The sequence below is a fragment of the Pleuronectes platessa genome, chromosome 3, assembly GCF_947347685.1.
Source record: "Pleuronectes platessa chromosome 3, fPlePla1.1, whole genome shotgun sequence".
Lineage (NCBI taxonomy): Eukaryota > Metazoa > Chordata > Actinopteri > Pleuronectiformes > Pleuronectidae > Pleuronectes > Pleuronectes platessa.
The window spans coordinates 29,096,092-29,167,130 of NC_070628.1; the positions used below are offsets into that span (position 1 = coordinate 29,096,092).

Here is a 71,039-nt window from a genome sequence, read left to right on the forward strand (position 1 = left end):
CAACCCGACACAGGATCAGCCATTACCACTACGATCAGTCCGCACGATATAGAATCCGCCATACTGGATCCACCATTGCGACCTCTGATGCGCGATCCACAAATCGTAATCCATGGTGCGACTTTGAGATATAAGAGGTAGAAGAAGTAGGAAATTAATAAACAGAGAAGATTTCATGTATTACTTCATTTGTTAAGTGTTAATGAAACTACTGCTATTCTTCCTTTGTAGGCAGGGAAGTTCAACATGATCCCCACACTCATCAACATGGTGGCAGCCTTTACATCAGTGGGAGTGGTGAGGATTTACTTCTATACTAAGTGTAGGCGTTTATTACGTACATGTCATTTTTCATTCAGTAGTTTAATGTCCTTTTCAACAACTGTTTGATGAAAGCTGAAATAACTTTTATGTGATGGTGAGGAACCTTTTTTCCTATCAAGGCCTATTTGATTTTGGTTTATTGGCTATGATATTTCTGGCTACATCTAAACTGTCTAATGGATGGAGCTGTTTCTTTGGCCAGGGGTCAGATGTGTACTTGTAGTGATGGAGCTGTTTTTTCCAGGACTAGGTCACGTGGCTTTACAACTGTCAGGTTGAAAAGAGCTGTTCACAACAGAAATTATAGTATATTTAGATGTTATATAGCGGGTTTTCTTGCATAGTTGGGATTGCACTGTTACACAGTGCACAGTTTTAATTTGTCTTGTTCAAGCAGCAGCAACAAATGCTTCTTCACAAATTCAGCGTCTTAGTTCTTCTTTCAGCTTCTTAGCTATTAGTTCACCACTCAGATGGACATGTTAGCCTATTCTATGTTATTTTCTTACATTGCAGATTTTTTTTCTTTCTGTGACATGCATTGTTTGTTTTTTCTGAGTAGTTTTTAAAAAATCTAGCCCACAAGATAAGGCTTTAAATTGTCTCACAGGTCGAATGCACCCTGGAGCCCTGAGGTTCCTCACCCTTGCTCTTATCTCTGATTTTAGATAGTATCTATGTTTTATACAGTATGAAAATTCCTCAGTAAAACTTTCCTGTGAACTGTGTTGTGTGTTTTGCCCTTGTTTTGAAGAGCGCTATTTAAAATATTACTGCACTTTTTATGTAGGGAACAGTGCTGTGTGACATCATACTGCTGAACTTCCTGAAAGGAGCGGAGCAGTACAAAGCCAAGAAATATGAAGAGGTAAAATACCTGATATTAGGATGGTTTATCTATGTGTAATATATTAAATCTGACCTCATCCATTATACTGCTAAAGCTGCATGAATTAACCTTTTTTTCACTTGCAGGGATCAGAACATCCTCTAAACAGAGCATTGATCAATTATTAACATTTAAAGCTCATATGGTTTACTGTTAGACATGGGGCAATATTTTACATTGCATCTCTGGGCAAGGAAACCAATACTATGAGCTAATATAAGCTAATCGATCTTGCACAACTAAAGAGGGTAGCAAAAACAAGTAACCCTCTGCAGGTTATAAATCTTATAACCATTAGGCATATGAATGTATCAATAATACACCCTTCAACTCAAAGATATCAACAGTTTATTAACAAAAAAAAGCTGTATTGCTGGGGCAAATTATATATTTTGATTTAATATAAAATAATTTGATCAACAGATGCAGTGAACAGACAGTGAAAAATTACATTACATTTCAAATTAACCAATAGAACAAAAAAAACTTTTTTATGGCCAAAATCCCATAGGAACTCATATTTAAATGTAATATATGTGTTTGGTTAAACCCATAGACTATAAACAAAGTCATGAAACATGACACATGTTGGCTTCAGTTTTTTATAGTACAGGAAGTGTAAAGTATAGATAAATACAAACATAGATGTGGTTTATTGATTCCAATTTTGGAAATGATTGTGTCACAGCAGCATGATAAGTGTATGGTAAATAGAGCAAAGAACAAAAGACTAAATACAAAAGACGACAAAAAAGAATAGCGTGCAAACTTGTAATAGTTGTTTGAAAATGCAGTAGTTGTTTGAAAGGTAAAGTTAGGAACATGAATAAAAATGTAAATAAATATGAATATAATATGTGCTGTAAAATATGAATATAGTATGTGCAACAACAAAAATGATTTGGATGTGGAGATTTGTCATGCATCTTTGAACAGTCTGTCTCTCTCTCGCTGTCTCTCATTCACTCCCTCTCTTTCTCTCTCTGTCACTGTCTCTTTCTCTCCATCCCTCTTCCCCTTGCTCTCCCTCATGTTCTGTAGGTGTCGGACAGCCCGATGGACACCCAAAGAAACGGGCTTTACCGCTCACAGCTTTCACTCAGACATAACGAGACCATCATGAGGTCCAGTGATTCAGGGGCATTTTCTATTGAACATTACAGCTAAATGGACAGAGTACGACATCCAATGGTCAGGGAGTACTGCCTTAAGGAAAACACATGTGGATTTGGTTTCCTAAAATATGTAAATTATCTACCTTTTATCAATTTTACTCATTCATGGCAGTTTGTATATTACACAGAATATCTGTATTAGTCACATATATGTTTCAAGGTCTAAAAACATCAGAGGACCTGTTGCAATGTTGCCCATACATTTAATTTCACACGTTTCAAAGCAGTGGTTGGAATCAAAACGTATATTCTAAAATCGATTAATGTTTACATGTGTTCAATAATAAATTAAACCTGACAAACATTTAATGTTTGAACTCTTTGCTTCTTTTGTACGGTGTATTAAAACTGCTACATTGTGGACTTTGTAAGAGAGGGCCTTAAATGTAGAAGACATGTGGCATGCATAGGTTTTATTTGATTAGCCCTCTTTTATAGCTCTTTGTGGGTTTCATTCTGAAGGAGTAACTTTATTTAAACAGCACTTATCAACAAGTACAAAGTGCTGAACAACAAGAATAAAGCCACAACAGGGGGCCCTCATTCGCTATATTTAGCCTACGTATGTAGTGTTGTGCAATAGTAGTAGTAGAATTGACGTTGGCTAATTATTAATAATCATGAGAAATGATTATTAAAATAGAAATTATTTATTAAAAATAATTAAATATTATAAAGCTAGTAATTAAGAATAGTAAAATAATTAATTAGAAATGATACAGTTATCAATTAATAATGGTTAAATAATTAATGAAAACAATAAAATTATCAATTAAGAATGAAACAATCTGTAATTAATGCTTATCGTTGCGGGGCACCACCCTGGTTACAGGGACCAACGAGTCAAACTATAGTTATCAGTCTCAAGTGATAAATGTTAAATTAATAATCTCAATATTTAATATTAATGATTATATAATAAACAATGAAGGGTTTTAAGTTCGACCACAGGCTATAGTAATCCAGCTGTATTCACATACATATGTACAAATAATCACAGAAATACAAATACTTTAATTACAAAAGTATTTATTCAAACGGGGAAATAAAGTTAATGTTATTTCAATGATTCTTCGTTTAACAAACTCCAATATTTCAAAAGAAGGCAACAGCAGCAGCAGCACTTATCACAATGGTCACACATGTAATACTGAGTATCTACTGGTGTGTGTGTGGTCGTGTGTGTCTGCCTGTCTGTGTCTCTATGTGTGTGTGTGTGTGTGTCTAAAGGGACTGGCTATGGCGTAATGACGAGATCACGTAGTGACGTAATCTGGCCAGGATCAAGATGTTACGTTCACGTACTTTCAAGATGGAGGTTTATGACCCCGGTGACGACATGAGGTCGAAGACAAGATGGCGGTCGGTTGCCTGTTACACAAAGGAACTTTAGACAAAGGGATTTCTTATCTCCTGGTTCTGGCGCCGAATGTCGTCGAGATGTATTAAGGCTCTTTAAATCTAGAATTTTCTATGCCACATGAAATATGTAAGTGTAGGTCGGGACGTGTGTAAAAACAGGTTTAGGAGAAAAGAGAGAGAGAGAAAGAGACATCAAAAAAACATCGTCTGAGACCAGCTACAGTGACTTCACCACTCAGTACACAAATTAGAGTTGTGCACCGATCTTTTAACAGGTTAAGTCTCTGCAAACTTAGTCGCACGATAACAGTGCTGCCGGAGGCTCTCTGTCACGGCGCGAGGCACTTTAAAACATTCGACAATGTAAACAAGGAACCAGAAGTGACGCATCGTTTCCTCATGTTACACGGCTTAAAAACAGATCAGCGATCTACAAACAAACACACTCAAATAAACATGACACGCTAAGTATTTAAACTAGTCTCTGCCCAGACAATAAAGCCTCTTACTGTGACCTCCGCGGTGTTGCTTGCGCGTGGCGCGCGGATTTTCCGGAAGTCCAGTGAATCTCGTGTTGTGTTCCTCGGGGTACATGCGGTCAGCGAATCCCCGGAATTAGGTGAAGAAGTCATGGCTCGAGCTGGATAGCGCTGGTTCATCGGTTGCAGCGGCTTCGTGCTGGGACCGGATATGGAGCGAATTCGTCTTGCTCGTGGAACGGAATTCGGCCTCGTCTCTTCTGCGGCAGAATGATGCTTTGTCCTGCAGGGATTAACAGCTGTGTCGCAGCTGTGGGGATCGTGAAAAGAAAAGTCTGTGATGCTCGGCCGGCGAGCGAGTTCCTGTGCGCGGCCTCTTCAAGTTAAAATAACAAAAAGTCCTATCAAAATAAAACGTCGACTGAATAAAGAAATAAAAGAAACGTCTGTAATTGCCCCCTTTAGCAACTGGAACATCTGAGAGGCCCCGAAGGGGTCTGTTGACGTCTTCAGAGCAGGGTAAAATGGCAACGATTTTTGATGAGCAGCCCCTTTTAAATTACCTGAGAGGTCCTCCTCCTTGAGGAGTTGGTCATAGGACATCGGCCAATTGATTTGTCAGGAATGGATCTGAGTGGGCGGGGCTTGGAACTCAGCTGGGTTCCAAGGCATTCCCAGAACATTTTTCCACCACCAGGGGGAGATTCTTGAGCCTGCAGGAGGATGTTTTCCCGCCAAAAGTTTAACAACCCTTTGTCCCTCTCGGCTCCAGTGTCTGGTGGCCCCCCGCTGGGCTCTGGCCCAACAGTAGTGTATGTGATTATAGATCAGTAAATGACAAAAAACATTTGAAATGATTGGAAAACATTTTCAAATTGCTTAGCCTTTAATGTGCCGACACAGATTTTTTCAAATCAGCTCTAAATCCTGTGTTGAGGTAAGCAGGCAAAGTAAATCAAAACAACTTTGTGTGTAATGCTGTGTGCAGGAGCTAAAAATCAACAGTAGGTGGGCTGTGGACTGTGTTTGGCATTTGGAGTCCTGCCGAGGAATCATTAAGGGAAATGCTAACTTCAACTGTTCAACAGGTCATATTCAGTTTATTTATGCAAAAAGACAAAAATGATAGAAATCACAGCCCCCTCATAGTCCATCTGTATCGCAACCTCTTAAAACTTTTTATAGAACTATGTTGACAGAGATTTAGGGCCATACTGAGCGAGAAAACTTGATAAACTAAGGTCATAATACAAAAAGAATAAAGTTGTAATTAAAGAGAAATTCATACTATCACTAAAATAAAATCATAATTGATAAGAAATGTGATATAAGAATAAATTTATAATTTAATGAGAAAGAGCATAGGAAAAAGGTATTATTATTGTCATGATATTCATCATAAAATTATGAGAAAAAATCATGACAAATAACCAGACACGGCAACCTGTGCTCACCGGGGTTCCATAACTGTCACAGTCTGCTCATCTCCTGTCTGCTGGTATTTTTCCACTCACCTGTGTCTGCTCCACTCTGCCAGTCAGCCACACCTCCTCATCAGGCCAACTCTACACACCTGTGACAGCCTTGGCTGCATTTAAGCCTGCTCCTGTCTCTGCTTCAGTGCCAGATTGTCTTGTGTTATGCCTGACTTCCAGCGTGTTTTTCCCGGACTGATCACCTGTTGCCGACCCCGTCGATCCCAGACCTGCCTGCCTCGTCTCTGCCCTGGATATTACCTCAGCCTTCTGTCTTCGACCACGAGTTTCGCCTATTCCCTCCTGGTTATGCTCCTGCTCGGCTCTGTGGCTACACAGCTCACCACTGGACCTGTCTGCCAGCTAGGTAACCCATCAGTTGTTGACTTTACCTTCAGTCAGCGACACCAGGCTCGCTCCTGCTCAGATCTCGCAGATGATCACTGTGAGCAAAGACTTTTTTCCCTGCCACTGTTTGAACTGTTAAAGACTTCAGTGAACAATAAAGGTCATTACCGACTGGTATTTCGTCTGCCTGTGCTGCTTTTGGGTCCTCACCATATCCGTGACAGTACAATCTGGCCAGACATGGACCCAGCACACACGCCGATGGATCGCCTGGAGAATGTAGAGGCGATGCTCCAGCACCACGGGGCGCTGCTGCTTTCAAACTCAGCAGAGGTTCAACTGGCGGTGGCTACGCAGGAGCAGGCATTAACCTTGCTAGCCTCGCAGGTCCAACAGCTCGCCTCAGCTTTTGCTCAAGCTGTCCCTCTGCCTCCAGAACCAGTCCAGCCTCCACCAGCCCCAGCTGCCTCTGCCTCTGCCTCTGCTTTCGTCTCGGAGCCTCTTGTGGGGGTTCCTGAACATTACGCCGGGGACGCGGAGGGCTGCCGCCCGTTTCTCACGAACTGTTCCATCCTGTTCGCCCTCCAGCCCCACACCTTCGCTTTTGAGGACGCCAGGGTGGCGAACAGCCGAGTGGGAGCGTCGCACTCCAGCGTGCTCCTCTTTCCAAGCCTTCGCTGCTGAGCTCCGCAAAGTGTTCGGAGAAGCTTCCCGAGGTCCGGACGCTTCAGGAGGGCTTCTGGGTCTGAACCAAGGGTCTCGTTCAGTGGCCGATTACTCCATCCACTTCCGCACCCAGGCTAGCTCCAGCGAGTGGAACCAGGCTGCCCAGTACGACGCATTCCTGATGGGGCTCGCTGAATACATTAAGGACGAACTGATTTCGTACGAACTTCCCTCCACTCTCGACGGCATCATCGAGCTGGCATCCCGCATCGACCGTCGCATTCAAGCGAGACAGCGGGAGAGACATCAGGGGCTCGCGGGATGACGCCAGCCCGCCCCGTCACCAGCGGCTTCCGGGGTATTGATGCTTTCTGGCAACCGGTCTTCAGGGGAGCCTGAACCCATGCAGGTGGGTCGGGCCAGTCTAACTCCAGAAGAGAGGAGGAGACGCCGCGAGGGGAACCTCTGCCTGACACTTTATTTCCGGGTGTCCGTTAAAAGGTCGGGCTCACCAGGAAGGAAGGAGTTCCTGGTGAGTCATACATCTAGCTCCTCCTCCAGCCCACGATCCCTGTGCCAGGTCCGTCTGCTACTGCCTGAGGGATCCCAGACCCTCGCCACCCTCATTGACTCTGGCTCTGATGCCAACATTATGGATTCTAACCTAGCTCTGCAGCTGGGTGTCGGTCAGATTCCCCTGCCAGCTCCAGTCTCCACCAACGCGCTGGATGGCCGACTTCTGGGCACTGTTACCCACCTGACAGCGCCTATACGGATGTTAATCTCCGGGAATCACCATGAAACACTCCAGTTTCACATCCTGCACTCTCCTCGTCATCCTCTCCTTCTGGGGTTCCCATGGCTCCGACGTCACAATCCACACCTTGATTGGACCACAGGGGAGATCCTGGGATGGAGTTCTTCCTGTCACCAGGTCTGCCTCAAGCAAGCCGCCGCACCACAATCTTCTGCCGGGACCAGTTCTTCAACCGATGTGCTGGGGGTCCCAGCTGAGTATCTGGACTTCTTCAGTAAGGCCAAGGCAACCTCCCTTCCACCACATCGGCCCTATGACTGCGCCATCAACCTCCAGCCCGGTGCCATGCCGCCCAGAGGACGCCTGTATTCCCTGTCCGTTCCTGAGAGGGGGGCGATGGAGACATATATCAATGACGGCCTAGCGGCGGGCATCATCCGCCCTTCCTCGTCTTCGGCTGGAGCCGGTTTCTTCTTTGTGGAGAAGAAAGACAAGACACTCCGCCCCTGCATTGATTATCGTGGATTAAATGACATGACCATCAAGAACCGGTATCCCCTGTCTCTCATCTCCTCAGCTTTCAAGCTCCTAGAAGGGGCCACCATATTCACCAAGCTTGACCTGCGCAACGCCTATCACCTGGTCCCGATCCGCGAGGGGGACGAGTGGAAGACGGCGTTCAATACCCCCACTGGTCACTACGAGTACCTGGTGATGCCCTTCGGCCTCACCAACGCCCCTGCTGTCTTCCAGGCTCTGGTGAATGACGTGCTCAGGGACATACTCAACAGGTTCGTCTTCGTGTACCTGGATGACATTCTGATCTTCTCCCGCTCCAGAGAGGAACATGTGCATCACGTCCAGAAGGTCCTCCAACGCCTCCTGGAGAACTCCCTGTTCGTCAAGGCCGAAAAGTGTGTGTTTCACGCCTCGTCTGTCTCCTTCCTGGGGTACGTCATAGGGAGAGGGACCGTGGAGATGGACTCAGCCAAGGTTTCTGCCGTCACCACTTGGCCCACCCCTGATTCCCGCAAGCAGCTTCAACGTTTCCTGGGCTTCGCCAACTTCTACCAGAGGTTCATCAGGGGCTACAGTTCGGTGGCGGACCTCCTCACTGCTCTTACCTCCTCCAAGGTGCCTTTTCTCTGGTCCACGGCCGCCAATGACTCTTTTTAGGCCCTGAAAACACGATTCACCTCGGCCCCCATCCTCCGAATGCCGGACCCTGAACGGCAGTTCGTGGTCGAGGTGGACGCTTCCGACTTAGGAGTGGGGGCCATCTTGTCCCAGAGAGCGGCCTCCGACCAGAAGTTGCACCCCTGCAACTTCTATTCCCGACGTTTGACCCCGGCAGAGAGGAATTATGACATTGGGAACCGAGAGCTCCTCGCCGTCAAGTTGGCTTTGGAGGAGTGGCGACACTGGCTCGAGGGGACTAAACTGCCGTTTCTGGTATGGACGGACCATAAGAACCTTGAGTACCTCCAGTCCGCTAAGAGACTGAACTCCCGCTAGGCTCGATGGGCACTCTTCCTGACCCGCTTCAACATTTCCCTCTCCTATCGACCGGGGTCCCGCAACGTCAAGCCCGACGCCCTGTCCCGTCGGTTCTTGGACCAGGCTGGACCCAGTGCTTGCCCTCCCGACCGTCTGTTCGTCCCGCCGGACCTCCGGTCCGAGGTTCTACAATGGGCCCACAGCACTCAACTTACCTGTCATCCAGGGATCCAACGGACCAAGGACGTCGTGCAGCGCCGGTTCTGGTGGACGTCACTGGATGAGGACATTCGGGGTTTCGTCAATGCCTGTCCCACCTGCAACAAGCCGGCTCACCATGCCCCTGCCGGTCTTTTACATCCTCTGCCTGTGCCTCATCGTCCCTGGTCGCACATTTCTTTGGACTTTGTCACCAGTCTACCACCATCCAGCGGCAACACTACTATCCTGAGGGTGGTAGATCGGTTCAGCAAGATGGCACATTTCGTGCCCCTGTCCAAACTTCCATCTGCCAAGGAGACGGCTAAACTACTCCTTCTCCACGTCATCCGTCTCCATGGCATCCCGGTGGACGTGGTCTCTGATCGGGGTCCCCAGTTCACCTCAGTGGTCTGGAGGGAGTTCTGCTCGCTCCTGGGAGCCACCGTCAGCCTGTCCTCAGGGTACCACCCCCAGTCCAACGGCCAGACCGAACGCAAGAATCAGGAGATGGAAACGGCACTACGCTGCATGACATCTCAAGACCCTACTTCCTGGTCCGAACAACTTCTATGGGTAGAATACGCCAACAACACCTTGACCAGTTCCGCCACCGATCTCTCCCCCTTTGAGTGCACCTATGGGTTCCAGCCACCGCTTTTTCCTGCACTTGAGAAAGAAGTATCCTGCCCCTCTGTCCAGAGCTTCATCCGCCGTTGTCGCAGGACTTGGACCCGAGCCAGGGCGGCTCTACTCCGGGCCGCTGACCGCTACACCGCGGCATCCAATCGCCACCGCTCCAAGGCCCCGGACTACCAGCCGGGTCAGAAGGTTTGGCTCTCCACCCGTGATATTCCCCTCCTGGTGGAATCCAAGAAACTGGCTCCTCGCTTCATCGGCCCGTTCGAGATCCAGGAGATCGTCAACCCGGTGGCAGTGAGGCTCAAACTCCCTAGATCCATGCGGGTTCATCCCACGTTTCACGTATCCAAGGTTAAACCGGTCCGAGAGCGCCCTGGTCCCTGCCACGCCGCCTCCACCGCCTCCTCGCCTCATCGATGGAGGTCCCTCCTACACTGTCCGTCGCATCCTTCAGTCTCGCCGGCGTGGGAGGGGATTCCAGTACTTGGTGGACTGGGAGGGTTACGGCCCTGAAGAAAGGTCCTGGGTCCTCGGGAGGAACATCGTGGACCACACCCTCATCAGGGACTTCCATCAACGCAACCTCACCCAGACGTCCAGAACCAGGCCACCTCCCAGACCACATCCCCCGACGGAGTCCCCGAACGACAGCGACGACGCCGAGGACAGGGCGGGTCCCTCCTACTCTGAGGAGGACGACGACACTCTCCCCGGGACCAGGGAGGTGGAGATGGACGCTGGTCTCTCGGACGAGTATTAGCCCTCCTCCGGGCCCCCGCCTCCCACCCGGTTTGGTCCATTCGTCTTGGGACGTCGAGAGCCGTCCCTTGAGGGGAGGGTTCTGTCACAGTCTGCTCATCTCCTGTCTGCTGGTATTTTTCCACTCACCTGTCTCTGCTCCACTCTGCCAGTCAGCCACACCTCCTCATCAGGCCAACTCTCCACATCTGTGACAGCCCTGGCTGCATTTAAGCCTGCTCCTGTCTCTGCTTCAGTGCCAGATTGTCTTGTGTTATGCCTGACTTCCAGCGTGTTTTTCCCGGACTGATCACCTGTTGCCGACCCCGTCGATCCCCGACCTGCCTGCCTCGTCTCTGCCCTGGATATTACCTCATCCTTCTGTCTTCGACCACGAGTTTCGCCTATTCCCTCCTGGTTACGCTCCTGCTCAGCTCTGTGGCTACACAGCTCACCACTGGACCTGTCTGCCAGCTAGGTAACCCATCAGCTGTTGACTTTATCTTCAGTCAGCGACACCAGGCTTGCTCCTGCTCAGATCTCGCAGATGATCACTGTGAGCAAAGACTTTTCTCCCTGCCACTCTTTAAACTGTTAAATACTGCAGTGAACAATAAAGGTCATTACCGACTGGTATTTTGTCTGCCTGTGCTGCTTTTGGTCCTCACCATATCCGTGACAATAACTACATTGTCTCCAGACTTATAGCAACAAACTGTATTGTTCAGACAATAAATATAATTAAATTAATAAATAAAAATCACATTAGTGTAAAAAAATTATTGGCACACCAACCGTCCCACAAGCTTCACGCTGTTAAAATAATTCTGATAAAGATTACATAGATACTATCCACCCAATTAATTCTGTGGATAGAAGTTGTTTTCTCATTGTGCTCCTTTTACAGACATGAAGTTGAATATGTATGAGTTCATTCAGGAACCTTTTGGGGATGTAGAGCCTAAAAATAATGACGTTAGTAACTGGTTGAAGTTGCTCGGTCTTTTGTGTAATAATATTCAAAGGTCTGTGGTCTGAAGTTTATTCCCCACAAAAATATTTCTTGTGTTGAACTCAAAATATTCTAAGAATCACTCTGTAAGGTGTTAAAAACCAAAACCCCTCTGAAGACATGCCTTATCTACAGTGATGCCTCTAATCTGACCACTTTTTTCAGTAACGAGTAATCTAACGCGTTACTATTTCCAAACCAGTAATCAGATTAAAGTTACTTTCCCAAGTCATTGTGCGTTACTATTTTGGTATTTGTAGTTAAACCGCTGTAGTTAAACCGCTGGGCACATGCCGCGGCTGGGGGCATGTGCATGTGCTGGGGGCATGTGCCCAGGCTCGGTTTGCGGCACGCCTCAATGTTTTTTTTGGGGGGGGGGAGGCCTTAATCATTCGTGTGCAAGTCGCTCCCAGCCACACATAAAAACACACTCACAAGACCACGACGTTGCAATTACAACTTTATCAACATCACACACACTGTACAGCAAACAAACACAACCATGGACAAGTTTCTGATTCGTAAAAGTCAGGCAACCGATGCGCCAGTTGCGAAGAAGCCAAAGCTTTGCAAATATGTCGAGAGCTATTTGCAGTTTGGTTTCACCGTCACTGGCAGGACTGAGCCCTCAGTGTGCTTTGTGTGCCGAGGTGCTGGCAAATGACAGCACCTCATGAGTCATTGAGTTCAGTCTCTTCATCGATGCAGAGTCCACATCGTGATGCATCGAGACATTTCCAGACCTCTAGTGTGGAGCGTGGTGAAACTGAACCCTTTCAGGTCCCTGAAAAAAAAATAATGAAAAACAAAACTTGCTCTGCCAGAGTGTCTCTTTTGGCTCATTTTGCTGGTCCCAAGCCCGGATAAAGGAGGAGGGTTGGACGTAGAGCTAGCAATGCCGCCCCACTTAACAGTGCGGCGCACATCATCCTGTGGCACACATGCGGCGCACATGATCCTGCGGTGCACAGTGGCGCACATCATCCTGCTGCGCACTTCATCCTCCGGCGCACAGCATCCTGTGGCGCACATCATCCTGCGGCGCACATCATCCTACTGCGCACTTCATCCTGCAGCACACATCATCCTGCGGCGCATATCATCATCACCCACATCATTGTGCAGCACATCATCGTGAGGTGCACATCATCTTGCGGCGCACATCATCCTGTGGCGCACATCATCCTGCGGTGCATATCATCGCATCATCGTGCGGCGCACATCATCTTGCGGCGCACTTCATCCGGTCCCTTCTCGCCGATCACCTCAGCTACGGCCCCCGCTGGGGGAACCCTCCGTTTGCGTGGCGGGGCCCCCTCCGGCGGCTTCTAATAAAGTGAGTGTTGGCAAAACCGGTTGGCATTTTTATATTGAGTAGGTGGGGGTGTTGTCGGCAGCTGCTGAATGTAACTAATAAAGTAACTTGTAATCTAACTGAGTTATTTTTAAAATCAAGTAATCTGTAAAGTAACTAAGTTACTTTTAAAATCAAGTAATCTGTAAAGTAACCTGTAAGTTCCTTTTTAAAGTAACTGTGGCAACACTTCTTATCTAGAAAACTCGTATTGACACACTGCCAGATGATTTAAGATTTTCAACTACTTGTCTATGATTGTTTTCTAAATTTATTTAAATAAAATATTGTTACATCTGGCGCATTGCTCCCTGAATTGTTGTGTGTGTGTATTTTTACATTATTATTGTTTGTTAATAACATTTTGGGAGGGAATGCTTCTCGCAGTGACGTCAGTACGTCGTCACTATCCAAGATGGTGGTATTTGCGTGGCAGTATTATTGTTAGCGAACGGAGTGTTGGAGAGAAAAGGTATTTGCTCTGTTGTGTTTCCATTGTGTCTGTGTGTAGGTGCGGTTCTCAGAGTGTGAAGCTGTAAACAGACTGAGTGTGTGAATGTAGCAGCCCTGTTCCTCCTCTCTGTAACGTGTGTTAGCTTGTTAGCTTGTTCGTTTGGATGTGTGATGCTCTGCACAGCTGTTTAGAACAGCTCTGTCAGATGAGCCAGGTTGGATGGTTTCACTTCACTTTCACTTCACTCCACATTTAGCCTGAAGACAACGTTTAAACACATATTTACAACACGTGAACATCGCGATGGTGACTGGTGGATTCAGTCGTGGGCTCTGTAGTAAACACAGGTCATTACCGAAATAGAGCAGTCTCATAGAAATGTTCTGTTATTGGACCAGTCGGGCGGGATGGACCACACATACATGTCCAGCTACTGTGCGAGTTTAGAGGCAACAACAGTTGTGTTTTGGACTGAGCTGAGGCTTGGTTATGTGGTGTTGAACAGCATCAGATCATCAGATCTGTCTGCGGATGCTTTGCTCAGACCCACGTCAACTTTTCACAATAACATCAGTGCATACTACAGCTGAGAACCCCCAGTGGCACACACCACTGCTTCTTGTCACTTCTCTTTACTCAGTATGTATTTCAGAAGATCTCTTGATAAACATTAGTTTCACAAGTATCATTTCAGTCATGTTCTTGACGCAGTGGAAGGAAAATCCTTGCCACTATATTTCCTGGGTAAGAGAGGAATCTTCAACATCTTCCTCAAAGATCCTGAGTTTTTTCATGATGACATAATGACCTAAGAGTTTGTGGAGACAGAGGGGAAACCCTGTAGACACTTTGTCTTTCCTGTTACCTGTCAACCCTTTGCACCAGAGCCTTGGTATCTTTGTTAACTTTGCTTAATCAGTTTTCTTTGTTGCCGACTCATTGCACAATTTCACGAGAACTGATACTTCGGTACCAAGGTATCCATAATTATGGAAATTTCATGGTATGGGTATCGACTACCTGATTTCTGGTATCATGTGAACCCTTTAAGAAACCTACAATGGAAGCAGACTCAGTTTGGCAGACATCTGCCTCGACAGGTGGAACTTTATTTTTGAGTTTTTGGAATGAAGTAACAGAATAATCCTCACCATACATTCCACTGCACCACAAACTGTAGCCTCCAAAACAATCACACAGTTGAATCAAAGCCTTTTGAAAAAAGTATGATCTTGAGCAAGGTAAGATTTATTGCAGGGCTGTTGTATTAGACTGCATTTTATCTCTGTGATCCCCATGAACTTGTATTATGTGAGGGAGAGCAGTGTTGTCAGTTCCAACTGTGGTGTTATTGCTGCTTAAGTGTCCGCCCCTGCTCTGAGCCGTCTCTCCCTGTTCGATTTCAGAGCTACAACCTGCTGAGAGGAGAAGCATTTGGAGGACGTTAACTTGACCAATAAGGATGAGTTCTCCAGAGGAGGTGAGGGTTCAGAAAAATGTACCTATTCTTCCCTGGAATTAACATGTGTTTTTGGCAATCTGTTCACAAATGGATAGCTCTATGTACATCATTTCACTCCTAGTATTTTAATTTAAGGTTGTATTGTACTTTGTTGTTCTCTGTCAAAAGGATTGACAAGGTCTTTAAAGTTGTAATTTATGTTTTTTTGGGGGATAATTTATTTTCTGATATTGACAAACAACCTATTTATTGCCACTTTAAATACAAAAACAACTTGATTACATTAACATATGCAGAACAGAATTATAGAGTCATGCATTTATGCATGTGTTTACTTCGGAACTGAAAACTGTGGGAGTTTTCCACACTTCCTGAGACTGACTGTAGGATTGCAATTTGCAATAAATGTGCAAAGGTTCCGAGAGGCGGCAAAACATTTACAAATTTTAACACTCCCAATCTCATAAGTCACCTTCGAGCCCGTCAGCGCCATTTGTTTTACAGTCTAAAAGCAAATGAGTCCTGGTCTACATATAAAGGACCAGCCACTGAGCTCTTCAGTGCTAAAATGTTGTTTTGTTTCTGGCCGCAATATAAACACTGACCGATACTTTTTTAAAAGACAAACAAACATAAACACAAGCATCATCATCAAACACATCTGTCAATCTGAGTGAAAATAACATTCATCGGTCTTCTCAAACACAAATGACGTGAATGATTATTAGCATGTGAGATCCAAGTGGTCAAAGAAGGCATTTTCAGGAAGGATGTTAATACCAGCTCTCAACAGGGCCTGCTGTTTTTACCATTCAATCTTCATTTGACTGGTCTTCAAGACTAGAAAAGTGATCTGTAAATACAAATCATTTACCACTTATTTTTTGTAAGATTTCAAGTTGACTTTGTTATATTTTGTTATATAAGGTGTTCGCAGAAGTAATTGCTTCTCTGTTGATTGCATTTAAAGGCAACAACATTTTTGATAATTTTTCTGTCTGGCTTCAGACTTCTACATTGTACAGAGACATCTTTAGTTCAGGTAACAAATGACATTGAAAGTGACCTTTGATCGCTCCATCCGGTTACAGATTGGTTTGCACACAAGTCTAAACTGAATGAATGTCAACTCAGTGTCGAGAGCACTGATCACTGTCATACACTTACAGTTGTAGTCAGATTTTTTAATTGAAAACAGTAACGGTCTATATTACTTTTCAAAGCACTTTCTAAATAATATTTGTCTATATTGATCTGTCTGATTTTATTAACTGATATTAACTGATGAAAAAGCAGCTATGCGCAGTACAAAATAAAATTGTGGATGTGATACATTGAAATGCTTCAATGTATCAATGCGAGATGCATTGCTGCGCGAATCGTTGACTACTGAATCGTAATCGAATCGTGAGGCTAGTGAAGATGCACACCTCTACTACTGTAGTCGTGCACACCAGTGTCAGAAGAGGGAGCGAGATAAAAGAAAAAATGAGGACAACTTTTTTTTAAGAAAACAGAGTAGCATGCACTGCAAAATGTGTCAAAAGACCGGTAGTCTGCTAATCTTTTTTACCATTTGAAGCAGAAATTCATAAATAGTTATTTGATTTTATAATCGTGATATATATCGTTATCGATTGATACAAATAGTTGTGATATGTTTTTTTTTCATATCTCCAAGCCCTACCCATATTCTAACTTTTATTTCTCTGACTCTGTTCTTTTTATTTTTCAGTTGAAACCGGCAGAGGCAGACGAGAGCAGAACTCATCAGTGTCAGAACTGTGGGAAAGGTTTTAGTCGGATTTGTAGTCTTAGAAGACATGAACTCACCCACACTGAGGTAGAACTGTATCACTGTGAACAATGTGGCAGCAGCTTCAGCCAACTAAATGCATACAACCTCCACTTGTATACCCACCCTGAAGAGACGCTGTACTGCTGTGACCAGTGTGGGATGGATTTCAGTGACCAGAGCTCTTACAGGAAACACCTGCGTGACCACACTGGACCATACCAGTGTGACCAGTGTGAAAAGAGTTTCAGTTACTTCAGCATTTACAAGATACACATGCGAGTCCACACGAAAGAAAAGCCGTACTGCTGTGACCAGTGTCCAAAGAGTTTTAGCTTTTTAAGCTCATACAAGCGACACCTGCTCAGCCACAGTGGAGAGAAGCCGTACCAGTGTGACTTCTGTGGAAAGAGTTTCACCCAGTCTGGACACTTTAGTCTGCATCTACGAAACCACACAGGAGAAAAACCGTTTGAGTGTGAGCAGTGTGACAAGAGTTTCAGTGACTTGAGTAGTTATAAGATACACCTTCGTGTCCACACCGGAGAGAAACCTTATTGCTGTGACCAGTGTGGGAGGAGTTTCTCTCAGTTAGGAAATTACAAGTCACACATGCGTATCCACACTGGAGAAAAACCTTTCCAGTGTGAACTATGTGAGAAAAGTTTCTCTATCTCAAAAACATATAAACAACATGTGCGCACTCACACAGGAGAAAAACCATACAAGTGTAAAGATTGTGGGAAAGGTTTTGGTCGCTTAAGCAACTATATGCGCCATCTTCGTATCCATACAGGAGAGCAACCATTCAGCTGTGAGCAGTGTGGGAAATGTTTCAACAGTTCGTACAGTTACAGCCGTCACCTGCGAGTCCACACCGGAGAGAAACCTTACTGGTGTTCACAGTGTAAGAGGCTGTTCACACGCTCACAGTCTTTAAAGAAACACCGCTGCATTGAGGTAGATGAAGAAAGTTTGTCTGTGTGCACCAAAGAAGAACAAATAAGTTGCTCATTAACAGAACCTACAAGTGACAACCAGTTATAACTAACAAAAAAGAACTACAGTCCTTGTCGTCATGGTAATGGAGGGACATGACTTGTTTAAATTGTACCTCTCTCACTTCATTCAGCTCAAATCTTTCAAATCCCAGCTATGTCCAGTCACTACTATTGTTCCCCAGGGTTCTACCCTGAGTCCCCTTATGTTTATGATCTACTCACTTACTCATGGCCATATCATCTGTACATTTTACAGATATAACATATATTATTATTATGATTTTTAACTTACTTACACTAAGAAAATAACCAGACTTAATACTAACCATGTTTCTTTTCTGCTGTCTGACTTAAAAAGGCAACAGAAATGAAGACAATGTACAAAGTGTGATGTTTTTAAAGGGTAGCCTAACACTAAATTCACTTTTGGAGTTGCTGTACATATTGTACAGTAATTATATTGCACTTATTGACTTATTGCACCTCTATTGATGCGGATCTCTTATTATAGGGTTTGTTGCAATGGAACTTTTTTTTTTTTTTCAAGAGGAAAATACAGCAATTCTGTGTACAGCATACTATAGTGATTATCATTGGATGAGGCTAATCAGAATATGTATAAATCTTCTTGATATCTTGTTCTGGTTTCCATATATTAACCAATGAAACTTGAAAGTGCTTGGCTCAGTACATAAATATACAAAAGTTATCTGTTGAGCCACTAGTCATAAACCACAGAAATACCTGAAACCTACTCTTAACATTAAATTTAAATCTACAACTAAGGGTCTCTACACATGTCTAAACTTGCATCTCTTAACATAGTGTGACTGTAAATCATATATTGTTAAATATATTATATAACAAAGTTGAACAAGTGTAGAACTCAATAAAGTCACTGTCAGTTTTAAACATCAATAAATGAATTGTCCGGTAGGGGGCTTTTTCCTACTAGCTCTGCTTAAACGTAAAGATAAGTGCATATATTTGTAAAATGGATCTCTTGCCACTGCATGAAGTTTCCAGTAAGTAAATTCTTACGTATTCAGTTTCTTCTCAACTTTGGTCTAACGTTGATAAAGTAATAAATGGATTTACATGTACAGTGGATGAATGTTGTGTCAGTGGAGTGTTGCAAACTAATCAGAATTTAACTGAAGTGACTGCTTGTTTTTGTCAAATGAAAATTGCTCAATGCTTGTTATAGATTTAATTCTGGCTGATTGAGCTGCTTCCTTCTGCAGAGATTGCTGCTGACAACTATATTCAAGATTTCGCTGGCTTATTTGTTTTCAGTGTTCCAAACTGTATAATGTACCAATGTAGAAGAGAATGGATAGTTATGACAAGATGTCTTCAACGAATTAAAGCTATTATGTGTAGAATTTGGAAATGTGTTACTTTGTGTCCATGTAGTGAAAGATTGGTACTGGCAGAGAATTGTCAGGCCGTGGACAATAATTTGATTGAAACAATGCAGTCATCGGTGTAAAATGTTGTGCTTATGAGACGCCTTTAACCTGGTCACATACCCCACACGCTCTTCATCAGTCAAGCTGAAAAATAATTAGTTCCTTGTAACAGCTCCTGACGGCAATGTCTCAGATTATCCTGAGGTGATTATTTAATTCACTAAATGAGACATTTGTTATTCCTGTACATAGCATCCTGTTTGAAAGTAGCTGTTTCAGACATCTTTGAAACAAGGTTGGTCAGGGCATATCTTGATTGTTGTAATTGGTCAGTTACAAAAATCTCACACAAAACAATTCCCTATTAATGGTTATTACATTGTATATATAGTATTACAATGTCAATCAGAAAGGTATATTATTAGAGGTAGATTTTCGTCCCTTAGATGTCTAGGGTATGAGGGACAAGCAATTAGAAAATAAACAGGGCCAAAAACAAGAATACCATAGGATGCGTTTTAAATTAAACAACTGTAGGTTAAACACAAAACGCCCCTCCCAAAACGGAAGGAGAAAAATAAAACACAAGAGAGCACTAAACAAGGAACAATGTCCTTGACTCCATACCGGAACTTCTTAACAACTCCAACACTGCACACTGCGTCCACGCTACCTCCACACAGTTTGTCCACACAGTAAGTCCACACGCCCAAACTGCTGCTTGGCCCACTAGCGACAGATGACGCTCTGCTCAGGGTTATCTTTGCCTAGGAGATGGGAGAGAGAGACAAAACACGGCACGTAACAGGTAGTAACAGATCAAACAATGACAGTGAGACATGTCCTTATGGAGTAATGCTGCTGGTGGTGGAGAGGAGCCACCTAGTGGACAGTAGACACACTTTAGTCCACATCAAGGTGGACATTGAAGGAGGCAGGTTGTTCAATGTGTCTGAAGGATTAGGACAGAAATATAATAATAGTTAAACACTGATACTGTGGAAGATGTAAAAAGTTATCAATAAATTAAAATGCTGTTAATAAAGGTTACAATAAATTATTGAATTAATCAAGTTTGAAGTTTGAATCTTTGAATGACTGCATGCATAAACAATGTGTGGGAGAAAATATGTTCAGATTGGAGATGTGCTCTTATCTTTAACCACATTCTGTCTATTTAGAAATGTGTTGCTCTGTTTTGAGAGATGTGAGGAAGTGAGACAGGAGATCATGTCAGCTGTTCGCTACCAGCTCCTGACATGAGCTCAGTAAGTGTGGAAAGTCTCTGCTGCAATGTTTCTGAAACATTGAATATACAGCACAGCCTCTGTGGGTTTTATGGTCGACACTATTAACAATAAAACATAAATCAAGTTTATTATGTCATTTAGAAATGTATCACAATGTTTCTACTGACATTGCAGGGGAATCTTGCAGAGTGAGGGAATGAAGTTTTTTTCTGGAGAAGTATGTCTTGTATTTATTCTCAATAACAGAGGCATCAGGGAGACCAGTTGTATGAGCTGCGCAGAAAGTTAACAGTTGTATTGCCATCACCAAGTCTGAGCTGCCCTCACAAAAAAAGATTGCTATAATCTCGCCACGTCCCAGTGGCCACATACCATCAGTCTACATGTGGAGCTACTCTACTGTGAATATAAAATACAGATCTAAACATTGGCTCATCACATCAAACCATTGTTGTCTTCTTGTTCTGTTTCTAAGAAAGTCAGAGTGCATTTTAACAGAGATACTATTTACCTGGTTTACTGACTCAACCTTGGGTCTTACATTTATGCAATAGAGCACATTATAACACAAATATGTATACTGCCATGGTTAGAAAAGCCCCAAATAAGACAATGCATATTAATAAAAAATGAATAAGAGAAAAATGAATCAACTAAATTTGTTAAATTATTCCTATAACAATATATATTTAATAATTTCCATTTTTAACTTGTCATCTATTTCTGGTTAATCCCCCTTTCAGGTCACTTTCCTAAAATGTTGCCTCCTGATGGTAAGACTGAAATCTGAAATCTGTCCATCATTGTGACTGCTTTAATCAAATCACTTCCTAATTTTCCTCTTAATCACATGCATTTTCAAGACTTAAATTTGTATTATCCATTAATATTTGTTTCCACATTATCAGCTAACTGTCGGCATTTTATCTCCTTCCATACTTCTCAGCCATTCTGACCATGAGGTGACGAAGTGAGTGTGACGCAGCTGCTTTGACGTCACCAGTTACGGCGTCAGTTCACGGTGAGATGAGTGACGATGCACACCATTGGCTGCTCGCTGAGGAAAACAGGGCTGCGCCTCTAAAGGACATATCGCAGTGTGCGTGCACGGAGGGAAAAAGAACATGTCAACGTGCACATAGAGTGACACCGCACACGCTCCCGAGCGGTACGTATCTGCTGTGTTATGTTCTTGTAGTGTTGCATCAGGGGCCCATTCGGATGGAGTGGAGAGCGACCAGAGGACGATGCTCAGTTGATGGGTGGGATCTGTGATTTAACTGTTTCAAGTTCATTCCTCCAGCGGAACCAACAGGCCGCGTCTGCTCCTCCTGTTCCTACAGTTAGGAGGGGGTACCCGTCCGGAGCAGGCTGGGTGCTGCCTCTTCTCTTAGCCCACTTACAGATGGGAAACATTGTCCTCATCATGTGATAATGTTAAGATGTTAGTGGGCCCTAACTTCACTGAATCTGATTTTTTTTTTTTTATCACAGCAGCAGTTTGTGTCTGGTCCAGTCTGTCAAAGGTTTCTGTCTGTGGTACTGTCAGGGGTTTGATCTAAATATAAGGTTTTGCAGTTGTTGTAGTAACGACACAAGACCATCTGTCATATTCTCTCAACTCTCTATGTATCCCTGTATAAAAAGCCGCAGTGAGAAAGAAAAGGTGTGGACCAAGGGCTCTGAATATTTGATTATATAGACTGTTATACACTGTGTATCTGTGTATACATTATGTACACACTAAACATACTGCACAGTCACATGCACACATTCACAAATACAGACACACACACATATCAATATCTGTAATTATGATGTAACTGTATAGAAGTTGTTATCTGATGATCATCAATCAAACCTGCCACAAATGCAATAGAGAGGCTAAGGGCTCAGTCGACTTCAACACAATGGGTCAGTTGATTTGCTTAGGTTTGCTCAACTTCTGGATGCTTATAATTCTGTTATTTGAGGGATGATGGCAATAATGATGTTTGACATAACTTTAGATGAGACCAAAAACATAACAAGGTCTTTCCTCAGGCATCGATCAGTTTCTGACTGAAAGTGGCAAAAACGTTTTATTCACCAAAACGTCTGTATCTATGAACTATTCCTTCAACCTACTCACACACTTTCTATTTTATGTAATATTCTTGTGACATGTGCAGTGCCTGTTCTCCTGGCCTATGTTAAATGCGCCAAAATTACCTGAGATTTATCCCTTGTCGGTCCTGACAGGAAAGAAGGAAAGATCATATAACTCTTATCTTACCTTCTCTGAATTGGCTTCCTGTAAAATTCAGAATCGAATTCAAGATGTTGCTCTTCACATACAAAGCCCATGGACATTGTGGGCAGAGAGTGAAATGTAAGATCAATATACTATTAAGTTATGTGATATTGATATACACTGCAGCTTATCTTGTGAGGCCCAAGACAACAAAAACATCCAAAGCCTGATGACGTTGATTTCACTTGAGCACATTGTGCAACACAAAGCCAACTTTATATCAAACAATCTCTAACATGTAATATGTCTGTTTCCCTCTCTGTCACTGCCTCTATTCTTTCTCAGGTCTGTGATGACACCGGGCTACTGTCAGACACTATCCACTTCCTAACCCTTTAACCATGGCAACAGGAAGAAAAGGTAAATTTGACACTGTGTCTGTGTGTGTGTGTGTGTTTGTGAATGAGTTCCACAAACACACACATGAGTCATATTGTCATATTGTTGTATCTGTCTGTAATCAGCAGGGGGCAGTGGGCCTCATGCTTTAGTCTTTGCTGGGGTACTTTCCAATTGGTCAGTGATGATATGCAGGAAAAAGAATGAGGGCTGTAGAAATGAAATCTTTGGAGACCCCTTTTTTTCTGTGAAACTTTAGACATTGAGGATAAAGGTTTGCAGTAAAAAAGTCAACTTGTATGCAGTGCAAAACATTTTCTTTACAACCTGGTACAGCCAGTTCTAAATCCTCACCACAAAACATGTCAAACAAGCCAATCACCTCAAATGACTAAGTCTATGTGGGATGATGGAACAGCCTCCATATCCAGCAGTTCCCAGGACCCTGTTGCCACTTAAACAGCTTCACCACATCTTTGACAAGCCAAGCTCAGGGGATGCCAGGAAGTGCCTGAACCACTATGTTCATGTGCTTTCTTTTCACACATTTTTCTCACCTTAAATATTTCACTTGATTTTGGTGTATTAAACTTCTTAGTCGTTTTCATTCAAACAATATATTTTCACCATTATTCATCTCTTAATTTTGAAGACAAACCTTTTCCTCATTGATTTTTAAAGTAAACTAAATTTGTGTCATGGACCAAAAGCTAACTGTGCTGCTCATGTTATGACATTGTTATATCTCCCAGTGCTCCTACTACATACCCACAATTTCTCTGAAGGAAATGTAATATTTAGAAATTCAAAATGCCCATAGATATAGTAGGCGCTTATGTCAGAGATTTTTAAGTGAGAATTGTCCATTTCAGCACAGATGCATTGGTGATGTGGCATCAATTATGGCATTTTTAGTAAAAGTTTAATCAATATTTGGTGGTTAATTACAACCAAGGTTGGGCCTACCTTGGTTGCTGAAGTTTGTATTTCCTCTCACCACTAGGCTCTACGTCCAAAGCGGCTGGCGTGCATTTCCCTGATGATAACGGGCCCCCTGACTCTCCAACACGCAGAGATGACCAGTCAAACCTCTCCACTCTCATTGCTATTCAAGAAAAGGATGGCATCTACCTTGTCAAGGTGGGTCGTGCATGCACTGTTAGCACATGATTTAATCACTTTTAGAGGTCCTTCAGCTGAAGAGATTAGGGGTGTAACCAGGATAATAAGATATTGTTGTCTAGCCTAGAGTATTAAAAGGCAGATATTCTGGGCTCACTGTTAGATGAAGATGGATCCAGAGTTTTTCAAAAATCTATATATAAACAAACAGAGGACAGAAATTCGAATATACAGGAAATATAAACCTCCTGTTTCATTGTGTTCCAGCTGCACTCATGCTCTTATGTTTGCATGGATTCAATCAATCAATCATTCCAATTTATTTGTCTAGCCCATATTCACAAATCACAATTTGTCTAATAGTGCTTAACAAGGTGTGACATCCTCTGCCCTTAACACTCAACACGAGTAAGGAAAAACGACAAAAAAAAAGCTATTAACAGGGGAAATAAAAGGTAGAAACTTCAGAGAGAGAGCCACATGTGATGGATCCCACTCCCAGGATTCAATGACTTTTTCTGTTGTGTACAGCTATAGCCCTATTTTTTGCCTAATTGCATGTGCTTCATGAGCTTTGCAAAGCAATATAACCTCCAAGCAGTTTGAGCAAAAACCTGCAAATGTTAGAGATTGTAGTTTACAAGCAATGTCAGCTTTGACTTGTTATGTTGGTTGTAATCAGTATTTAGAATGTCCATATACAGACATGTGGAAGTAGGTGTAAGGAATTGATGAGCAAATGTTAAAGTCATTATCTAGTAGCCATCAGGAAGTTACACACACTATTTAGCTGTACTGCCATGTAATGACAGTTAACAATGGTTTTAACTTACCGTAAGGATTTCAAAGCTGCTCCTGCTGCTGCAACTGCTATTCACTACACAAAAAAACCCAGCTCTTCAGTGATATTATATTATAAATATTACATTGGCCTAAACCCCCGCTGTTCCTTTTCCAGGCTGGTTTCCTGAAGAGCCACCACTGTTATGAGATTGTCTTCAGTGTTCCAGATGTACCCACACTGGGCAAAGAGCTCCTCTGTCTCCCCACCTCTTCTCCGACCCGGAAGTCTTCCAGCCTCCGTGTCCATCACATCAACTCCTCACTGGAGGGTAAGTGCATAGTAATAATGAATCCAGTTGGATGCCACTGCTTTTGGATGAATCACCACCATCTTGTTGGTAACTGCAGCTATAAAATGAAGAAATTAAAGCAGGACAGTTAAGAAGGTACATCCTGAAGGGAGCAAGGAGCCTTTGGCCTCCTCTAGAACCTGTGTGGCCTTTCCCATACAGAGATTTTTTCATCACTAGCAACTCATCCCATGAGACACTGCTCAACTTTGAACCAATATAAAAGTCCATTAAAGCTTCTCCACAAGCCAAAAAGATTAACCCAAAAATATCTGTGATACAGGGCTGCCATCTTGGTCATGTGATTTGGAGCCAGAGTCTGTCTGTAGAGTAGGGGGGGGCCACCATTATTATGGTATGGGCAATTCAGTTTCAGCTGTGAATCATTTTTAATCATCCATAACTAATTAAAGCCAAACTTCATCAGAACATGATAACATGTGAAAATTGAGTTGTTAAAATCTCATCTCATCTCATCGTCATCCGCTTATCCGGGGTCGGGTCGCGGGGGGAGCAGCTCAAGCAGGGGGCCCCAGACTTCCCTTTCCCGGGAAAGGGAAGTCTGAGTTGTTAAAATAAAATACTAATTTGAGTGGTTTATTTTAATATAGAAAGAAATGTGTGGGAGAATGTTTGTGTAGAAACTGATGATCCATCTGTTTCAGGAGTAAAGGTAACATGTGAGTACAGGACTCACCAGGAGGGGGTGCTGCAGGAAGAGGTGAATCTGGTTACCAGAGGGAGAAAAGCCTTCAGTCTGAAGGTCAGACTCCAGGCCAGAATCATCGGTAGATACTAGCACACACACACACACACACGCATACACACGCACACACACACACACACACACACACACACACATCCAATCCAAATGTCACACTGAATCAAAGTTATGAGCAGGTATTGTGACTTTATTTCATGTTTATTTGCCAAAGTCACACACAGTAGCCTGTAAACAAAAGCATCAGCATACTGAGTGTTATGCATGTATCTAAATAGGAAAAAAGTTCTAGACCAGCCTAACAAAACCACTTTTAAAGCAAAGCACAGTTGTCAGTTTCCCGTTCAGCCCCCTGTCAAATGGATGTCGGGGTGCTATATTTGTCTCTTAAAAACATGATGCTATGGAGGGAGCTGTTGTGGATATTGATCAGATATTGATTGAGAATTGACAGTAACTATCAGCTCAATGTGGAAAATCCTGATGGCAGCCTGCTCTCTGCTGTTGAGGACTCTCCACCACCCTTACCTACATCTGCAGAGTTAACTGCTGAATTGGACAGTGTAGGGCCCTGTACAGTTACCTCCGCCAAGCAGGTCATGTGTTCATCTGAGTTTGTTTGTTAGGTAGAGGATGCAGAATGGGTCAATTTTGACATTTTATTCATTTTCCTTAACATTTCGAGATAGGGTGTTCTTAAACATTGCTCAATGATTTCTCATTAGAGAATAATTCATGGATCTCATTGAAGAATTTAGGGGACTGATATCTGTGCGTGTTTGCAGTTTGGTACAGATAAAAAGAAATATCAGATTAACTATTATCTTAACATCTTCTTAAAATATGATTTCATAAGGGGACTGTTGTGGGTAGAGGTATACACCCTTCTGAGTCACGTTCTAGTTTAATATACACTACCGTTCAAAAGTTTGGGGTCACTTAGAAATTTCCGTATTTTTCAAAGAAAAGCACTTTTTTTCCCCATGAAAATAACATTAAATTAATCAGAAATACACTCTTTACAACGTTATTGTGGTAAATGACTATTTTAGGTGGAAAAGTGTGGTTTTTAATGAAATATCTACATAGGTGTATAGAGGCCCATTTCCAGCAACTATCTCTCCAGTGTTCTAATGGTACATTGTGTTTGCTAATCGCCTTAGAAGACTAATGGATGATTAGAAAACCCTTGAAAACCCTTGTGCAGTTATGTTAGCTCAAATGAAAACTGTTAAGCTGGTGAGAGGAGCTATCAAACTTGGCTTCCTTTGAGCTGGGTGAGTAACTGGAGCATCATATTTGTGGGTTCGATTATACTCTAAAAATGGCCAGAAAAAGAGAACTTTCAATCTGAAACTCGCCAGTCTATTCTTGTTCTTAGAAATGAAGGCTATTCAATGCGAGAAATTGCAAAGAAACTAAACATTTTCTACAACCGTGTGTACTACTCCCTTCAGAGAACAGCACAAACGGGCTCTAACCAGAGTAGAAAGAGAAGTGGGAGGCCCCGGTGCACAACTCAGCAAGAACACAAGTATATTAGAGTCTCTAGTTTGAGAAATAGACACCTGACAGGTCCTCAACTGGCAGCTTCTTTAAATGGTACCCGCAAAACGCCAGTGTCAACGTCTACAGTGAAGAGGCATCTCCAGGATGCTGGCCTTCTAGGCAGAGTGGCAAAGAAAAAGCCATATCTGAGACTGGCCAATAAAAAGAAAAGATTGATATGGGCAAAAGAAGACAGAAATTGGACAGAGGAAGATTGGAAAAAAGTGTTAGGGACAGACAAATTAAAGTTTGAGGTGTTTGGATCACACAGAAGAACATTTGTGAGACGCAGAACAGGTGAAAAGATTCTGAAAGAGGGCCTGACGCCATCTTTCAAGCATGGTGGAGGTAATGTGATGGTCTGTGGCTGCTTTGGTGCTGGTAGAGTGGGAGATTTTAAAAAGGTAAAAGGGATTTTAAATAAGGAAGGCGATCACTCCATTTTGCAACACCATGCCATACAATGGCGACTGCGCTTGATTGGAGCCAATTTCCTCCAACAAAAGGACAATGACCCAAAGCACATCTCCAAATGATATAAGAACTATTTAGGGAAGAAGCAGGCAGCTGGTATGCTCAACAAATTAACAGCTAGAATGCCAAAGGTCTGTAAAGCTGTAATTGCTGTAAATTGAGCATCCTTTGAAGAGAGCAAAGTTTGAAGAAAAAAATTCATGTTTCAAATAAAAATCCTTATTTCTAACCTTGTCAATGTCTTGACTATATTTTCTATTCATTTTTCAACTCATTTGACAAATAAAAGTGTGAGTTTTCATGGAAAACACGAAATTGTCTGGGTGAACCCAAACTTTTGAACGGTAGTGTAGATTTGGTTTTATTACAAGAGATAAATGAACGGTTAACACTGGAATGAAGGATTGGTAAAAAGTATTTTTCATTTCATCTCATCTTTCACAATTCAAATGAGTTGTGTTCAGATGCATTGTTGGTGCATCGCTGTATTGAACTATTTGACTAACAAATACCTGGTCTGAAGTCAGTGGTGAAGTAATTCACTATTATTTTAAGGCATACCTTCATGGGCAAGTGTTAAATGGGTGCCCTCGCTTCTTGTTACACATACAGATGATGTGCTCTTGTACAAAGTGAAAGTGTTTCAGTGTCGAGGGCAGATGGCCGCCCACATTAAGTCTGGATCTAGATGTTTCCTCCTTTTAAAAGGGATTTTTTTCTCTTTTTTGTTTTATTGTCCAGCATTTTGTAACGTCTCTCCCTTATTATATAATGCACCTTGAAATAATGTATGTTATGATTTGGCGCTATACAAACAAAACTGAAATTGGAATTTCCTGAAAAGTAACAGACAAAGACTCAGCTCTGACTTGATCAGACTCCTGAATGTAATAACAGGACTGAATAGCAAGGGTTTTTCTCTCTTTGTCTGCATAAATCTCACTATCTCCTTTGCCCTCATCCTTTTCTCTTCCTCTGTCCAGATCCACATCATGGGACTCCCATGCTGCTGGAGGGGGTGAGGTGCCTGGGTGCTCAGAGAGACGCTCACTCAAAACACAGCAGTGATCATAAGAGGATATGATTTACACGGTGTATATACAAGTACAGCTTACCTAGAATTGGGAAATATGTGCCCTGTTTTTATTTTGTAATTCAAGTTCTCAAAAGAATGAAGAATGCTGATTTATTTTTTAGACAATTGCTTGACAATAAGTTTTCTCTGCAAAGAGTGTAAATAACACAAGCCGGCATTGAAAAAAGGTTTGGCAATATACCCATGATGCCTCTGTTGTTGGAGAGATATGGTTAACCAGCAGGGAACAAATACACCTCCCTCCCGATACAAACACACAAACACATGCACATTCACAAACACAAACAATACAAATGAGTAGTTTGTCAGATTTAAAGTTCATTTAAATAGTCCAAATACTGCCCCAGTATTTTAACTATTTGTACCCGTACCATAAAGAACACAGCAGTACATTGTCAGTGTACACCAGTAGGAGAGAACGGGGTAATGTGAGACATCCTATAATGTGAGACACCCCCTGTATCTAGGCAACGGTACACATTTGTGGTCACGTGACCATTATGTTTTTGAGCCCCTCCCATTCCCCACTTGCCATGAAGGAGAAGTTGGTGCCGGTGCTGTGGTAATTACGTTTTTTTACAAAAATGTGTTTTTTGCATGTAAAAGTAAATTTTCTTGCTTTGAACTTAATCAATTGTTGTGTCAAAACAAATTGATTCAAGTAGAACAACTTATATCATACATGTTAATGAACTTCTAACATATAAAACCATGTGATTGATGCTAGCTGAAGATTAGCCTGAATTGCTAAGAGATGTTGTTTTTTCTAAAGTGTTGGCTGTGGGGTAAAGTGAGACAAATGCTGTGGGGTAAAGTGAGACATGAAGCAGAAGTTAAGTTTAGTCTTAAACATATTTTAGTGTTATATTACATTATATATGTTTTATTTTTAATGTCATAAACATTGTATAAAAGCCATCATGCCAAGAAACTACACCAGGAAGACAACCTGGGGCCAAACACCCCTCGCAAAGATGGAGAGTGCAGCCGCTGAGGTCATGCAAGGAAAGAAGTCCTTAAGAAAAGCTGGAAGGGATCGAAATATTGACAAGACAACCCTCAAAAGATTCATAAAGAAAAAAGAGAAAGGGAAAGTAAAATCAGTAGCCTGGGGTGCAGTAGCTGAGGCAAAGACAATATTCAAAGATGAGATGGAGGAGCTTGCCAAACACTTGAAACAACTAGCTGACCAGTTCCATGGCCTTGCTCCAGTTAAGTGCCGTGAACTGGCATTTGAATACGCAGAGAAAAACAATATCCCTGTCCCTAACAATTGGACAGAGAAACAATGTGCAGGTAAGCTAGGGTGTGCAAGATATCACATGAATCATAATAATCATAAATGTGCTTAATTGACCAATCCCCATGGTTCTGTTTCTAGTCCGATATTAGTTTAGAAATGTGTGGTTGTCAATCTAGCTGTCAGGATTTAAACTATTACAACATGTGTTGTTATGGTAGTTTTAAAGTGGAAAAGGTAAGTGGATCACTTTACCCCCTTGATTTCTCTGGTCTGTCTCACTTTACCCCGTAGCTGGGGTAAAGTGAGACACAAAACCACTTTTTAAAAAACAATCATATTTTCACTGCCCTTTGTCCTGAAGACATTCTGATAATTTCCATTGCTAGGAAACATCCTGAATTAATGGGAAATGTGTAAATCTTACTGATATATAATTTTAGCTCGCCTACAGGGGAGCAAATGTAAAAAATGTCTCACATTACCGCGCTCTCCCCTACCTTATGGTTATGGTGCTGTACTTAATCTTATGTGATCTTGAGTAGATCTGATCAAAGCTCGTCACCCCTCTAACGGCTTCAGGAACAGGCCTGGGGTCACCCACATGTCTCCTATCTTCCCTGAGACAGTTTGGTGATTGCACCTCTCAACTGCACCAGTGCAATTCTTGTTATACTACTGATACTGTTAATCATGTGAGGACTGTTGATTCAAGTTTAGTGACAAGTGTTTAGCTGTGGTCACTTGCTTGAAGGCACTTTGGCAGCAGTGATAGTGTTTGCAATAAGAGTCACTTGTGCTGTGCAGCTTTTTTAACCGACCCCCGCTTATGTACTTATGTACTTTATTTTTAACTGTGGTTGCCATCTAAAAACTGTATAATATAATATAAATAACCTTTGCATCACAGAGGATTTGAAAATGGACATAGATACAGACATTAAGCGTGGATAAATCAAATTAAATCTACAAAGGGAATTAGGTCTTGAGCAATTTTTCGAAGGTGTCCACAGATCTCTAATCCTTTAGGAGTGAGTTTAGGAGCCATACTCTCAAAATTCCAGTTTCCTTCAGTTTTAGACCTCATTCAAGATTTCAGAAACAAACCGTACAGACCTGGTGATAACAGGGCTGCAGCGATGTAGACCATAGACAACTCTACAGGGGGATCGCAAGAACACTGAATTGGAAACTGAAATCAATGGGAAGCCAGTGAAGAGTATTTTGAAAGGGTGCCTGGACAAGCAGATATTTGGACAACTTGCACATGATCCAGGGATGATTTGCCAAGGCAGGTGAGGGGGAAGATGCAATAGTCAACATGGAACAATATAAGAGCATGCATTCACATTTTCATCCTCACTTGAGACACAATGGGCCTGAGCTTTGCAATGTTTCTCAGCACTTTACGTGTTCGTCCAAAGATAGAGTGTGGTTCATAGTAGCACCTACATTTATTTAAGGCCCACAATCCATCATATAAGAGACAACACTAGGAGAGGCAGATGTTAGTACTGGTATATGTATTAACACAATGATACTATTATAAATGTGTTGTTTTGGGAATAAAATATCTGCTAAAAAAATATGCTTCTGCTGCTGTACCAAATCCTCTGTTTGCATGACAATAATTGAGGTGCTAAACTAAGTAGTTCTTAATTACAAATATACTAATGTCTTTGAACATTGATAACAAGCATGTAGTTCTTTAATTCACATTAACTGCATTTAAATCACAATCTTAATATTTGTCTTAAATGCTTTAACCCCAGTGGCGGTTTGGCAGGAAGCAGTCGTCATACAGAGGCGTATTGCTCAACATGGATGTTCACTGTGGGGGTTGTCAGGCATGTTGGTTTATCCTAAATAAGAGATGAGCCGGACTGGTCCAATTTAAGTATTTATTGAGATGCAATGAAATGAACAACACATAGCTATGGACAATTATCACAGACTAGGCTAAATCAGTTCACCCCGAACAGAAGGGGTATGATATAATTATAACAGTAGATTTAATATGATTGGTTATGAAAGATTGAAGGGGAGTCACCGCAAATCAGTTTGGTTCTCCCTTATTGGTCCACAGCTGTAGTCCCCCGCCTCTTGTCAAGGAATCCAGGAAGTGACAAGAAGCCTCTCTGTGACGCTACTACTACTCTGATAGTTGCTAAGAAAAATGTTCTCTTCATGAAAGGCCTTGACACAGTTGATGCCATGTGGGCCATTGGAGAAAGGAATATGATGTTCCTACTATATCCAAACAATGTCCTGTTGATGTAAACATTAGCATCCTCGAAACCAAAACAACGAAACAAAACAATGTCAACAAAGTCACTCTGTATTCTCTCTGCATGAAATATATGTGATGTGAATGAATCTAGGGGAATAATGGTTTAATACCAAAAGTTAGAATTCAGAACAATTATAAGATTCATTATTAACACTATGCAGCAAGGGTCATTTATAAATCATTTGTATAAAGGCCTTATATCTGGCCCAACCTGCTCAAGGCCCCACCTCCTGTCTTTATTGCAAATAGTACAGTCAGACCCACACAACAGCTAAAATATTGGATTCTCACAGGGTTTAAGAGGAGCTTAAATGCATGTGATCTACCAGACACATCAGTGACAATATATAAGGTTGCTGTACATTTGCTGTCAATTTATGTATCGTTGTTGTTTGTGAAAGTGCAACCCACAGTGTGTGTTCACATTGTTGGGCTCTTTTGTCTGACTGTAACCTCTCACAATGTACTCTGTGTACTTTGCACTCAATCAGGACTTAACTATTTGTCTGTTTTGTCTGTCTACACTGCCATGCACTTTTCTGTTTGATTAAATTAATATTACCCAATCGCTTCTTATGTTGTTTGTTTGTCCCTGTTTGCTCTTGATACCACAATACAAATATTCGTGGCAGCCACTATGAAAATATGCAGCAATAACTTGGATAAATTTACCTCTTCCTTCAGTAATCCAGTTGACTAAAGCAAATTTTCACGTGAGGCTTGATCAAATTTAGATAAATTTCAAGGCAGAAAAAAACATAACCTGCAGCACCTCTGGCAGAGTGGTACTTTATTGATATTTTAGTGACATATACAGTGCCTTGCATAAGTATTCACCCCCCTTGGACTTTTTCCCATTATGTATTGTTACTAACTGGAATTCAAATAGACTTAAATAAACTTTTTCCCGTTTGATCAACAAAACATGCATAGTACTTTGGAGGTGCAAAATAAATTTTATTGTGACACAGACAATAATGAGAACAAAAAAGTTGACATCTGTTGGGTGCATAAGTATTCACCCCCCTGTGTCAATACTTGGTAGAACCCCCTTTTGCTGCAATTACAGCTGCAAGTCTTTTGGGGTATGTCTCTACCAGCTTTGCACATCTAGAGATGGAAAGGTTTGTCCATTCTTCTTGGCAAAAAAGATGAAGCTCAGTCAGATTGGATGGAGACCGTCTGTGAACCGCAATCTTCAAGTCTTGCCATAGATTCTCTATTGGATTGAGGTCTGGGCTTTGACTGGGCCATTTTAAGACATTAACATTCTTTAATCCAAACCATTCCTTTGTAGCTCTGGCTGTATGTTTAGGGTCATTGTCCTGCTGGAAGATGAACCTCCGCCCCAGTCTCAAGTCTTTTGCAGACTGCATCAGATTTTCTTCAAGGATTTCCCTGTATTTGGCTCCATCCATCTTTCCCTCTATTCTGACCAGTTTCCCTGTACCTGCTGAAGAGAAGCATCCCCACAGCATGATGCTACCACCACCATGTTTCACTGTTTGGATGGTGTGCTCAGGGTGATGGGCAGTGTTGGGTTTTCGCCACACATAGCGTTTTGCATTGAGGCCAAAAAGTTCAATTTTGGTCTCATCTGACCAGAGCACCTTCTTCCACATGTTTGCTGTGTCTCCCACATGGCTTCTGGCAAACTCCAAACGGGATTTTGTATGGATCCCTTTCAACAATGGCTTTCTTCTTGCCACTCTTCCATAAAGGCCAGATTTGTGGAGTAGACGACTAAAAGTTGTCCTGTGGACAGATTCTCCCACCTCAGCTGTGGATCTCTGCAACTCCTCCAGAGTAACCATGGGCCTCCTGGTTGCTTCTCTGATTAATTTTCTCCTTGTCCGACTCTTCAGTTTGGGTGGACGGCCTCCTCTTGGTAGGTTTGCGGTTGTGCCATATTCTTTCCATTTTCTTATGATGGATTTTATGGTGCTCAGAGAGATGTTCAAAGCTCTGGATATTTTTTTATAACCTAACCCTGCTTCATATTTCTCCACAACTTTATCCCTGACCTGTTTGGTGAGCTCCTTGGTCTTCATGATGCTGTTTGTTCAGTAATGATCTCCAACAAACTCTGAGTCCGTCACAGAACAGGTGTATTTATACTGAGATTAAATTGCAGACAGGTGGACCCTATTTACTAATTATGTGACTTGCAAATGTGACTTGTGAATGCAATTGGTCGCACCAGATCTTTGTTAGGGGTTTCACAGTAAAGGGGGTGAATACATATGCACTCAACACTTTTCAGATTTTTATTTGTAAATAATTGTGAAATCCATGTAATATTTCCCCCCACTTCCAAATGATGCACTATTTTGTGTTGGTCCATTACATAAACTCACGATGAAATAAATTTTAATCTGTGGTTATACCATGACAAAATGTAGAAAAGTCCAAAGGGGGTGAATACTTATGCAAGGCACTGTAGTTCAGCATTCAAACTGATCACCAGCTGGCAGCTAAGAGGCTGAGAAGATCTTTACCTTGGTAATGAATTACCAGAATCTCAAAGTGTAACAATGCAAACATGCAGTTTGAAGCCATTTAATTGATTCATATGTAAAATGAAGCATCCAACATAAACACCTCCAATGTTTTTTTTATTTATTTATTTACACACATCAGGCATTATGATCTGATGAAGTACATGTTTTTCAAGAATTCCACTCTTAAAAAGTCTTTCACAAGACAATCATTCTGTAAATGAAATCTACTAGATTTTCCTTCAATATTCTGACAACGTGAACAGCGAATGATATCCCGTTAAAGTTTAAGTTAATGTTTTAAAATAACATTTATTGTATTCAAGGTACAGCAGCATAGCGACTCCTGAGAAGTAAGTTAGACATCAAGCACCTGAAAAGATTTAGCAGAAAGAGATTAGCAGCAAACTTGATCATTTTACTCACCAAGGGCTGTCAGCAATAACATCAGCCTGGTGTTTTGCTTGTATTTCAATCAATTCTTTGCTTCTACTGTCTTTAGCAGCTGCTTCAAGAAGTAGTGCTGAAGATATAACCTCTTGTCTAATAAACTAAACAACAGCTGAAGCAGTGACCATCACCAGCACCCACTGGTATCTACAAAACTATTTACCAGTTACTTCCAGCAAGAAACCAGGCTCAGCAGCAGAGAAACAAATCGACATAGTACCTTTAGTAGAGAAAGATAATTTAAGAATTGAATTAATCTGGTTAAATTACCAATAACTGACACTTTTAGTATTGGAACATGTTAAATGTTATACAAACAGCAAATTAACACATAGGATTATCAGCAATGGACATATACAACAGGCAGTACTGCAACAAGCAACAAGCAACAGCAGCAACTCCCCCCCATAGATTGCCTTTATAAAGGAGGCTTCCGTAAAAACAACTGACTGGTAACTTCAACCTGCAAAAAAGGTTAATTATCGTTTTTTTCACTACGTTTGACTCATGAGGTTTCCCAGAGCCTTGAACTTCTACTTTTATGCATGTGACATAATTTCATTAACAAGGGAGGACGACACACATTCACATGTGTCAGGTCTAATCAATAAATTGTTTTTATGACTTTTAAATGAAGTGCATACTTTAAACCAGCTCAGCCAGAAATGTAGCACGATGCTCAATGGAAGCCTGAAGAGGGCTGAAAACACTTTATGGCATATTTGATGAATTATCCTCAGCTACATTAGTATACATTTCTCACAGCACATCCCTGTTAACATGCCAACATATGCTGTGCTTTGAACCTAAGTTCAGGCATTTTAGGTGGGTAATTTGAATCACAGACAGTTTAGTCTTTCTTTGTTTCAGTGATATTGACCACTGCTGACTTCAGTCTTGAGAGTTCACATTGGCCCAAAATGAGGAAAGCCCTTATCAACATCAACAGTCTGTTCATTGCTCTATTGCCATGAAGGAATTAGGTGAAGCTTGGATTGTGTTCCAGGTGTTTGTCTGTTAAATAATTCCTCATTTGTAAAGATTTCCTTAAAATGTCGACTTATTTCATTCTGTCATTGCAACAGGGCGAATGATTAGTGGACCCTCATTTCTTCCTGACTTGTTAGTACAGGGGCTGAAGAATGGGTGGATGGTGTCAGGAAAACTATCTGTGAAGGTATAGATGAGCACTCTGGCCTCCACATTGTAGAAGGACACCAGTCCCTTGTCACAGTCCACATAGATTCCAATCCGTGAAGGTCTGAGGTTGACAGTGAGGTTGGTTGAGGGTTCCGTTCGAAAGGCATAGTCTGCCCGATCCCGCAGGCTGAGGAACCAATAACCATGGGCGGGGCTTACGGTGATTTTGCCCTTCCGATTGACAGACCGGCTTGCCACTCCCAGGTCCCAGTCTGTCTTTCCTCCAACCTCCACCTGGAAGAGGGCAGTGTCAGTTCATTGCAATGAGTGAATGAGTCTCCAGAGTGCGGTCTGCACCGGGGATGGAATTGTCTCCCAATGACTGAAACTACAATAATAATACCTGACAATCATTTAGCAAATTTAAATTGCATCATTTCATTGCATTCCAGGCAGTTACCAAACACTTTGACTGGCTGAAATACAAATACAGTATCAGAGATTTTAATCAGTTTGTTTATCAGTCAGTTTGAGCTCAGGTTGTTCACACATCACGTAAAATGCCACAAGCCTGTGTTTTTCTTGAAGAATAGTGATTGTAAAATGTGTCCCACCCACCTCCCAGTAATGTCGTCCTGAGCTGAAGCCCTGGCGGGCCAGCAAACACACCACCCGGTCGAAGCGCTCAGGATAGTCCAGAACCGGCTGATGGCGGTCACCACAGTGCACCTGCTTTCCATCTACTGAGATGATGAGACGTGGATGGGCTGTGTTTTGGTCTAAAGTGATGTCAGCTTACAGATGGAGAAAGAGGGATGGTTGGTGTTGAAACTAATGGATGGTGGAATTAGTCAAAGTAAGACTTAAGTATAAAAACAAACAAAAAATCATTTGAAAATGTCAAATAACAGAGCAAACATGTTTTTAAACTCTTACCTGCATATTCCTGAACCCTCCTTATCTCTGTGGAGAAAAGATTATATATTTATACTCTAATATTAACATATCATATTAATATGTTTGCAATGTTTGTTGGTTCATTCACTTTAACAGGATCAAAAACACTTGACATAAACAATATTCCTAACAGATGCTAATCAACAAGTTCATAACAACAATCCTACTTGGATTTGGTCTGGGTACAGATTGGTCCAAAGACGATCGCTGGCCTGTTAATAAGAGAAAAGAAGAGACTTTTTTGATCATGTGCATTATCAGCCTTTATTAGTGAACATGTGATCATCAGAGACATATTATTGCTCCTTCATTAAAAATTTAGAATAAAGTCCTGTGTGACAGTAATAGAAATCAAGTAATGATGCAAATTTGGTTCTTTGGTAGAATATTCATGTTTGGCTTTGGGTCTTAAAATCATAGGTGTTTTTAAATTGTAGAATGTTTCCTTTAACATCAGCATCTTAACTCAACTAACCAGTTTCTCTCTGGGTCTGAATGAAGACTTCTGGCAGTTTGCGCATCTCTTCCTGAAAGTGCTCCATCGTTAGACTGAGGTTCCGTAGAATCAGACCTGAGGTCAGCTCAGACGACACAGAGACACTGGACCAGTCCTTAGCTGGAGTGGGGGTGGAAAGGCCAGTGAAGGTCTGCAGAGAGGAAAAAGAACAGACCACGTGAACAGACTTTAAGAAGTTCCAGGCGTGTGATGGCTCTGTCGTTCAGGTCTGTGATTTGAGAGGTGGTGTGTGTATTATGCCGGTGAGTTTGTTTTTGTTGGTGACAGAGATCATGTTGTAGAAAGTGGTGGGGCAGTACAGCAGGATGGGTTGGACTATTCTTTTGTAGAGTAGCAAGAGGAGGTGGGGGGCGAAGGACAGTGCTCTGAGTTTACAGATGATATGTAGTCTTTGCTGTGATCGGTTATGGACGGAAGTGACGCACTGATCAAAGACGAGTTTTTTATCAATACTGAGTCCGAGGTATTTGAACCTGTTCTACTGTTCTGTCCTGAATGGAGGTTGGGTTCAGTCCAGTGTGTGGTGTGTGTGTGATGTGCCAATGACTAGTTCCTTTGTCAAACAGTCGCCCAGAAGCCCAAAGTGGAATCATTAGTGGAAGTTCTAGTGAAATCAATTTCTCACGTATTCATGTTTTCTTTATTTGTTGAATATTTGTTCAACCATTAGTCCATACCGTTAGAAAGTCGACGTAGTCTTCAGATATAGCTAGCTGGCTCAGTGCTGTGCTCCTCCTCTTCAGCTCAGCGATCTCCTCCTCTAGCTCTCGCACCACACTTTGAGCTCTGTGCTCGGCCGCTCGATGACTCATCTCTATCACCTGAGGTTAACGGGAACAAGTTTGACATCACTGCTAAATTCATACTCCACTGACTTTCACTACAATGGTAACAGAAAAAAGATATCTTCATCCATCCTGTACATGTTATGTACCTCCAGGACTTCAGCTTGGCAGCGCTCCACACAGGAGATAACTTTGGAGAACACACACACAGCCCCATCGGTCTCTCTCTCAGCAGCAGCCTGAGGAGCAGACAATCAGTAAGTGTATATACTGTATGTTCATATTGTGTTTAGAGGCATGGACTGGACGTTTGTCAAGTTAGAAAAGATCTATGCACTCCTGAACAAAGTGGGATGCAGGCTGGATCATATGGTACTGACAAAGAGTTGGGATTTAAGTGAACTGTTATCAGAAGACTAGGAATCAACTGCCCTCACAAGCAAGTGAGTGGGAGCTTTGTTTAAAAAGTTAATAGAAACAAAAGGGATGCCAAAAATATAATCTTAAATGCAACACGTCAGCCTCGCAGTAAATGTTGCTCTCGTCACTTAAAAGCAGTCTGGATCAGGATAACCTGTAGACTCCTCTAACTTTTAAATGTGTCGCATATAGTGAGTCGTTTATTAGTTGTCAGGGCAGTCAGTCTGGTTAGTCTGTGTCTGTGGACTGAGCTACTGAGCTACTGAAACTCACATGCATCTCTCGTAAGGAGCTCTGTACTTCCTCCAGCTTCCTCTCTCTCTCGCAGATCAGATCCTTCAGCTCCCCCTCTTCAACTCCTAACTGTGCCTGGAGAAGATGGAGAACACAACCTTATTATGTCATAACTAGTAACAACCACAAGCCTGATCCTGACCGTGAAGTCGTCTCTAAATCCCACACATGCTTTTACAAATTATAATCTCCATGGCATGAAAGAAAGTGTAAGATTGACAGCACAGTAAATATTTTAAATCAATGGTAGGGGTCATAGATCTCCCTTAGGGGGTCACAAGATACCAACAAGCTGGCATCCTGAGATGATTTCTAGAAATCCAATAAAGTAAAAAAAATATTGGAAACATTATATATAGATATGATTGGTACAAAATAGTTGTTAAGCGACAGCTACTGCAGGTCAGTTTAGAGCAGCACAGGAAACACTGACATATGTGTCCATGTAGCTCAAGCTCCATATCCTCTGTTTGATTCAGCCACCTTCTGGGATAATAGTCTAGTCAAGTCTATTGTATGGTTATTTTGGTGGGTGTCTAAGAAGGTTGGGAACCAGTGATTTACATGAAACAATTTTCTGATTTTATATTACACAAGAGCACAAATTTTAATAGCTCTTATGCTGCACAATCGATATGTACACCTCCCCAACCCTTATATCTGCTGGGTATAGAATTGACATATGATCACACACACACACACACACACAAACACAAACCTTCTTGATGTGCCACTCCCTCTTGGCGGGGCGGATTGTGTGTCCTCTGTGCTCTGCTGCCTCTGCACACATGTTGCACACACACACGTTGTCAGTGCGACAGAAGAACTCGAGAGCTCTCAGGTGGAGGGGACACAGAGGCAGACTGGGCGAGGAATCAATTGGACCACTCAGAGTGTACCTGTCATAACGGTTAAATACAGCCATATTGAATTAGTAAACTGAACACACCTTTTAGTACATGAAAGTAAATGTAAGCCATTACGGTGCACGTTTAAGATTTGGGGGAAGAGCTGGCAATATATATATTTATATCTATGAATATATCTTTATATAGTAATAACATATAATTTCAAAAAAGAAATGCCAGAAATGACTGATTCCAGCTGATCGAATCAATTTGATAATTTCTTTGAAATGATAGTGAAAGAACTATGTATAGGTTTGGAACTGCTGGATGGACAAAATACGAAGTTTTTAAAAGCTATTAGCCCAAAAACTAAAGAATGCTTAATAGGGAGGGGCCACAAGTCAACCATCCAATGACAGTCCTAGAACTTTTTCAGGTTTATTTTACAGGGGAAACTGCGTAGATGCATTTAATTAAAAAAATACATATACTGAGGATGCACCAACATGTACAGGATCACAGAAAAGGGTTAAGAGGTAGTTTGTCATTCTGTCCCTTTTGCAGCCAGTGTTTGGGATTATAAATCCAATTACACTCATGCTGTTTGAGCAGTTTGTCCCTCCTCTAGGTGGTAGGGAGACCAGTTCAATGCCACAGAAACACAATGAGGAATTGTCAAGATGAGCATCATGAAAATGCTTATTGGGCTTTATTTTGTGTGTGTGAGGATTCACAAGCGATAACGTCATTGAATGGAAATTGCCTTGCCTGTATGTGGCTTGTAAAAGTGATGAGTTTTCATGATGTTATTGTGCAACTTCCACAGCAGTAGTTGCCATCGGGAAGAGGGTGCAAACGTGTCTGAGTTGACTGGATTTCTTATTGTTTCATAACTGAGAATTTCTTTAGTTTTTTAGCAGGCATTTAAAGTAAATCAGATCGTACTGTAACGGACTGGGTTTATGTTTATGTGCGGTTTTGACGTTGTGCAGTAAAACACTGTGTTTAAGGAGTGTTCTGATATCCTGGGGTCAGTGAAGAGGTCGGGGGTGGGACATGTGATTGTTTTGACCAATAGGATGGGGTTTTTTGGGGAAGACAGTCTCTTATTGGCTGGTTTTGTTGGGGATCGGGAGTCAATGAAGAAGTGAAGTGAAGTGAAGCGGAGTGAAGCGAGAAGTGCACATGTTCGTGTAAATGTAAATAAAAGTTGTTAAACGACGAAGAAGTTCCTTGTCCTCTGTAAGCGAGGACGCTACAGTATCTTCCTAAGAGCCAAACTTGTAGCCAGCAACAGAATGTTTTTGTTAGTGTCCTTTCCGATAGAGTGCTGTAATAATTGAGCCCTCGTTTTGAATGACCCACATATCTAAGAAATGCACTTTTTCTTTAAATACAGAAGATGTCATGTATGTCTCTACCATTTCATGATCTTAGACAAATGTGTGTACGGTATTAGGCCGAAACTTGAAAACTGCTTTTATTTAATAATCCTAAACTAAATAATTGATTGAGAGAATAATCTACAGAGTAATTGATCAAGGAAATGATCACCTGCAGCTCTACTCTGAATTAAAACCGTTGGAAGTAATTCTATGTGTGAGTATATGTGGTATCATCGAAATAAAAGAACTTTGCCAAAAATGAAACCAACCACAAAAAAAATGAATGAAATTAAACTGACATTTTCTGTACCTGCGGAGAGATGAATAGGGTGGAGGTGAGTCAAGCTGCTCTGTGCTCTGAGCCCTGGTGGCCATGTGAGAGCTGACTCTGTTGGGGCTCTGGTCGTGAAGGTCACTGGGATGGGTCGGCAGCTGTTGGAAACGGGTCATCATCTCAGCAATGATGCCCTCTGGCATCTCTCCTGACCTTGTGGCCGGGAGATGATGATGGTTAGGATGAGAGTTGGTGTCCTCCAGTCCTTCTCTGCCTCTTTCATCCATTCCAGAATTGGCAATCTCCTTGAATCGTTCAGTGATTTCCTTCAGGGTTCGGTTGATCTGAAGCTCCGGGCGCTTGCGGAAGGACTCCTTACAGAGTGGACACTGGTAGATCTTTGCAGCTCCTCGCACCGATGCCACTCCTGCCCAGTAAAAGGAGATGCATGCCTGGCAGAAGCTGTGACCACATGGTGTTGATACCGGATTATTGAACACCTCCAGACAGATGGAGCAGGTGAACTGGTCTTCAGACAGGAATGCTGCAGGCAGCTCCATAACCACCCGCTGCTACACTGGATATTGTAGGAAATAAGAGATGCAGGTTATATACAACCATTAAGATAGATAGTTTTGAGGCCTATTGATTTTTGTAATATGCTAATTTTAGAAGAAGAATGTTGAAGGGAGATTTGGGTTCTACTTTTTCCACCTCACAAGGTAGTGTTATCCAGCAAAACAAGACGAGATTAACATGAATTGTCTTAGCATTTAATAGATCTACAAACTTGACTTTATCTTTATATATAGTGTCATGAGTCTGAGGACAGATATTTTGTCTGTTTCATAACTCTGTATAGATGACATGATGATTAGGCACAGAGCTGTGATCCACACGATAAAGAGTACATTTGGTGTGTAGAAGTCTCACTGAGAAGTTTCATGCCTCAGTTGTTTGGAGTTCAGAGATGTCCTCGCGCCTTAGAGCTGCTAAACATTGTTGCTTTATCACTTCGACAGTACATGCTAACAAGCTAGCTCGAAAAACTGGAGACGACTGGTGAAGATGAATTTTTTACCAATCCTTTAAACCCAGGGCCGTCTTTAGAACATATTCCTAATATTTACTTTGAACTTTAGGCCAAACCTGAACCCTAAAGCTAATACTGCCTCTAACAAGATCCATGAAACCACTCTGCAGTGCTGTAAGTAACACAGTACTCCTGTGAGTCTGTATGTGTGTACCTCATGCAGTCACACATATGCGGGTGCGCACGCACACACACACACAGAGGCACTGAAACAATACAAATGAGTGGTTTCGTAAGATGTGGGAATACAGGCTTGGTTGGAATTTTTCGACTCAGCAGGGTTACCATGCCAACCTTATCCTTTAACAGGAGAATAGGTATCTTTCTATTTAGCAAGACTGAAACCTTACAGGAATTCTCTTCTCAAAAATGTTGGCAACACCTATAAGAAACAGTTTTTAGCCCCCCTGAGGTGGAGGAAGATGGTTGGTGCAATCCGTCTGTTGCTGAGTCATGGTGACACTAGATAACCACTGTGTGTGCTAAACTCGTTTCACAACAACAGGTGCATTTGTGTGAGGCTGTAGCAACTGTTGCTGTTGCCTTATTTTATGTTAAATGGTAAATGGTTTTGTATTTGTATAGCACTTTTCTAGCCTTAATGACCACTCAAAGCGCTTTACAGTTCAGTTTTACATTCACCCATTCACACACACATTCATACAGTGCACCTTGTTATTCTATGGGGGGCTATTCGGGGTTCAGCATCTTGCCCAAGGACACTTGGGCAAGATGGTTCAGATCTGCATGCAGGCATGCAGATGGTTCAGACTGGGGATCGAACTGCCGACCGTCAGGTTGGAGGACGACCACTCTACCCCCTCGGCCACAGCCACCCATTTTATGACATATTTAGCAAATTGATTCCACAGATGTCTCGTTGCAAAACGTTTTTTCCTTTTTCATGCAGAAGTCCAGCTTGTATCACACTGAACAGATGTAATAAGAGCAACGTTCTTAAAGTTTGACTATGTGAAACATTTCCCCATTAGCCACTTTAAATACCTTTAGTCATTTAGTTGTACGCGTCAAGACAGTTTTTGAGATGTGGCCGCTGATCGTGGATTATGATTACAAATAGATTGCTTAGATATACAACATTCTTGACAACTCCTCCACTTCTGTCCCTCAGTTATGGCTCTCTCTGATGTTTCTACTTAGATATTTTTCTTTGGTAGTTTGTCCTCTGTCTTGTTGGGGGGTTAAGGGCAGATGATGTCGCACCTTGTTAAGCCCTTGCTTAATTACGATATCATTGATTTTATGTATTCCTCATTAACAAATTAGTACCTCATTAACAATCTGTTTGTAAGTTAATAAACCCTGCATTATATTTTAAAAGTGGAACCATAATCCAGGTCATCACAATCTGGGAGTGGTAGCAATTCATATTTAATTTGAATTTTTATTGTGGCATCTTCTTGTCCATCTCCAAATGCCTGCAACTCAACAGTCTTATTCATGGTCTCATTCTGTACACTAAAGGAAAATTGAATTATTCAATGTTAATTTGATTTGACCACACCATCAAATGTTAGTCGGTCGATCATAAAAAATTCTACATATTTCAAAACTATGGGCAGTGTTCAGGATCAGAAATATATATATATATGAAATATACAGGATACCATGTGCATGAAAGGAACAAATTCAGTCTGTCTGTAATATCTCTCACACATTAAAAAATTCAAATAAAGACAGAAGGAACTAGAATGTACATTTCCTGTAGAAAATGGGGTGTTATTGTCAGCAGCACACTACTTGTAGTCACTGATGCTGGCAGCTGCAGAAATTGCATGTTTAATTAAATTAAACACAAAATTATAACAGTGTCCATCTCTGTATTTTTTCTTTTGTCCACTATCTGCAAAGGCAAACTCAGAACAAAGGGTGAAGAAATGCAATTTTGTGGGTCGCTCACTAATTGGAAGTCAAGGTTTGATTCCCACATCGTCCAGTCTGCAGCGCAAGATCCTGAAGTCCAACTTGCCCCTGATGGTTGTGCCATTCGTGTTTGAGTGGGAAGTGCAAGTGACAGAGAGGACCTAAGTACTGTATTGTGTAAGTGTGTTTGTGAACGGGAGACTGTGACTTGTGGGGTGAAGCACCTAAATGTTCTCAGTCTGTGCACTTGAGAGTTTGGATTGCAGTTGCTTGAAGCAGGAGTAAGAGCAAATGATTTTACCACATCCTCAAAAGTGTGTGAGTCTTGTAGAGAAAGGGGTGAAAAACAAAACAGTTTTGGGTCATATAAACATGGAACGCACGTGGTTTGGTGAAGCTCATATGAATGATGAAGGATTAGAGACTCAAAAGTATGTAGAATAAAAAATCACCCACTGAATATATCGACACTATAAATTATACCATGGTTGCCAAGATATTAGCCATCCCATTTTGCAATATTAGTTATCTAATTTTGGGACACTATTGTTACCAGATATCAGCGTAACACATTGAAACATTGGGAAGCTGTCCACTAAATTTCAGTCTTTGTAGTTTGTGAGATATCCATAAGATTTGTTTCATCATGATTTCAAGGTAACAATCCCACTGTTGCGTTGTTTGTGTCCTCTCCAGTTTTCTCCCACAGTCCACACACATGCTATGTTATGTTATTTAGTGACTCTGAGGCATGCATTAAAACTTGTGTTCACACATCTCAATTCACATCTTGTGATTAAATCTCACCTCCCCACTCTCTATCCACATAATCATTTCTGTTCACAAGGAAAAGTTTGACAGAAAAGTGTGAAAATATCTCTGGATCATAATGAGACTGTAGTGGATGAGAGGACGTCAACTGAGTTGGCAGTCTTTCAATGTGGCACAGGACACATTCACGTTCACGCCAGGTTCACACAGGTGAAAGAATGAGATCACATGCATCCCAGAGCAAATGTGAGTGTGATCAAATCTCTGTGTGGACCCCCATTGATGGGACCTGACACGATCACAATAGGACAGCCCTGAGCTAATCGGTCCCCACCTGGCATTAAACAACACACACACACACACACACACACACACACACACACACACACACACACACACACACACACACACACACACACACAAACGCACAGGCACACGCACACGCACGCACATGCACACACGCACACACAACTGCAAAACAGGTCGAGCCAGTTTTCCATTCACTGCTGCCATAGCTAAAGTCGGGAGCAAATGACCTGAGCATGGTGTTCATAGCTGGAATAGAAAATAAATGAGACAGTGTTTATTGATTGTTTCTGATAGAACAGAGAAGGGTACAGTGAGTAGAGAGAGGATTAAGACCCGATTAATTTTTACACATAATAAATTGTAGATTTCATCGATATTAATTGATACATTTACCACTTTTGTCATTTTATCAAAGGTCTAATCCAACAGTCCTGCAATAGATCCTCCTCCATGAACGTTCATGTTTGTGTTGAACTTGTTTATAAGAGGGTTTTTTGTCATTTACGCTACCTTATTTATAAACTTCTATATCATTTATATATATATATATATATATATACATATATATATATATATATGATGTATATCGTGTGGCTATAATAAACATCTTTCTGTATACACAACATAAGTCACCAGCACTACAAACTGCAGCCTCCAAAATGATCCCAAAGTTGAATCAACACTTCTCTAAAAGAGTATTGACATGAAAGTCTTCATGACGGTTGATGTTGGTATGTGATAGCTCCAAATACCAAATTATTATGTTATCTGCTGCTCCTGAGTTTGTAACATGGGTCAGCAGTCAGTTAACTGCAGGAGCCCTTTTCCTTTTGTTCTCATTGTTCTTTCTTTCAAAACTTTACTTCCTGTTCCTGCTGGGAAAATGAGAGAAGCTCTGACCAGGTGGTTGGCAAATTCCACAGACTTCTAAGACATCCAAATTTACATTCATTGAGCTCAGGGCCTTGCTGTTTATTTTACATTTTCACAATTATCTTACATACTAAGAGAAAATTATTTTAATAATTGTATTTCCTGAATTCATCAGCATCTGCTCAAGTTGCCTTCTCTGTAGTCTGAGCCCATTCATGCAATTCTCCCAAAATCAACATTATGTAGAGATAATGCTGACAGACAATGCTCCTGCACATTTTTTCAGTACATTGTCTTGGTGGTGAATGACAAACTATGGTCGATCCAATAATTAATCACTTGGTATTTTTCAAAATGTTCAAAACTAATTCTCCAGAATTGTTAAAATTACAGACTCTTTTTATAGAAATCACATCTTTCAAGATCAAACTTCACCAAATTAGCTGACCATACATGGGGATGATGTGCAATTTGTATCACCAATATTTTTGACAATTGTCACAGTTTTAAGTTTAAATGTAAAAAAAATGTGATGTCATTGTAACAATTCTGAGATGTGAGTGAACAATGTTTACAAGTTCAAATCATGAGGGAGGTGAGTCACCTTATTGCTGCAGCTTGATGCTACTTAAATATGTTTCTCTTTGTTTTCATGTTTAATGTGTGGTTCGGGAATTTACAGGGTCATGTTGACATGATAACCCATGAGTGCACAGTAATCACTACTACCCCCCCAGATAACATACAGAGGTGGTCTATTTCAGGCACTTCTGGTCCGTTTGTGGCCCGGACAAAATGGACGTGAGCCTAAAATAGCCCACTTGTAAAATATAAAATGTTGCCAAAATATCCCAAAACTAATGTGGGCATTTTTGAGGCAAACACATGGTGCTCTTGGCAAGATGTAATCTGGATGTGTACCCAATGTAATTAATCATGAATACGGCCCAAATAGCACATAGATAAGAGTTGACATGCTGTATTGCTTTGGCTTACTTGTGGCCCAGGTCTGGCGAACAAGAGAGGACCAATCAAGTACCACGTAGTATCTGGGTCAGATGTTAGATGTAGACAAAATCTGGGCCGAAACAGTTTTGCTTTGTGGGATGTTATTAGTACTCAAAGCTTGAACCACTCATCTTCCTCCATTTTGATCTCTACTATACAAGTTTTGTGAATTAATCTAGCACAGTTGTTATGACTATCATATTGACTGACACAGTCTGTCCACAGACGAACGCCTGTGTCGTAATAAGCAGTTACATAGTCAAGAGTGAGCCATTAAAGGGCTTTTCACACTCTGGTACACTATTCACAGCACCATAGATGGGGATATCAGTGTGCAACAGGCACTTTAGCATTAAATGGTAAAAGATAACATGAAACACACAGCTTCCTGATAAGTTTAGTGTAGTTAAACACGTCTTACCTGTTGAGAGGACTGAAGAGATTTCGCAGTAGTGATTATTTCAGTCAGGAGGTAAAGACAAAAACACGAGACGTCAGTGTTGACAGTCACTCTCATTCTCTACAGTCTGTTTCCTTCCTTCCCCGTGTCACAGTGCTGTTGACCCCTCCCTCCAAACCCCCCAGCCTTAACATTCATCCAATCCAACCAGCTCGACAGGTGCAGCTGTACAGGTGCTAAGCTTTGTTTTTTTTTAAACGATCTCTCTCACTCAGTCTTTATCTCTCGGGCAAACTGACTCACAGCCTAAATTAAAACAACATTTGAATCTTGTATAACACGAGTCAATAATTAATTACAAAAAAAGCTGTCAAAACGTCTTTGAAGAAACATGATTTTATGTCTGCATCCTGAATCAGTAGCAAATAAACTGCTTCTTGCACTGGCAAAACCAGGGTAGCTAAAAAAAACTATTTTTTAAAGGGGAAATAAGTTTCTTTCTTTAAAACATCAATCAGCCCTCCACCGGACACTGAGCTCTCAGATATTCCATTGAATAGCTACCAGTCATCAGTGGACAAACTTCTGAACCACTCCGAGACAACCATCACCACCTCTCTCACTCTGCCCTCTAGCTGACAAGCAAGGCTACACATGTGCACTGGACCCCATTCTCACCAAACTCTTCAAGCTATATCTCCCACCATTGTACCAGCAATCACGCATGACAACTTCTATACATCTTTTAAATGGGCCCAGGTAACACTTGCCCAGAAAGCTTTTCCCTAACCAAGGTCAAATTGACAATTAACAAATGGTTTCCTCACTTCTCTTCTTACCAAGGGGGCATAAGGATTCACAGGATTCCTCTCATGAACACTCTCCTTAATCCATATCAGTTGGGCTTTAACAGAGAACACTTCACTGAAACATCTCTTTTGCCTCAAGACAGCAGGAGCAGCTACTTAATCATTTACGAACGCACACTTCTTCATGGCCTCTGTGTTCCTTGAAGGAATGGCATCTTGTTGTCCCATCCCTGCACACAAGCCATCACAGTCCAGACTGTTGTGGTCGAGGGTTGCTCGGAATGAGCGTCCATCTTTCTGTCTTCAAGAACCTTTAGAATACTCTTCTTCTGGCAGTACCTCCTGCCAGAATAACACTCCTTCTTCTGGCAGTCGGCTGACCTGCTTTTTGGCTTATTGGACAGATTTGGATATCGGATCCACCTCCTACTTCTCTATCCTGGTTATAAATGTCCACATCTAGATATAAAAAAAGGTCTGGTGTGGAATCAATAATAAAAGCATATTGTTGCAGCATACCTGATTGGAATATGGTGGTTTGCACCTTTCAAATCCCACCTTGGTTAGAGCCCTACTGAGCAGTTTGCATGTTCTCCATGTCTTTGTGGGTTTTCTCCAGGAGCTCAATATTCGTTCTACAGTCATTGGGGCTCAGTAATTGGACTCTAAAATGTCTGTAGGTGTAAAGTTGAATGTTGTATATCTGTTATGAAAACCTTTTTTAGTTAATGAAAAATTGTTTGCAATTAATAATTAAGTAGTTACACTTTAGTGGGAATCTAATTCCAGCTATTAAACCAAATACAAATTGAAGTAGTCCAAATTTCCATTAAAGTCAATTTACCATTTCAATTTTGAAAGTTTTGTTTACTGCTCAAAACTAGTACAATTTCCACTATTTATTTTTATGATCCACATAATATATTTGAATAAATGTGGATATTCCTTCAGCTTCAGACAGAAGAATGTTATCATTCATTTAAAACTTTATCAACAAAAACATCTTTATCACTGGATCATAGATGATATTCAATGTAATGACAATGAGACAAGGTTTGGGGATATCATTTTCATTTCCTGTAAACTTGCCCTAACCCGGAAGTTAAGCACTGACCTAAAAATGTGAATGACATTTAGAAGTACTGTCTCCAAGATTCTCAGGAAATGTGAATAACTGGGGGCAGCTGCAGATGAGGGTTAGAGTGGTCGTCCCCCAGTAGATTGGTGGTTCATCCTCAGTCTTCCCCATTTGCATGCCAGTGTCCTGGGGCAAGATACTGAACCCTTAAAAGGCCCCTCATAGATATTGAATGTTCTAATTGTAAGTAAGCTTTGGATAAAAGTGTTTGCCAAATGTCATGTAATGTAATGTAATGGTCCCAGCTCAGAGCAGCATATACTGCCCCCTTTTGGTAAAACAGATGTCCTGCAAACTATTGTGATAATTCCTGTCTTCCAGACAAACCAGTTTTAATTTGATATTAACTAATGCAGTGTCCATCAAGCTGCAGTGTGAAATCTGATTGGGTCCACACTGAATTCATTATCTTTGTTTATCTAAACCCAAATGGACATTTTTTTAAGACACACCGACCAAGTTTGAAGTCGATCAAGTGAGAAGTTATGGAGAAAATCAATGTAGTGATTAACAGTTACCTCCACTTTAGTTGGACATGTTTGTCCTGTTAGTGGTTTTATCAATTCTAATGCATATAGGTAAAGTTATTTTGTCCCCCATTCTAATTTCAGACTGAACGTAAATGAGTGACAACACGTGATTAAGTCAAGACATTTTACTGTGCACACTTCAAACTGGCAGCTTCTCTTCCACTGTACAGTTCTAACCATTTATTTTAATTGCATAAGAAAAGCAATACATATGTTTTAAAATAGAGACAGGAAATAAGACTAGTCTAAACCAATATGAGATTCTGGACCTTTGTGTGAGAAATAAAGAGACAAAAATTCAGTCAGTGGTCTCAGCGCCACGGTCAGGTTTGGCAGTCTTCATGTTCTGCAAGTATTTCTAGAAGAAAAAGAAAAAGGAAATTTGAACTGAACATACAAATGGTTCTCACATCCATTACAGCAATTAAAGAGAGTGCAATGACCTACACACATAACTGTGTTGCCTACCAATAGGTTCTCGTAGTGTTTGGCGGTTTTACAGTGGCTGATTTCAGCCTCTTTTGTTCCGCTGAAGAATCGATTGCACACCTTACAGAAGAACCCTGTCTTTGGAACCAAGAACTCCATACCTGGGAACACACCCACCCAAACAACATGACAGTGAACTCTATTGGCTACTTACTTATATTAGATGGTAACACAGGATATATGTTTGTGTAAAAACAACTGATGAACATCAGAGGGAAAAATAAACAGCAGACATGGTGGGTAAAAAGTTTCATACCAACTGGGTTGCTGGGGTCAAAAGGAGGAAGGGAGCAGTCGGTGCCCATGGGAGTTTTTGTCTCAGACTTCTTCACACTCTCCTTCGGATTGTGTGTTTGGTCTTGTGTGAGGTCAGAACTTTCTTGCTTTGCTGTGGAGAGACAGAGACCTCTTTAAAATCTGGATCAGATTAATGAGACTTGGTTCTGCTCAACTGGTTCATACATTATTGATTATATATTCTGATTCATTGCTCAAAACCAGCGGACGTTATTGCAATGCATGCTGACTCCCAAATAGATGGAGTCAATCCAAGACCTGCATATAGCACCATGAAAAATAAGTCATAACGTCTGCAGCTTTGTCACTATTGTACTTTGACCTATGAAATATGTAATGTATAAAATAACCAGTTCAGTAAAACATTCAAACTTATATGAACTGCACTCATAAACAGTAATAAAATAAATTGCTTCATAGCAGATAAACCAGGTAGGATGCACAAAAAGTTTTCTAACTTCAATCTGCACCATGGACTGTTTATAAAAACACACAAACAATAACAAGTGACAGTATAATGTAGAACTGTATAAAGAGGACTCACTAATGATAAGGGATAATTCTGAAGTGTATCAAAGACACATCAAACCTATTATATCATACACATGTATTAGTCACAACATCGAAAGAGGAGATAAAAATGATTGTTCAGAGCATTTAATGTTTTTGATAATATCAGAAACATCTCTCTGTCTGTCCGTCATATGTGGAATAAGCACTGCACTAGTGACAAATAAATCAAATGAAAACTGTACCTGTCTCTGGAGCAGGAGTTCCTGTGTCTTTGTCCTCCTGACTGTGCATCTTCTCCTGTTCTTCTGATTTGTCCAGGGAGTCCTCCTCAGCCTGGCTGGGATTAACCCCTCTGTCTTCTTTCTTATCTTCTTCACTCTCTGCTTCAGGTGGGTTGTCTGGAGCGGAAATTGAAAGATGTTCAACCTCTGGGGCGGAGTCCCGAGTGGCAATAAGTATTTCTTCTGAAATAAATAATGACAGATAACAGGATTGAATTACACAAGCTGAAACCTGAGGAAAAAGATATCTCAACGATTGTGTTTCATAAAATTATTACTGCATGTTGATGAGTGGGAGGTACCAGTGTCGGCTGCTTCAGGCTGACATGTTGGCGCAGGTGATTGACTGGGAGAAGAGGCCGCTTGTGAAGCTGGTAAGCTGGTGGATTTTTCTGTGGTAAGGACCTCAGCAGGTGTTGAAACAGAACTGTCTGTAGTCTCCGCTGTTAGCTCACTCACAGGTTCACACTCTGATACTTGCTCATTAGACTCCTTAGCATCCTTCATAGTTGTTTCCGTGACGACTTCCATGGGTGTGTCCTACAAATGGATAAGGACAAATACCACAAAATACTGAGATGATAACACTTGAAATAGTGATTGAACTCAGGAACACCATGTAGAGAAAAGGTTTAATGAGACATAATCCAACAAAAATGTACCTCTGGAGTGTCCTGTTGGACCTCTGTGGTTTCCATGGGAATAACTGGAGAAGGAGAGCGAGGAAGGTCGGTGACATCTCCGACCTCATCTACCGTCACAAAGTCACTCAAGTTGAACGGGAACTCCTCCTCTTCATCCACCTGACATGACGGGACAAAAAGTTGAAGATATTTATGCCCTGTCACCATTCACCACTTGGCCCTACCACTTCGTTTTGTGGGTTGCCATGAAGGGGTAGTGTTGTTCCCACTACTTGCAAAGGGTATTTCATATCTAGGGGTAGGGCCAAGGAGGAGGAATTGGGACAGGGCAATTACTCAAGTTTCAACAGTTTTTAACCAAGCAGCATCTTCTCACCGTTTTCTCTGCCTCTGAGTTGTAGTTTGGTACATTCCTGCGGGAGCCATGTTTATATCCCTCTGACCAGCAAGATGACCTTGACAAACCTTCACCATATGCTCTTTTTCTATCCCTCCTCTCCAATTCCCTTCTTTCCTCCTCCCTTTTCTCCCTCTCTCTCCTACCTTTTTCATCCCTCTCCCTGTTAGCTCTTCGCTCCCTCTCCCATGCTCTCTTCTCCTTCTCTTTCTCCTTTCTTGCTTCCCTCTCAGTCTTCTCCCTTTCCTGCAGCTGTGTCTCCTCATCTGTGCTGTTCTTGGCCTGCTCTTTGGTGTCTTTTACAGATTTTTCACCCTGCTCCATTGGCGTTTCCCATTCTACTCCAGAGGTGGAAGCTGCAACATAGTCAGGATGTCTCATGGTTCTTGTTCGGCACTCCACAAGCAGTGTGTTAACCATTTCTTGAGTAACCTGGTGAAAAAGGAAAATCAAGGCTCAGTCTAAACAGGAGAAAAATCTGGCTCAAACAACACCTGAATGATATGATTGGCAAATCATTTACTTTTGGAAGTTCAATCTGCATGACTGTCTCCCCAGAGGCCACTTTGTCATCAGCACTCATCAGCTTTGTCTCTTCACCAACTACAGTCTTGTCATTTCCTGCTTCAGATGAAACTACTTTCTTCTCCTCTTTTGCCTCCGAGACAGTTTTCCCAGCTGATGTTTCTCTTGCGTCAGAATTGGAGGCTGCTTCTGGTTTGGAGTCTGGTGCAGCCAAGGAGTCACAAACAGCACTGGCTAGCTCTTCTTCTTGAATTTTGTCTTTGCTGTCACCTCTTTCCAAAGCCTCTTGTTTGCCGACTGTTTCCTCTGTACTCATTTTCTTATCCATTTCGGCAGCATCTTTTACCGTCACTTCCAACAGACATTTAGACTTCTCTTTTTGAGACATCTGCTCTTCATCGGCCGCCGCTGCAGATTGGCTGCTCTTGCCATTTGCAGATAAATCCTAAGACAGGACACAAGACAGTATTAAGCCATGCAATATTAAAGGCATTCATCCAGGGGTTGAGTTGATGCTACATAACTAGTAAGAGAAAATGGGCCTAATTGGATAATGAACACATTTCTTCAATGATTAAAAACGTTCCTACCTCCGTTGAATCCAAGTAGGCAGTGATGACTTTTGTCTGTGTGCTGGCCTTTGGGTCTGGCTTGCGTGAGAAAAACAGTGGATTGTTCTGTATGATGCACGGAAACGTATGGAAGCGTTTGTAAACAGACAAGGCCATCGCTGCTGTTGCCATTTCACAAATGACCTACGCAGAAAGAGGCAAGGAATCAACACACCAGGGGAGATTTCTTCTAATTACAAATCATGCGACAGAGATTTGTAGAGGAGACAACAGCTGTGCCTGAGGACATGACTTGACGCAAAAGAAAAAAAGCATTTTTGTAACTGCACACACTGAAACATCTCACCATATTGTTGAGCACTAGAGTCTTGATGACAGTGCCAAAGCGTCGCACCAGTTTCTGGACCTCAAAGGAGCAAGAGGGTGTGTTGGGAACATTACTGATAACCAAGAGGCTGTTCCAGCAAACTGGAACTGGACTTTCCTGCAGGTTAAGAAAGACATACACTCCCTTATTAGCCAGTGGTTTACTCCCACATGGTGTGTTTAGACATATTTATTACCCTCAGTAAATAATGGCATCAAAGCTCATTGACTTCCTGCAACATTGTATCATTCATGTAAAATACTGTTTCAATCAAAGTAAATAAACATTCAACAAACAGTAGTTTTTGCCACAGAGGTCCGAGGAAAGGATTTTGCTTACTTATCCAAATGGGAAGAGCAGAGTTGTAACATTAACATATTGCACAACGCCAAGAAAACAACTGTCACTGTTCTCGCGTCATTGCTTGTATGTGGATGCATGGAATGAATAACCTGCCTTTTTTTTCTTCGTTTGTCTGAATTCTGTTTTCACAAAGAATAGGACGAAAGTAAATTTTCATGTTTAAAATAAAGGATAGATGATCAACAAAGTAAATTTAGAGCTCAACTTAAAAGGGAGTTTACCCAAAATATAAAAATTCACTCATTGTCTGTACAACACTATGCCAATGGAGGGGTGGGTGAAGTGTCCACAAAACTATAGCACTCCTAGAATTGCTGGAATTTCAGCAATGAACAAGCTTTCTCTCTGTTGTGTGTATTGTAAGTTCCGGTAGCATCTAAACATAGGTGTGGTGTGTGCATGTTAAAGTGGCTCTAGAGGAGGATAACAGCGGCCACTTATGCTAAGAACAAGTGTCCATACGTCGGGGCATACAGACACTTGGAGGAAACTACGTTTGAAAAAGCGGTCGCCATTAACCTCAATTCTAGTCTGAGCACTCTAAGCTTTACATTGAAGTTTTGAACTATTTCAACTATTCAAATAAATGCATACACTGCATCACTGTGCAGTAGTTCCTCTATCAGAACGGGCAATTTGGGTTTTAGTATGTTGCACTGAACCCAGGACATTTCAGCATGCGACCTCTCTTCCCCCTGAGCCACACCCACCCCAAGGAAATAAATGTAATACTGAATAATTCAGTTTTAGTTTCACATTACATTTCAGCTAAATTACAGTAAAGCACCAATTGTAATTTACATCAAATATACAATATTGAATCAAAAATTTGTTGATTTATTATACATAAAGAACTGACTTTTGGCCATCTTTGTTGCATTTTTATGTAGTTTATTCACTTGAACTGACACTTAAATAAAAAAAAGATGAACTGCACAGAAAACCACAGTGTGAGTGCAGTAATACTTACTGAAGGGTCCACAGACTCCATCATAAGATTGTAGAGGGCCACCTGTGAAAAGACGTCATAGCTCAGAGTTCAATGAAAAGGGAAACAAAATAGAAATTTTCTATTGAACTAGTGAGTGAAATTCCACAGTGAGGTACAACACAGAACTCAAAATAATTATCAGATAAATGATAAAAGAGTAACAGATGATGAAGACACCAACAAAGATTTGAGTTAATGAAGAGAGTGGTACCGGTGTGCTGAGTCCAACACGCTGTTTGACAAGGATGATCTTCAGCTCGGAGTCTCCGATCTTTGCAGGCATGAAGCTGTGGACTTTCACTATCTCCTGAGCAAGCTCCATGTCTGGCACTAACACAAGGGCCTAACATACAACAAACAGGTTGTTAATGTTATGCATGTCATTGTCAACAAATGTATTTGGAAATGGCCTGAAAAATCCTGAAAGTAGCTCAAGGGCATGTTTTTATTTGTTAATCAATTACAAAATTAACTACCATTTATTTTTGTCCCTTTTGATGAAACCGTGTTTCTACCTTTCGGATCTGTGTTGCCAGGATAATGTCAGAGGGAGTCCCAAAGGGCTGAATCAGCTTGATGATGTCACTCTCTGAGCAGCTATTCTCGGAGAGTCCTGAGATCAACACCACACCTTTCTGTTGGAGACATGTAAATGGTTTTGTATTTATAGAGCGCTTTTCATGACCGTCTTGATGACAACTCAAAGCGCTTTACAGTACAGTTTTACATTCACCCATACATTCATACAGTGCATCTATTCGCAGCACTTTGTTGTTCTATGAGAGGCCATTCAGGGTTCAGCATCTTGCCCAAGATCACCTCGGCATGCAGATGGGTCAGACTGGGGATCGAACTGCCTACTTTCAGGTTGGAGGACGACCACTCTACCCCTCAGCCACAGCCGCCCTTGTGAGGGAGATGCCTGAATACTGATATTGTTTAACAAGGAATTAAAGCCAATGTAGACATTTAACTCCTAATTTGTTATAGTACAGCACAACGCATTTGTGTGCAAAGGTTAGGAGACCCTTGGATACATTTCCTGTTCTATTAATATTTCTCATAAAAAAGATAAAATCAGACGTTCAAACATTTTTATTTCTTCAAATGTTAATACACTGTTACCTTTCATTTGTAGAGTTTTTATAGAGTTAAACAGCCTTTAACAGTTCTTTCCACAAAGTTTTGATTTATATTTTACAAGGTCTGTTTATGTATGTGTGGATCATGTACCTCATCTGAAGTCTTCTTGTCAGTCTCATTTCCTGCAGTGGGGAAATAAGAGAGGCAGAAGAGGTCGGGGAAACCAGTCAGTATGTTTGGTAATAAAAAAAAACTAAACCCATAAAAGCCTGACATCACAAACTTCCCCCTTGCCATGTTTACACTAGGATTGGACGATAAAACGAAGATGATTACTGCGATATAACCTTTCCCTAGATAGAAATATAAGTAATAGTCGATACAACGTCGATAGAACTCATTCCATCCAACTTTTGACAGACAACAGGAACAGCCAATGATAAAGATGGTTTTGTATTTATATAGCGCTTTTCTAGTCTTGATGACCGCTCAAAGCTCTTTACAGTACAGTTTACATTCACCCATTCACACACGCATTCATACAGTGCATCTGTTAGCAGCACTTTCTTGTTCTATGAAGGGCAATTCAGGCTTCAGCATCTTGCCCAAGGACACTTCGGCATGCAGATGGGAAAAGACTGGGGATCGAACAACCGACCTTCAGGTTGGTGGACGACCGCTCTACCCCTCAGCCAAAGCTAAAGAGACGCATTCATCGTAAATACATGTGATTACCAGTTTGTGTGCGAAGAGGGACAGAGAAGATCAGACACACACACACACACGCACGCACGCACGCAAACAGAAGTTCTTCCTGCAGATCATATTGCCCAGCCAGTTTACACTAATACTTTTCTTTAAAGACATTTTAGAGCCTGAAAAACTCTAGAGTAGTGGAGTTAACGTAATGTACCTCAGCTATAGAAATGGCATATTTAATACAGCAATCAAGTATAGTTAAGATGTAGTCGTTATAAGTTGATATAATGAGCCTGTCTTGACAATGACAGATTTGAATATACCAGTAACAGCATTTTGTTGTCCTACCTGTATCTTCCCCAGCAGTGCACTTTTCCTGTCCTGTGCCAGGTTTGCTGTAAAGTCAGACATAAAGCAGGTTTGAAGATAGCCGGCTGAGTGTGTGGGTGAGTGAGCATATTAAAAAGGTTCAAAAGAAAAAGGTGATAGCTGGGACAAACCTGCTGCTGCTATCAGGAGATTGTCCTTCTTCGGGTTTCTAAAATAAATGTTTAGTCAGAGTGTAAATAAGACAAAATACACATGATCTACAAGATTAACAGAGGAACTGAAAAAAAAACCTGCTTTTAATTCCATTTGACACTCTTTGTTTGCCCAGGTTGATCGAATAAAATCCCATGCATGTTTTGCAAATGGTACCTTGGCTGTTGAAGCAGTGATTTGCTGGTCTCTGATGGAGAGAGCTTTGGAGTTAGCCAGTGCCTGGGCATCTTCTGCCTTCATCATGCAAACAGATGCCTGCAACAGAGGAGGAAGACAAAGTGGTGATGATAATGACATTCTGCAACATAGAGCCAAGAAACATTTACAGACCAACATATAAACAGCAATTAGTTAGGACTCAGGAATGAAAGATGAAGACACCAATTGCTAATCCAATTAGGCCACATTTATGATGAAAATGTAGAATTTTATGAAAAAATTACAAATGGGACCAATAAAAAGAAATATATACATTTCAGCCTGGAAAGTTTGCTACATGACTTCTATACAACATTTACATAATACTTTTAGCTTTTACTTCTTAGCTCTTATTGTTATATTCACTCTTGCTACATATTATCAGAGAATCAGTTTAAAATATTAAGACAAAAATATAAACTTTTTCTACTATCATCTGCAAAATGTATCAATAAACATTTAATGTAATTAAGTCAAACACCTTTTTTCCTTCACTCGAATCACTCTCTTCATCAGAGCATGGCATAAGGATCACATTGTTGATCTTGCCAAAGGAACCAAGCAAGTCAGTAACTTCCTGCTCGGAGGCGTCCTTTGGGATGCCTGTCAGATAAACCAGACGCTCTGCAACAGACGAGTATTGAGAGGCTGGAGTAACCATTTTCTTCTTCTTTTTGGGTTGTGGAGGTTTGACGGACTAGAAACCAATAAAAAGGTTCTGGTTAGTTTTTGGGGGGAAACCATTCCAAGATTTTACTACATTGATAAAGTACACAACTCTGAAAATGACAATGTGGCTCTTTGTGAGAAAGAACTGAGCGAGCCAAAGGAACATTTGAAGTGAAACAGGAATAATTCAATACCAATGTCCTTGGAGAATGAATTTATCATCATGCCTGAAATCAACATCTGTAACCTTCACTAACAACAATACATGGGGCTCATATCGGAAACAACTAAAATGATGTCAAACCGCCTATGTTATGTTTTGCATTCAATTCAAGTATTGGTTTTGTAATCATTGTGACAATTTGAATAAAATTTCGAACTAATATTGATATGAAGCAACTGTACAAGTGTTTGATATGATAGAAGATGTATTTTCGTTCAAACAACACCTGTATGGTATTCCCTTTGGTTGGTCCTTAACAGTTTTTATACAACTAGAGGGAAAAAAACACTCACTGTGTCAGTGACCTTTGCACTTGCAGTCGTAGGCATCTTAGTTCCAGTCTTGGTCCCACTCTTGACAATTTTGGATTGTGATGGTCCATGTTTGAGGATGTGACCCATCTTAGAGGAGGATGGATGTTGACTGGTTGAATCATTGTTTGGATGCTTCACACCACTTCTAGAGGAAACCCCTGTACACACACCATTAATCAAAGGGAGGGGGACAGCATAGCAAAAAGAAAATGTCAAGAAATATTAATCAATGATGCAATTCTATTAAGTCAATTAACAAGAAAATTTAAAATAGAGAAACAATTAGTTCCCTAAATTCAAAAAGTTAAAGCCAGCGAAGGATTGGTCATTTAAAGCCTCTCAATGTACAACAATATAACAACTTCTCACTGACCCTGCTTATGTAAGCTTATGCAGGTTTGTGAAACCAGCATATGTTTTATACATGAGCAAAAATGTAAAGGGGATAATTTACAATATAAACACATGACTGAAGTTCATTTTAAATTCTGCCTGCAGACGTCTGTTGCATGTCCTGCAGCTCTCTACCCCCCATGTTGGCTCTCAAAGAAAAATAGCTAAAAACCTTTATATACTGTCCCCAGGCAGGTTTGAAGAAAAAAATACTCAAAGTTTTGTTGGAAGTTTTGTTTGAAGAAATTTAACTAAAATGTAAATAAGATAAGAAAATGGTTACAATGTCTTAAGAAGCTGATGTAAGAACACACCAGCAGATCCTCTGCAGGATTCAATGTAGGTGAGTAGGGTTGTTGATGTGACAACCACAATTGCACAATTTTGAGAGGAAGAAGAAAATAAAAATAAATAAATAATAAATATTTTTTAAAAAATTACACTGACTAACCTGATGATTCCCTCTTCTCAGGACGATTCACTCTGTAGATTCGATGTGAGCCACAGGGACTGTCCAACCGATTGCCGTGTTCTTAGAAAGGATAGCAAGGGAGAAAGGGTGAGTTTTGACGCAGATATACTACTGTACATGGAGCTATTTAATGCTGACAATCCGCTAATAAGACACCTTAAGGAATCAATTAACTAAACTTCGAACATGTCTCAAGGACATAAAAACCTGGATGACCCGCAATTTTCTCTTATTAAACTCAGACAAAACACAGGTTATAATACTTGGCCCCAAACACCTTAGAGATACATTATCTAATGATATAGCTGCGCTAGACGACATTGCCCTTGCTTCCAATGAAACAGTCAGGAACTTGGGAGTGATCTTCGATCCTGATTTATCCTTTAATAGTCACTTAAAACAAATCTCTAGGACCGCTTTTTTCCACTTGCGTAATATTTCAAAAATTAGACATGTCCTTTCACAAAAAGATGCAGAAAAACTAGTCCACGCCTTTGTTACATCAAGACTGGACTATTGTAATTCATTATTATCAGGCTCCAGCAGTAAGTCGTTAAAGCTTGTCCAAAATGCCGCAGCGTGTCCTGACGAGAACAAAGAGAAGAGAGCACATTTCTCCGGTATTAGCATCGCTACACTGGCTTCCAGTTAAATCTAGAATAGAATTTAAAATTCTCCTCCTCACCTTCAAGGCCCTTAATAATATAGCGCCTTTTTACCTTAAAGAGCTGTTAGTACCTTATAAACCCACTAGAGCACTCCGCCCCCAGAATTCAAGCCTACTTGTCGTCCCTAAAGTCTCTAAAAGTAGAGTAGGAGCCAGAGCTTTCAGCCATCAAGCCCCTCAGCTGTGGAATAATCTACCACTTTCCGTTCGGGAGGCAGTCACCATCTTTTCGTTTAAGAGTAGGCTCAAAACCTTCCTTTTTGATAAAGCTTATAGTTAGAGCTAATTAGTGCGCCAGAACGTTACTTGTTCTATTTTATGACACATGACACATGGAGCTTCTCTTTCCAGCTTCTCCTGCCTCTTCTCCATCCCTATCCCCCTTCCCCGGAATCCCTTTGCTTTATCACCCGCAGATCCAGGGCCTCTATGGCCGCACCATGGATTGCGGTTTGTGGATCGCGCACCGGGGGTCGCAGTATTGGATCCAGTGTGGCGGATTCTGAGTCATGTGGGCTGATCGTGGTGCTGGTGGCGGACCCTGTGTCGTGTTGGCATTGGGCACGGGCGGTGGACCAGGACCGCGGTGGTGGCTTGTGATGGGTCCTGGTGGGCGGCGGTGGACGGTGACTGAGGACTGGAGTGGCGTCTGGTCTGGATGGTGGATCGTGGTCTGGATGGTTGCTGACCATGGACTGTGATTGCAGCGGGACTGCTTGGCATATCATGTTGGGGTTGTCCTTCGGGATGTCTACCCTCATCAAATGCTGCTAGAGACTTTGATTATTGATGATGTTTTCCTACACTTGGCATCTATTGCACTTCTGTCCGTCCTGGGAGAGGGATCCCTCACATGTGGCTCTCTCTGAGGTTTCTACGTATTTTTACCCTGTTAAAAGGGTTTTTAGTAGTTTTTCCTTACTCTTGCTGAGGGTTAAGGACAGAGGATGTCACACCCTGTTAAAGCCCTATGAGATGAATTGTAATTTGTGAATATGGGCTATACAAATAAAATTTGATTGATTGATTGAAGGAACCATATGCATAAATCTTGTTTTTCTGCATTAATGTATAGTGGTTTGTCGAGGCAGGAAAGTTTGGACAACATTTTAACAACCTCTCTTCATCCACTGAAGTTAATATACTGAGGAACTTTTGAGCAGTAGAAACACAATTTATATGTATGTACCACTGTGTTATTAACTGGTCCCAAAGAACATTAAGCAACAACGCCACTTTTTAAAAATGATACAAGCTACCGACAAACAGCTCAGAATACACATGACATTTGACTGTGCGGATAAATATTTAAGAAAGTTAATTTGCCACTTTTCACACGTTAAGTCTTTTCTCTGGTATACAGCTTACCTGAATAATGGTTGTAGCGGGGGTGATGGAGAGGGGTGTAAAGTTTCCCATGTGGCCGGTTGGGATGAGTCCCCACTCTGTGTTTGTTGAGAGGGCCTGGGGTCGGAGAACTAGAGTGGGATCGAGTCGTGGAATGGGATGGAGATTGGTTGCCATATCGTCCACTTCGACTAGATGACAGACAATTTTCATTGCCAGACAGAAACAGTGCAATTACAGAGGAAAATTGCAACAAAAACTGCTTTAACACCGACAGTTGGGAAAATCTGTGTTTTTTTCCCCTTTTATGTCTTCTTATTCAAAACCAGCAAAATAAAATGAGTATTTCCCACTAGCGGATGGATTTCACTAACAAACTATTTAAAAGATCAAGAATCCAACTGACCTTGGTAGATTTGGTTTCCAGTCAGGGTACCTTCGGAGACACATAAGCATTCATTAGCATCACAAACATCTTCTAAACTTAATAATACAACAAATAAATAAATACAAATTTCAACTGAATGTATCAAAGCGTTGCTTTTAAAAATCTAGATTGAACAGTAAGTCTGATAATATTTAATAGGAAATTGTTGTTTTTAGTACCAAGGCCACTCAGAAATACTCCTATCCATCTTAATTTTTTTTTTGCAGCCTACACATCAGTTATATGTTTGACTATCACAACACTTTAACATAAATATCCATACATTCCAATATAAAGTCAACAAGGCTACTGTTCCCCAAAAACAAGTTGATTTCAAGTTGTGTAAGAGAGTTGGTAAATGGCTGCTGTGCAGACAGAAACACACACATCACTCATGTTGTCTGTGTCTTCTGGATGAGTACAGAGGCAATAGTTTGCCAATATATTGGCCAGGAGCTTTTAAAACCCAGAGAATGAGTTCTTAACAATGACAAAAAAGCACATTTAAAGCATGTGCCAATTGTTTTTATCATTATCAAAATCTGCTTCAATAACTTTACATTTTAATTATTAATTGTTATCTGATGCCCCTTTTTTCAACAACATGTAGCGGGTTTGCTTTGCCCATCTGATTTCAGACCATTTGTAGAATTTTGAAAAAAAATTAATTGATTCAGAACCCACTGATTTGAACCTATAACCAAAAAGGTAGCAGGTTTTTATAAGTGAGAATGTGAAATTCTACACATTGGAGAGACTAAATGTGCACAAAACACTGTTCATGAGTGATCCTTGATAAATTTAGAGGAGCTAATGTGATTTTATAGAGATGTGAGTAACTCCTGCAGCGTTGTTCAATGTGTGAAAGACAAACTTAAGTTCATGTCTGAAAATGGCTTAAACTAAAGTGTAGTTGCAAAGCTTCAGCAGCACATTTAAAAAGGGACTCACTTGTTACGCAGGTCTCTACAAGCAGCAGTGTGGTTGACGGTGTTAATATGGTCAACCCAGTCCTGAAGAAAAACGACAAATGGGAGGAAGATGTCAAGGGCTGGAAAACTTAAATACTAGCTAGCAAAGCTAGATTCACCATCCACATGTATCAGTATACAAGATTACCAAAATGTAAGAAACAAGTTAACTTATGTATTAACAGTAATATTCTGAGACACAAGCTCAAATCAATATTTGTTTTCTGGTATAACATTGTACATGGTGTGAAAACCCTAGACTCAATGTTGGGAGCCAATTCTTTGACCCCAACTACTATGTTACAGCCAATAGTAGAAATACAAGACAATGCTTTGGCATGTTCTTGACGGTGCCCTGTGTCTATTCTACTTTCCCCTATCTTCAGAATGAAAACATGATATCACTGGCAGAAACAAACAAAAAACAAATAGATGCTGTTGTTTAACTTACTATGCTCAAAGGCCGAAAGAGGACATTTCGTTTAGAACACCCATATCCACTCATCAACTAAGCAGATGTCAATAACACGTGAATTTCACAGCCTTTACTTCAAAATAATAGAAACAACTTTTCTAAACCTAGAGGTTTAGGGTTAGTAGCCTTATAGAGCCTTAAATAGTCATCTTAACTGAAACCTTCTCACATTCTCAAAGGTCATGACATGTAATTGAATTTTGATGGAGAAAATGTTAATTCATTGATATAAAAACTGAAATTAATTTAATGAGAAAAAGTAAGAATGAAATATTAAAGAAATTCCATTTGTCTGATCTTCAAACTATTGCGCACTTGGCATGGTGGAAAATTAAGACAGTCCAACTCTATTAGATTTTTATACAAACCACTTTTTTATATGTGTAGTCAATCATCAGAGCAATGCCTGAAAGCACTAAAACTCAATGTACTTTCTACAAGGAGTTTGTTTAACAGTTATTAATGCTGAGCTAAGAAAATGATTCCCTGACAATTCCTCTGGTCAGTTTTTCATTAAACTGTCAAAAATAAAGTGATGGTTATTGATTATTGTGGACTTCATCCCTATCACTTATTAACTCATGTCACACTCTTCAAATTCCCCAAAAAACAGCATCTGACTACCAATCTGATGCATTTAGTGAGTAACCTATGTACTTCGAATGGTCATAGCACAGAAAGAATATCAGTGAGAAAGACAACAGCAGTTTCATTTGATGAAATGAGTGGAGGACTCAGATGTTTAAAAATTGGGGATGTGGGTAAAACTTTTTGATCTTCTGGAGTGTTTTCCAGATAAATGATTGAACTTTGCCTGTTAAGGGATTTTAGATAGATCGGGTAGGTAATATTATGTGGATGCTGGATAAATTCGGGTAATCTTAATTTAATTAATGCAATGGGCAAATAAGCCTTGTGATGTTTTTTTCAGTGTAAAGCTATTCTTCAAATGTTAACTGTTATATTTTTATAATTTTAGGAAATTCACTTACAAATAAAAAATAAACTTTGAATTTTTTATAAGTTGAGTGCAAAACTTTGGCCACACTACTGATTTAGTATTGAGGTAACCCGTTTTGGGCCATTTGTTAAGCATGAGCGTGAAAATATTCTGCTTTGGTGTTGTGTGGCAGCCAAAGGTCACCAATTATTAGCATAAAAAATCAACTAGGTAGATACCAAGTATTAGGGTGTCCAGATTTTTGCACATGCCAAAAAGTTTTCCCCCCCAAATGTTTTCATTTTTTTAATGACAGTTCATATAGAGAAACTGCACTACCATATTGAAATGCAAGTATTTCAGTAAGATGAGCATGAATGTCACGGATTTGAGAACTGGTGAAGAAAGATTACCGAATAATATTTAATATGTGAAGGTATTTCTCTCAAAACTCTTGGGATATTACTAGCGGGCATGTTGACACTCACCTTTTCCTGATCTGACTGTGTGTGGCACAGAGAGCAGGTGTGGGGATACACCTTTGGACACACGGCCAAGAAATCACTTATCATGGTGGGGGTAGGTAACTTCTTGCTGCTGAGTGGTTTTGAGCCAGATGAAGAAGAGAGAGATCGTCTTGAGGAATCCTCACTCCTGGTTTCAGATGAAGGCCTTGGTTTGGGTCGATCATGCCTGTAGTCTCGATCTAGATTACGAGATCTGGAGGGGGGAGGTAGTTCTCTCCCAGGTGACCGATTTGTCTTGTGATGGTCACTTCTTGCTCTGCGATAGTCCCGGTCTCCATGTTTGCTTGTTTCAGCGTTTTCCAAATGAACCTGACGCCTTTCAGGTTTATCTGCTTTGGGATCTGATGTGGATGATGGGTACATTTTAACTGTCCTTTCATTGGAGAGTGGCTCCCTTTTGAAAGATTTTCTGGTATTTGTCTCGTCCTTTGCCCTACTGGCATGACCATAGTCAATGACTTTACCTGCTGTCTGTGTGACAGTAAGCAGGCTAGGTACTTCTGGTGAGCGTGAACGAGCTACTTCTGAAGAGTGAGCAGGTGGCAGTTGCATATCATGGATACTGCGTGAAAACGAGGATGGGGTGTTAGAAGCCACAGTTTTCTGCTTGCCTGACTTGTTGATTTGGATGTCACGTAGTATGAATGGTAAAGTGTCTGGGGTTAGCTGATCATCAGGATAGTGACTCAGCACTTCTAAGTCCTCATTTGAAAGTCCGAAACTGGCCAAGATGCTTCCTGCACTCTCTGGTGTGTACATACTCTGACCGTCCCCCCCACCACCAATTCTGACACCATGAGGATTTCGGCTTTGGGGTGACGGTGAGTCACTTACAGCAGCAGTCCAGCCTGGTATGCTTGTTCCAGCTTGGTTGATCTCCGGGTGCTGTTGAGGTCCCTGTCGGTGTGATTGCCGGTTAGAACTACATGGAGGAGCTGCAAACAGTTTGGTTGGAGGTTGGTAACTTGACCAGTCTATGTCTTGCTGGTGACCTGGCTGACTATCAGAGGTGAGTGTTGTTGAGCCATAGGTTCCATGTTGACTGATCCCAGAAACCGAGGCTTGGTTCTGGTGTTGGTTTGGTGTGTTCATGCGGTCAATGAGGCGGTGGTCCATGTCCCTGGCACCCCGGATAGCCAGGGCAGACTCTAGCTCCTCAGGGAGCTGGGTAGGACGAGGAAATTGGAAACCCATCACCTGAGTCAGCATATCAGAGGGAGTATGACTCTGATGTTGATTTGGATGTGACTGATGATGAGGTTGGGGTCCATTTGAGAAGGGCTGGGGCCCCTGTTGCTGGGAGTGGTGGTGGTACATGGTAGCAGGAAGACACAGTTGTGTAGTTTTGTAGGTTTTGCTTTTAGTGTCCAAGTTAAACCCAATAGCTGACACCTCTCGTCTATTGAGCAGACTCAGGAGGGCCAGTTGACGAGGTAATGCTGCTGCAAGCCTGTTGTTGTGACACTGGATGCCAACAGTTATAGTTGCAAGAGAGGCAAACTGTTGGAGAGCAAACTGGGCCTGAGTTTCAATCTGAGCCAAATGGAGAGCTGTTACTGCAGCAGCACCAGCTATAGGTCCACGTATGAAATTGTTCCGTCTGATGCTGTTGGCAATGGAGAGTGCTGCTCGGGGTTCCAATCGCTGGGTAGGAGCAAGGTGCAAATAACTGTCTGTGTGCACAGCGAGACTGTGAGGTGGAAAGCAGAAATATACTATTACAGAGGAGCAATCTTTAGTTTCTCATTTCAAAATTTTCTTTCAGGTGAAGTCCTTTTTCCCGATCACTTATGAGTAACAAGTTGGCTCATTCCTCGTTTCTTGTGTGGCGTCTTCCCTTAAAATGTGTCGAAGCATAAAGAAATGAGGTCAGCTTCCAGATCTCTTTTCTGCCGACATGTGTGCCCATAATGCTTTACTTTCAGGGTGGAGAATCAACATTGCACAAAGCACAAGTAACATTGCAAAAACACTGAATCAATGAAAAGTATTAAAAACCCAAGCAGCAAAAATAGATAAATATTATAAGGCCACCTCAACATCTAGACATGATAGAAAGGCATCTAGGCATTATATAAAATATAATATTTTAGTTATGCTTCCAAAAACTACACTTAATCACCTTAGAGCCGGGAGGTATGGACAAAAAAAATCATATCTTTCTAGGTTGGAGGATAAAGGGGAATATATATCGATATAACTATATCTATAATATATCGAGTTTTTTGACTAAGTAGGCTAAAGTCAAAAGCCACATGACAATTAATTAAAAAAAAAAAAAACTGTTAGGTCTTTCTTTGAAAATGCTCCCTTATTTGTTTCAACAAAAAAGTAAACTGATCAGGAGGGAGTACAATTATAGGTTTTCCAGAGCTGTTCCGACAAAAAAAACAAGACAGACCCCATCAGATTTCATGCCTACTCCACCTCCCGACAAAATCCTAGTACAGTGGAAACTGCTTATAGTGATCACGTTTGTCCCAGGCCAAATTAATCACTATAAGTGTTTGTTTACTAAAAATAATTGCGTAGCTTCTGTAGGATATTCCCAGAACTTGAGGGATAGGTAACAGTGCCACAAATACACAGACTCCACTACTCACTTCTCTCTCTCTCTCTCACTGACACTTTCCCCCACACAAACAGCATCATCAGTATTGGGTAAAAACAACAGAGGTTTGAACTTAGTTTGTATGGAAAGCCGGAGGAGATGGTTTGGCTCGATTCGGTTGGCAGTGCACAGCACAAATGATTGACACACACAGAGAGGAGCAGTAGATTACTGCCAGATCTGGTTAAAAACTGTTTCTCATGAAATTTAATTTTTTTTTATAAATAAATGTGTGGTCCAAACATGTATGAAAAGACCCAAAATTAAAAATGTAAGTGGACTACTAATAATTAAAGCCCCTGCCTAATTTTCGGCCAGGAAAACCCCTGAATATGCTCTCCTGCAACCGTCACCAGCAAAAAGCCCTAACCATCATTTGGCATCAGTATCCACCCTCTCTTATTTTCAATATCCTGCACTTAAACCCAAATTGGGCTGAGTGGAGGGTAGTGTTGCACTGTATACAGATACTAGAAAGGTATCAGGCTACCCAATCGTAAAAAAATCTTACGATACCTAATTTTATTGGTATCGGTACTTTTTGAATGGCGACCAGGCCCACCGGCTGCCGCGCCTTGGAACAACTGCGTGTTGCAGTTCTCAGTTGTTCACACTGGCTGCTGATCAGCACTACAGTATTTCCTTGTACAAAAGTAGTCCTGTGTACTTATATAAATACCAGTACTATACAGCAGAGGTCTTCAACAGGGGGCCTGCACATTTTTGGTTGATAGGACAATTTTTTATATATTTTCATTTCATGTCTTCAGAACCAGAATTGTATTTAGTGTCTTTAAATACACATTAACATGAGTCCAACATATTGTAGGGAACGGATAAATTGAGGCAGAAGACGTTATCTTTCAGTCAGCAATGCACACATTCAGCTACACAATAAACTGAATAAAATATTTATTTTGTCCAGCAAGATTGCTTGACACCAGCAAGACCTGTACGGCAATAATCTATGAATCTCGTGTGGTTAAGAAAAGGCAAGCCATAACAAAAGATGAAGAACATCCCCTTTTTAGTACATACAAGCTTTTACTATCAGAAAGACAGTTAAGGGTGCCATCCTTAAGAACCAGCAGGACTCGGAGATCATTTGTGTCTGAAAAATATTGCACTCTTGAACAAACTGTGACTGAGATTACTGAATCTCGGTGTGTCAGGGTGACTTATATGTAGATTACTTTTTACGACAGGTGTTGTAGGCTTACGGTGGTGATGTGTGGTGTTGTTGCTGGTATTATTGTTGTCTCTTAATGTCTGATGTCTGCTCTGTAGTAGGTTGACAGATGCAGGAAATTACATTTCACAAAAAAATTGAAAGTAAAGGAAAATAAATCTACCTGTCTGGCATAGAAACATATGTATGACATATTCAAATGCTTGACTTCAAAGACTCAAACTAGTGTGGTTATAAAACCTCTAACTGTACTGTAGAAAGCATTCTACAATTACTAAATACAGCTATAGCATCCAAGTGCACTCTCTGAGACAGATGCATAATGATGCTCTGTACAATCACATAGGAAGATTCAGAGCACAGCTGATATACCCCCAGCCACTAGCTGTACAATGAAGGTTTAAATGCCCAATATTATCTCAATCAACCAATAACAAGAGACAACGTTTGGCAACAGAGAATCAGGGGAGTTTCTTTATTTCGAGCAGCAAGTCAGTAACCCTTTACTGATTAGGATTCCTTCAATGTTGACTGTTGCTATGGTGTGTATTCAGGGAGGTTACCAATCCTCTGCAGAGAGAGCTGAAGTGACATGTTCTGACCACTACACTACACATTTTTATACTGTCAGTCTTCCATATACATAGACTTATCTGTGACCACCACAACAATATTGAATACATCGTTTTTTTCAACGATACTTTATTCATTGTAAAGCCGATCGAGCACATTGATTAGCTCGGCTTCTCCCTCTTTTTCTCAGGGTACCTGCCACAGCCCACACTTGAACCCTAAGAACCATCTGTGAAGAGACCTAAAGATGGAAGTTCACAGACACTCTATGTGAACTTCAATCAATATGACAGCACCAGAAGGACTGGGATAAACTTTCCAAAATCGAATCACCAAGGGAAGGAATCTAC

At 41.3% G+C, this 71,039-nt stretch overlaps 5 protein-coding genes across 7 annotated transcripts in view; 3 read left to right on the plus strand and 2 right to left on the minus strand.

Annotated features, from left to right (window-relative positions):
• Positions 1-2,380, plus strand: part of p2rx3b (purinergic receptor P2X, ligand-gated ion channel, 3b) — an 8,071-nt gene extending 5,691 nt beyond the window's left edge. Inside the window, exons 10-12 of the mRNA XM_053419132.1 lie at positions 232-297; positions 1,115-1,192; positions 2,255-2,380. Of these exons, the coding sequence (XP_053275107.1) occupies positions 232-297; positions 1,115-1,192; positions 2,255-2,380 (270 nt within the window). The remainder of the gene's footprint in view (positions 1-231; positions 298-1,114; positions 1,193-2,254) is intronic.
• A 10,926-nt stretch (positions 2,381-13,306) lies between these two features.
• On the plus strand, positions 13,307-19,013 carry LOC128437242 (zinc finger protein 239). The gene is made up of 3 exons (XM_053419308.1): positions 13,307-13,388; positions 14,777-14,850; positions 16,568-19,013. The coding sequence occupies exons 2-3, from the start codon at positions 14,833-14,835 to the stop codon at positions 17,672-17,674; spliced, it is 1,125 nt and encodes a 374-aa protein (XP_053275283.1). The 5' UTR covers positions 13,307-13,388; positions 14,777-14,832; the 3' UTR covers positions 17,675-19,013.
• Positions 19,014-19,164: 151 nt separating this feature from the next.
• Positions 19,165-31,844, plus strand: LOC128437243 (UPF0687 protein C20orf27 homolog). The gene is made up of 8 exons (XM_053419309.1): positions 19,165-19,735; positions 21,034-21,063; positions 21,237-21,458; positions 22,869-22,943; positions 23,926-24,062; positions 25,003-25,156; positions 25,843-25,965; positions 28,904-31,844. Exons 4-8 carry the CDS (start codon positions 22,925-22,927, stop codon positions 29,002-29,004), a joined length of 534 nt encoding a protein of 177 aa, XP_053275284.1. The 5' UTR covers positions 19,165-19,735; positions 21,034-21,063; positions 21,237-21,458; positions 22,869-22,924; the 3' UTR covers positions 29,005-31,844.
• A 3,298-nt stretch (positions 31,845-35,142) lies between these two features.
• On the minus strand, positions 35,143-48,630 carry LOC128437244 (E3 ubiquitin-protein ligase TRIM39). The gene is made up of 11 exons (XM_053419310.1): positions 48,474-48,630; positions 42,151-42,691; positions 40,326-40,506; positions 39,587-39,682; positions 39,043-39,132; positions 38,786-38,929; positions 38,067-38,238; positions 37,759-37,803; positions 37,571-37,597; positions 37,253-37,428; positions 35,143-36,928 (listed from the first exon to the last, which is right to left on the minus strand). The coding sequence occupies exons 2-11, from the start codon at positions 42,672-42,674 to the stop codon at positions 36,560-36,562; spliced, it is 1,824 nt and encodes a 607-aa protein (XP_053275285.1). The 5' UTR covers positions 42,675-42,691; positions 48,474-48,630; the 3' UTR covers positions 35,143-36,559.
• A 2,409-nt stretch (positions 48,631-51,039) lies between these two features.
• Positions 51,040-71,039, minus strand: part of LOC128437245 (matrin-3) — a 22,618-nt gene continuing 2,618 nt past the window's right edge. Inside the window, exons 2-25 of one of the 3 annotated variants that reach the window (XM_053419312.1) lie at positions 66,278-68,006; positions 64,355-64,416; positions 63,383-63,412; positions 62,998-63,167; positions 60,942-61,022; positions 60,077-60,255; positions 59,373-59,588; positions 58,850-58,948; positions 58,651-58,688; positions 58,499-58,545; positions 57,602-57,633; positions 56,884-57,003; positions 56,580-56,711; positions 56,348-56,389; positions 54,994-55,131; positions 54,666-54,830; positions 54,074-54,520; positions 53,530-53,982; positions 53,172-53,312; positions 52,812-53,049; positions 52,471-52,626; positions 51,675-51,806; positions 51,398-51,519; positions 51,040-51,287 (exon numbers count right to left, since the gene is read on the minus strand). In XM_053419312.1, the coding sequence (XP_053275287.1) occupies positions 51,228-51,287; positions 51,398-51,519; positions 51,675-51,806; positions 52,471-52,626; positions 52,812-53,049; positions 53,172-53,312; positions 53,530-53,982; positions 54,074-54,520; positions 54,666-54,830; positions 54,994-55,131; positions 56,348-56,389; positions 56,580-56,711; positions 56,884-57,003; positions 57,602-57,633; positions 58,499-58,545; positions 58,651-58,688; positions 58,850-58,948; positions 59,373-59,588; positions 60,077-60,255; positions 60,942-61,022; positions 62,998-63,167; positions 63,383-63,412; positions 64,355-64,416; positions 66,278-67,633 (4,656 nt within the window). In that variant the 5' untranslated portion in view covers positions 67,634-68,006 and the 3' untranslated portion in view covers positions 51,040-51,227. Of the gene's footprint in view, positions 51,288-51,397; positions 51,520-51,674; positions 51,807-52,470; positions 52,693-52,811; positions 53,050-53,171; positions 53,313-53,529; positions 53,983-54,073; positions 54,521-54,665; positions 54,831-54,993; positions 55,132-56,347; positions 56,390-56,579; positions 56,712-56,883; positions 57,004-57,601; positions 57,634-58,498; positions 58,546-58,650; positions 58,689-58,849; positions 58,949-59,372; positions 59,589-60,076; positions 60,256-60,941; positions 61,023-62,997; positions 63,168-63,382; positions 63,413-64,354; positions 64,417-66,277; positions 68,007-71,039 lie in introns of all 3 variants that reach the window. The other 2 variants (XM_053419311.1, XM_053419313.1) reach the window with 2 other exon arrangements.

Coding starts and splice junctions, on each gene's coding strand:
- LOC128437243 (XM_053419309.1), top strand. Junction 24,063..25,002: donor ATGGCATCTACCTTGTCAAG/GTGGGTCGTGCA, acceptor TTCCTTTTCCAG/GCTGGTTTCCTGAAGAGCCA. Junction 25,157..25,842: donor CATCAACTCCTCACTGGAGG/GTAAGTGCATAG, acceptor CATCTGTTTCAG/GAGTAAAGGTAACATGTGAG.
- LOC128437244 (XM_053419310.1), bottom strand. CDS start 42,674: ATGGAGCTGCCTGCAGCATTCCTGTCTGAAGACCAGTTCACCTGCTCC. Junction 40,507..42,150: donor CCCTATTCATCTCTCCGCAG/GTACAGAAAATG, acceptor CCGTTATGACAG/GTACACTCTGAGTGGTCCAA. Junction 39,133..39,586: donor GCTCCTTACGAGAGATGCAT/GTGAGTTTCAGT, acceptor TCTGCTCCTCAG/GCTGCTGCTGAGAGAGAGAC.